A 72,089-nucleotide genomic window follows, 5' to 3' on the forward strand; every position below is an offset into this window, starting at 1 on the left:
ACAACTTCATTGGTACACGTCGATTGACCTCTCGATGGCCATGAGACTTGGTGACTGTCTTGAACGGTCACCAGCCGCTACCTTCTGCATATTCCCTAATCTAAGGGATTTCCATTGGCGTGTCATAACATCTATCTCGCAAGAATTTCAATGGGGTCTAATGTCGCCTCTAAGGCTATCCCTAGGATTACATGTCACCCGTCTGCATTGCATACAAGGAGTTATGATACGAGGAGTCTTTCGCATACGCATGCATTTGCATTTTCATACATTTACATTCGCATCTTTGCCCACATCCATACTTACTGTGCTAGCCGATTTCCCGAGACTCGCAAAGAAAAATCCAAAGGATCGTGGACTATGGAGAAAGGAGGATAAAATATCGAGAATGATCTTGGTCTGACTAAGGAAAAAGACGTCTTGCACCATGCTAGCCGCATGTCCATGCCTTATCGTAACAGGATTATAAATACAACAAAGGTCATCGTCGAGCAAGGGTTAGTTCAACAAAAGAGTTCCCTCATAGATACACACAAGGGGTATCTAGTCATAAGGGGGTTCATCTATGAACCTAGAAAAACTTACGTGGACGCTCTACGATAACCTGGGGGCAAGGATCAGTCCAACTGGGGAAATACCCTAGACGAAGATGCATAAATACGATGGAGGAAAGGCGACGTATGTTAACTCCACACCAAGGGGCAAAAGGGTCATAGGTGTTCTCTATCAATCTACAAACTCTTAAGGTTACAAATGGTGTGATACTATCCTTAGAAAAAAGTAAAAGAGGTTCAGTCAAAGGAAACTCATGAAGTTCCGATACGACGAAAACCCACCGCTAGCCAAATTTATTCCCGACAGGTTTGACGTGTCCAAGGAGAATTTGAGGTCACCCTTCGCTTCTACAAGTCCATGAACTAGGGAGTGAAACAAGGTCAATGGATCTACAAAGAAGATTGACCCTAGGATCAATAGATGTTTATCATGTCAGAATTTCAATCCCTACGATCGTTAAGTGTTACTCAGGATAAAAGTTGTACCTTCGGAATAGCAATTCTAATGGGATGACCATGCAGGTTTTGGAGTCAATTCATCTGATCACTACTACGAGTTTCAACTCACACACTTCTATGCTATTCTCGATTTCACAGTGAGGATTATTAACAAACTTAAGGAAGAATAACGAATACAAATAACTAAGTCCAGCTAAACATATGCTTTCAAGGTAAGACCGAACCGACGATGTACAGGCATTGTTTCAATTCCCAAACAGTGGAGGTATAAGGGTGTTAATCCCTCGTCACCACCCTCGAGCCAGGAGTTGGAGTTTGTTTCTACTTTTCAATTAAACCTTGATTTCAACCAGGGGCAGGGTAGATTTCGATTAATTCAATGGTGTATTTTGGTTGTCAAGAGAATCGGTCAATCCAAGAAAAGGTGCAAGCATCTCTTCTCCCTCGCATTCATCCAATATTGAGGAAGCAATGGAGATAACATTCACAACAATCTTCTTCCTCATTACATCATTCAAGATCGAGGAAGTATCAAAGGCGAAGCTTACAAATCAAAATCAACATGGCAGTCACAACATTCAATATCCAAGGATCAAATCTCAAAAGGAGAAAAAACGCCCGCTAAGTCAAAATGGAAAATTTCATAAGAGAAAACAAAAATGACTTATGCAAAATTAGGGCGTCCCGATGGATCAAATTCAAAGGATTTGGTTCATGCAAAATAAGGGATAAAAACAAAGGCGAAATACAAAGGATAATCTTGTGACTGCTAAATCATCGAAGCTTCTCATCTATGCTTAGATCTTTACAACATTTTTACCATCAATACTTGGATCTCTACTAAGGCTTCTGCCCAACATCAGAACTAAAACGATTCTCTTACAAACAAAGCACATTCATTGGATTAAACGAATTTTAGGATCTGGAGAACATCAAGGAGAAAGGGCTGGGATAGATAAAATTTTGAGCCTTATATCCATTGTTTCTTAAAACATGAACCAAGGCCAAGCTACAACATTCAAAAGTCCTAATTGAGGCAAGGTTAACTACGAAAGCATATAAAGCAGGATTTGTTATACTGACTCCTAAGTTTGTTAAAACTATTTCTAATCAACTACGCTTTTTCAAGCATTTACTTCTAATCATCCAGTCCTAATTCATAACGGACTTCGATTTCAAAACTTGCATACACATTGCATTGGAGTTACTTCTCAAATGGTACAACGTCATCTGCGAGAATACACTTAGCATCGAGGAGATCTCAAAATGGGTTAATCAAAGGTGATCCTTTCTAATAAAGACTCTGGAATTGGGGGAACCACATCTAGGGGGTTCTCCTAAACAGGGGCAAAATTTCAAGGGTTACAGGGGCATACAAGCAAAAATCCTATTAACTGGGGGCATTCTTCCTAAGGTTCAATCGGATTGGGGCACATCTCGAAGCAACAGCAAGCAGGGGCATGTCAAACATGGGAAGAAAACTAAAAGGATAGAGCACTATGGATAACCCTCCATGTCCTGGAAATCGAGGGCACGCCCTTCAATCTAAACATCGAAGCATATGTCAAGGTTATTTCCCGGGGCACTTCCCTCATGACTTGGAGATCATAAGCATATTTTCCCGCTAATCATTGGGGCATTGGATATCAAATCCATGAGGTAAACAATTCAAAAGGGTAAAGGTGTGGAGAACCTATAAGGTTAAAGGTGTGGAGAACCTCAAAAGGTTAAAGGCGTGGAGTAATTCAAAAGCCCAAACTGGGGAAAGGTGTACAACACAAGGAAAAGGCGTTCTCACACTTTACAACATCGAGCAGATCTCTCTCCTAACTACGATCTTCAAAAACAGGTATCGGGGAATCGCGCTAGCATCGCACCCCACCTTATCAAACAAATCGGCAACTCCAGCGAGCTATATACGCTTTGGTTATCAACAACCTATCATCGGAGCATCATAATCATGCATTGCATACATTGGTTGATACATCACACCACACCTTTTTAGGTAGTCTTCTTTAAGATATTCTTTTTCCAAGAACCTTTTTAGGTGGTCTTCTTTAAGATAATCATCGTCCTTTCTAAGAACCTCTCCAGGTAATCTTTTTTAAGACGTCTTTCAGCCTTTTCAGGTAGTCTTCTCTAAGACAAATCGCACAATCCTTTCTAGGAATCTTCTCAGGTGGTCTTCTTTAAGACAAATTGTCATCCTTTTCAGGAACCTATTCAGGTAGTCTTCTTTAAGACATTCTAAGAACCTTTCTAGGTAATCTTTTTAAGACATCTTTCAGCCTTTTCAGGTAGTCTTCTCTAAGACAAATCCCACGATCCTTTCTAGGAATCTTCTCAGGTGGTCTTCTTTAAGACAAATTGTCATCCTTTTCAGGAACCTATTCAGGTAGTCTTCTTTAAGACATTCTAAGAACCTTTCTAGGTAATCTTTTTAAGACATCTTTCAGCCTTTTCGGGTAGTCTTCTTTAAGACAATCTCTTTCCAAGAACCTCTCCAGGTGGTCTTCTTTAAGACAAGTTTCTATCCTTGCTAAGATCTTATTTAGGTAGTCCTTATTAAAGACATCTCTCAGCCTCTTCAGGTAGTCGTCTTTAAAGACATCCCTCGTTCTTTGCTAAGAACCTTTTTAGGTAGTCCTTTTTAAATACATCTTTCAGCCTTTTCAGGTAGACGTCTTTAAAGACATTCCTCATTCTTTGCTAAGAACCTTTTCAGGTAGTCTTCTTTAAGACAAATATTCATATCCATTCAAGAAACCTTTTCAGGTAGTCTTATAGAAGACATTACTTCGTTTCCATTCGTTACATCAATCAACATATACACAAGCATAAGCATAGTCATGGTATAGGTGCAAGCATGGAGTAAACAAGTTCAACGGGTTCAATAAGGAGATAAAATCTTGGGATTGACATCAGCATCAACATACATACATACATACGCATTAGCATATGCATATCATCTAGTGCATTCAAATACTACAAAAGCCCAGTTTCCAACCCTCGTGTTGTGATTGGTGTATTTGCCGACCCACATGTCGTGAGATTTCCAACCCTCGTGTTGTGATAGGTGTATTTTCCGACCCTTGAGTCGTGAATATTTGACATGCTATTTTCTCCGACCCTCGAGTCGTGAGTCTCCAAACAGGTGAATCTTTTTCATGCAGGTAAGTTTGCTAGAACTATAGCAAATGATTACTCTTATGCGGATACGCTTGTCAGAACCATGGCAGGTAATTCCTTTGGTGCAGGTGAAATTTGTCCAAACCAGGGCAAATGATCCAAATGGTGCAGGTGAAATTTGTCCGAACCAGGGCAAATGATCCTATTGGTGTAGGTGAGTTTGCTATAACCCTAGCAAAGGATCCTATTGGTGCAGGTGAGTTTGCTATAACCCTAGCAAATAATCCTAATGGTGCAGGTGAGTTTGCGATAACCCTCGCAAATGACCCTATTGGTGCAGGTGAGTTTGCGATAACCCTCGCAAATGATCCTAATGGTGCAGGTGAGTTTGCGATAACCCTCGCAAATTATCCTAATGGTGCATGTGAGTTTGCGATAACCCTCGCAAATTATCCTAATGGTGCAGGTGAGTTTGCGATAACCCTCGCAAATTATCCTAATGGTGCAGGTGAGTTTGCGATAACCCTGGCAAATGATCCTATTGGTGCAGGTGAGTTTGCTATAACCCTAGCAAATTATCCTAATGGTGCAGGTGAGCTTGTTAGAATCATAACAAGTGATCCCTCTTACAAGTCCTCGCTATGTAAGACTCAGGCTTTAGCAGGACGGTTCTTTTCTCTCACGCTCGAGCACAAGGTTTTACAAAAGGTTTCTTCAATTGGGTTTATCACGTGAGTCCCTCGGCAGTGATATTATCCAAAAACATCATCAATAACAAACAAAGGTTTTATTTTTTCTTTTTTAGAATTACTAACATACTTCAACTAACAATCATGCATCATTCAACTAACATACCTCATTCATACATTATGCATATACATACATGGCTCTCATTTATTTTGAGAAGCTCACTGCATCAGGCATCGCATGCATCATAACATTGCATAAAATTCAGGTTGCCTTTTTAGGCCGCACTACAATCAAAGTAAGTGGTTCCTTTCGAAAGCATCTGCTTCACATCCTGAAAAATGGTATTCACCTCGGGTGGCATCTGTAAGCCCATCTCCTCAAGAACTTCTTCCCAACAAATGCAAATTTCGGGGCATTCTCAGTGTTCAATCATCTTCTACCTTTAGATTACGACAGGCAGACGTGCCTATCTGACTCTCCAGGTTTAAGAAGATTGAACAGGGGCAGCTGTCATACCCCAAAATTTGCCCTCCTCACTTCATCTTCAATAACTCAAGGTTCAAAGGTTTTCTCAAAGTCACTCTCTCCTATTCAAAATTAGGGTTAGCATTTTATCAAAGGAGTTTAAGTATCTGAGGCCTCAAATGGATGTCAAGGTGTCTCATATGTCTAAAGGTATCTCTATGTCAATTATCAAGCTTCTATTCCAAGGATTGTGAGCTCAATGGCTCAGATGATCAATAATCGACTATGCTGACCTAAAAGTCAACCATAGTAAAAAATACAGTCAAACTTCAAGATTTTTGGTCAACATCAAGTGGGTGAGGTTATATCCATCATTTGATCAAAGGTTGATCATGATCCATCAATAAAAAATCAGAAATGAACAAATGCAAAGGTTCAAATTAGGGTTTTTTATAGGAGAAAGTCAACTCAACTTTGACTGGTCATAACTTTCACATGGAGCATCAAAAATTTCCCAACCAAAGCCTATTTTGAAGGAAATTGGATTCTCTACAACTTTGTCTCTCACAAGTCAAGGTCAGAAATGCATCATTCGAGAGATATGGTCAAGGAGATTATAGGTCCTCCGAAAAGTCAACAAAGAACACCTTTTGGGTCAAAGCTCATAACTTGAGCATGGAAGCTTCAATTGAGATGAAACCAAAAGGGTCATTTAAAGGACTCTTTAAGCTTTCCAAAAAGTCCAAGAACACCTCAAAATGATAAAAATTGATCAAGATACAAGCTGCACAAGTTGGGTAAAATTCATGAAGTATTTGAAATCCTAATTGACTATTTGCACACCTTTAAGTACTGGGCCTCTAAAATTGAGTTATCCACGTGATATTAAGCCCATAAACCAATTTCCAATTATTTTGGTGATTTAATTTAATTTAATTTTGGATTTAGTCATTTAAATACAAAAATAAATAAATAAAATCATGATTTAAAGTTGGAAAATCATATGATTAATTCTTTAGATCCAAATTGATCATTGAATCTACACTACACGTGAGAAAATAGCATGAAGATAGAATTGGCCATATTTGGAAATATTTTATGAAGAAATCAATCAGATCTCTTCCAAATTTCTCTCTTGCCAATCAAGCCATTTAGTAACCCTAAATAACTCTCATATATATAGCAAACATGTGGCAGCCACAGGGGGGGACGAAAAAAGGGAAGAAAATAGGGTTTGCCAAGCTTCCAAAAGAAAAAGAAATTTAGGGCAAAAGAAAAAATCCGTGGAACCTATATTCAACCATTGCTAAAGCACTCAGTTCTTTTGCTTGAACGTTCAGGAATTGATTCCACTCTTTACTCGAGCTTGCAAGTGATCAGAGCCCATTCGTTCATCTTCACCGGTTGGTAAGGATTCCAAATTTTCCAAACTCTTGATTTAAGCATATTCCATAACATGCTAACGTTTAATCACGCTTGTGTGAGCGCTTGGAGTATTTCTGGGCGGACGAATCGTAAGTTTCACGCATAAACTGTGTTCCACCATTGTTGCCTCGTATTCCTTTGTTACGTTCGTGGCTCACTATACAGGTTGAATCAGGAAAAACCGAATCCGGAGAAGGTGACCGGAGCCTTGCTCCGGCAGCTCTGACTCAGGAGGACCGGTGAAGACACGCGTGGCAAACGGCCGTTGGTTCGTTTCAAATGCAAAGACTTGGGTTTGCGCGCGCGAGACTGTGATTGGTGGCTCAAACGATGGAGCTTCCTCTCTCTCCATATCATTGGCTACAGCGTGCATATTGGGGCCCACGTTTAACTGCTGGTTTCAAGGTCTGGTTATTATCTTTTTTTACTTATTACAATGCATAGTACTAACAGATGATGATGTTAGCATAGATGGCCAAAGAGAGACGCATGTGACTATAAGGGAGGGGGTTCGATCCCCAATCCCAACAATTTTTTATAAGAAACACAAGTTCATAGATTCAGTGTTATACGTCCTCGCTGGGTCACGCTACACCTCCATCTGTTAGCCACTAGATCTCCTTCAAGGCAGATCAAACGCCCCAGCAGCTGCGGTCTCCCCATGGACCTCCACAGAGCTGCTGCACAGAATCACCACCCAGGTTTTTCCATATTTTTATTGTTTACCATTTAAATTATATATTAGTTATTGTTTAAATCTAATTAATTTTTTAATTAAGATTAGGATGAAATTAGGGTTTAGGTTAATGACTAGGGTTCGAAATTAGATTTTCCGATTATTTCGATTATATCGATTTAATCTATTTAATTAGTTTTAACTATTAAATTATAAAAACCCTAGAAAGGTTATATGCATTAGGGTTTGTCCGATCCCATTACCCATTTGGCGAAACATTAACCTTCGATTAATTCTCTCCTCGACCCGACTAAATCTATTAGTCGCATTAGACGAGAGATAAAAAATATATAATTTAAAAGATATTTAATTTGCTGCCCGCGACGATCAATCTATCGATCTGAGTAACCAGCAATGCCCCTTAATCCATTAGCTATACTGATCAAATCTATTGATCATCGCATCTAACGGTGCCAAATCAAATCAGGGTTGTACGCCCAAACATTCAAAACACACTAAACCACGATACTACGGATTTTCATCCTTTTCAATCAGGCAACTCCAGATGCCTTTCCAATCACAAATTCAAAAAACTACGATAGGCCATTCAAAAAGCCTTCAAACACCTCCATAATCAATTCAAAGGCGTACAACCCTGTGGCCGAACTACGTTGACTCTGATTCTCCATAAGGAGATACATAGGCACTTGGATAACCAAGGCGAGTCCCCCTCCTTAAAATCTCAATTTTTCCCCTATTCAATTCCTTAGCTATTAACCTTAACTTTTAGCCATAAAACTTGACCTTTAGATTCAAAGCCAATAGGAAAGGGTTGAGGGTGCCTAACACCTTCCCTCGACCTGATTATAATAACTTATCCCGAATCTCTCAACTGCGTAGGATTTCCTATTCGCCCTTCAGAATAGGTGGCGACTCTAAAAGTCTAATTTTTAAGACAGGTTGCTACAATTGTTTTTTATAATAATTTTATAATTTAAAGCATTTTAATTTATTAAATAAATATATACACAATAAGAAAGTTCTCCATCCAAGATGGTTGACGCGTTGTCATCTGGAAAGGGGTGTGTTATTTTTTTTAATAAAAAGAAAGTAAAAAAAATGTAACATGTGGGAAAATTGATTTCAAAAGGTGGCATTTTGAGAATAACATTTCAAATACGTGACATGCAGATCAAAAATCTTAAAAACACACGTGCCTTTTGAAAATATCATTGACATTTATTAGAAGGGAACAAATTTCAACCGTCTGATTGAAACCGACCGACCTATTATTTTGCAAATGGATCGGATGACAGGTTGATTCAATTATTTAATAATTTGGATAGTATAAGATTGCTTCGGTTGGACTCGAATGATTATTTTGGACTCATCAAAAACCGAAATCGATCGAACCTAATTAATATTTATTTTATTTATTTTTATTACTATAGAACTGACTCAATATAAAAATGAAGTTTATAAAGTTGTCAAATTGTTATAATTTTTTAAATTTAATTGTGGCATACTCACAAGAATACAACACATGCAATAAGAAATTATGAATATTATTTAATTTGTGGTTTAAAATATGATAATGATCAAATTAATGTCAAATAATATTGAAAATATTATCACATAATAATAAAAAAATTTCAATAATAAAAAAAAATTTCTTTATATTATTCTAAAAATTTCATATATATTTTTTTAAATTAAAAAAATAAATGTTTCTCAATTTTATAAAAAAAAAATAGTCATTTTATAGGTTCACCTCAATAAATATTTATGGGATGAAATTAGGTCTTAAAAATAAATCTGCAATTTATGTTGGATTTTAATTTTGAACTCAAAGGATCTAAATTGACAGATTGTCTGGTCCTAATATTTATAATATTTATACTTATTATGCAACAAAATTGAAATATTAGTCAGCTCGAAAGAGTGTGATTTAGACAAGTTAACTTTTTCAACAATCAAATAGACTTCTTATCATGATAATTGACTATAAATCCTATATTGAACTAGTATGCAAAGGAAAGCTTTCCAACAAAATTTTATTCATGGAAGATACGTTTATACAAGTTGTTATGGGATTACCGCATGTGACAATTATTTTAAACTCAGTGAGAGTATGAAGTACACCTCCTCTTTTATCTATGATCCATAAAGTAATTGCCACAACCCCACAGTGTTCTACCCACATGATTTAAGTGATTTATGCATTTCTTGGAACAAGAATTCAATGAATCTGGTTGCAGTTCAAACTAAACTGTCCCTTTTGACTTGTAGTTTTGTACATACACAGTTGAAATCCAGTTTTCATTAATTTAATCAACAATGTCTCTGATTTTAACATTTTGAATCTGAACTTCAGAGCTTTAATTATGTGGATATTGATTATAAGAAATCAACATGATAAATAAAATTTTAGTTTTTTTAGTCTGACTTCTAGGATTTCCTTTAGACAGAAAATTAGTTAGATCCTGTGATAATGGTCTTGACTCTTAAAAATGTGCTTTATCATATATATATATATATATATATATATATATATATATATATATATATATATATATATATATATATATATATATATATATATATATATATATATATATATATATATATATAACATGAAGGTTTGTACTTAGATAACATGAAGGTTTGTACTTATCAATAACATGAAGGTATTGATAACAAACTATGCAATGATGATCAGTTTTTGTTTGAATGTGTATAGTGATCCATTGATCGATTTTTATAAAGATGTGTATAGATTAAAGTAATGCTGCATTATAAACATATGATCATACCATAAACAATAAACAATATCTGTAAGAGTGCATAGAATAAAAAGTAAGTTCTGTGATTGGAGTGTAAGAATTTAGGAGTGAAGTGATAAAAAGATTGAAAGTTGGATTTCATTTCTAACAGAATAGTAATAGTTAGTAATAATATATAATGATTGAGTACTTATAAGAGTGCAAAATCTTCACTGATTATAATAAGTTTTTCAAACCTTCAATAGTAATTTTATGGAGCTAATAACATAAGATTTTTTGTTCACATGTTGTTCATTTTAAGCTTCATGGATTTCATCATGTTTAATGTTTACTCCCACTTCCTCCAGCAATACCAGAACCAGAACCAGTGCCACTACCAGATCCTTGGCCAGCTCCAGCACCTACACCAACTCCAATACCAATACCAATTCCTATACCAACTCCACCTCCACCACCATGACCTCCACCTAAACCTGCGCCACTTCCACTTCCTACACCACCACCCGCACCAAAGCCTCCTCCATGTCCGGAACCTCCACCTATTCCTCCTCCACCTCCACCTCCACCTCCACCTCCGCCGCCACCTCCACCTCCGGAACCTCCACCAACACCACCTCCAGCTCCGAATCCTCCACCATGGCCTGAACCACCACCACCACCTCCTCCGCCTCCTCCTCCTCCACCACCACCACCACCAAGACCTCCACCAGCTCCACTACCTACACCTCCACCGGCACCAAAACCTCCACCATGGCCTGATCCACCACCTATTCCACCTCCACCACCACTACCTACTCCTCCACCACCACCAAGACCTCCATCAGCTCCACCACCTAAACCTCCACCGGCACCAAAACCTCCTCCATGGCCCGATCCACCACCTAATCCACCTCCACCACCACTTCCACCTCCTCCACCACCACCAAGACCTCCACCAGCTCCACGACCTAAACCTCCACCGGCACCAAAACCTCCTCCATGGCCCGATCCACCACCTAATCCACCTCCACCACCACTTCCACCTCCTCCACCACCACCAAGACCTCCACCAACACCACCACCTAAACCTCCACCTTGTCCGGATCCACCACCCAATCCACCACCTCCACCAAGACCTCCTCCACCACCACCACCACCACCACCAAGTCCTCCTCTTCCAACTCCACCGCCAAAACCACCACGACCTCGACGACCACCCCAACCTCTACAACGAGGTCCACGTCCAAATCGACAATCATCTCCAAATCTTTCTAGATCAAGCTTCTGATCACCAAGAGTGGAAATGCTAAGATCAAGAATAATACAAAGAATAAGAACACTCACCGAAAACCATTTTCCTTGAAAACCCATAAATACTCAATAGAAATGAAAAACTCTTTCACACTTTGTTGCTCTAGTAGATATTCACAACTATGCTTTTATAGGCTTCATCCAGCATGAGTGTATAATAAATATTACGTGTTCTGAACCGTTGGGGAAGTAGCGGGAAGCTTTAAACGAAAACAAGTGGAAGTGTGGAACAATGATGAAAGTCAAAATGTCCAGCGTGGACTCTTTCTGCATGTAGTTGGATCACTGATATGTGATTTATGTTTTTGTCAACGTTGAATATTGGCCATCATAAATAACAAACTGTAGTTGTTGAATTATGTGATTTAATGTGATAGTATTACGTAAGCAAGGTAGTGAAAAAATAATACTAGGGTCTAAAAACTTGAACCAATGATGAACCTAAAATTTTATTCAAAATAGTTATTTGAATTACTTTGACCTTTTCTACATTACAATCTATACTAAACCAATCAAAATGTATCAACTATAGTCCTCTAATTATGCGAATATTAATTTCACATATTTTCAATCAATCATTTAAAATTTAAATCAAATGAATGATAATTTATAACTTTTATACTTGCCTTCAATTACTTTATACTATATTGTTTTTTTTATAGGCAATTTACTATTAAAAGAGAGTATAATACTCCACCTGAATGTATAACAAGAAAAACTCCTACTTCTTAAAACATAAGAGACGTAGAGTATTTTAGATAAAGAAATTGTAACCTTCCGATAATTTACAAGAAGATATGAGTAAAGTTCACGCCCTAAAAACAATTTCCGTTATACAATCATCAAAATCAGGGGCGAACACACATAGGACCTAAGGGATGCAATTGCACCCCATCAAATTTTAAATAGTAACTCATTTTTTAATAATACGTGCAGTTTGCACCTCCTGAAATTTTATATTTGCACCTCTTTTTCTCTTTCTCTCTTCCTTCTCAATCATTAACGTTTTTCCTCTCTCTCATATTATTTCCTCTTTTCTTTCTCCAGTGTCTTCAATTTGTATCATACTACTACTCTCCTTTTCTCACATCACATTAAAATCATTTTAATTGAAATTATTCATAAAAATAAATTTAAATAACGTATAATTTATAAATTTATTTTATTTAATACGAATGATATCAATATATAAAAAGAATGATGGATGAGAGAGAAAAAAAATGACACATAATCTCTACCATTTATTTTAAAATCTAATGGTTCTGATTCATTCTCATGTTCTCACATAAGAATGTCATTTTCATAATATATATATATATATATATATATATATATATATATATATATATATATATATATATATATCGTACAATAGAATAAAGCAAAATGAGAATTTTGGCAAGTTTGCCAAGTGTCAGAATTTTAGACACTTTACTATTTTAAAAATTTCTATTTTAGGCAATCTTACTATATTTGTTATAATTTATTTTTAATTGTTTTTTATTTTATTTTGGAGTTTCGTTAGTATTCAAATTCAATTTATATTTATTTATTAATCTTTCATAACAAATCAAGTGCCTATTTAAATTCAAATTACACTACAAATTATTACTACTCTCCATGTAATACTTGGAGAAACCAAGAGACAAATTCTATTTACAAAGTTTTGCATTTAATAATCACAACACACAATGCACTCCAGCCACCAAAATTCTGTCTTTTTTAAACACACCATGTTTCTCTCTTAGTCTCACTTTATAACACACTATTTGTTTCCCTCTTCAACCATTCGTTCTTCACCTTCCTTTAAGCTTCTATTTTCATCTCACCCTTACCACTGCCAAACACTCTCATCAGAGAAGTTTCTACCCTCGCCGTTGCCAATAACAACCTTCGACTCCGACTGGTGATGCAGCAGGGGCGGTTCTATAGCCCAGCAAGCCCGGGCACGCGCCCGGGTTCAACCCCTATTTTCTTTGTATTCCCCTAAATTTAATAGCCGATTTTTAAACGAAACTAGGGGCAAAATTAGTAAAAATAATGGTGTAAAAATTAAAATAGATGAATACCCAATGGTCCAGAGAGGCCTAACCCAATTAATTATTTATGATTTAAAACAGAAATTAAAAAAAAAACAAAACAAAAAAGTACCGCAAAAACCCTTTCTTTATCTCTGAACCACCCCTGCAGCTGTCTGTTCCTATTCCTCTCTCTCATTTACGTCATTTTCCAGCTAGCACTAGCAGAGGTAATATACTTCTCTTTCTCTTAATTTGTCTTCTTATTAGTTATTAGTATTATATTATAATATAACAATAGTTCAATTCAATTTACATGTTCCAATTTATTTTCAATTTCATATAGGTCAATATCTTGCTTTAACATGTATTATCTTGCGGTTTCATTTTTGTATGACCAGGTGGGTAGGTTCAGCATTGAGCAATGTTCAAAAATGCTATTGTATCTTTATGTTGGTTTTAGAAATCTCTTGGCACATCTTGTGCTTAGAGTATTCTTTTTTATAAAATTTTGCCTTTTCCAACCAAAAAAAAAAAAACATAGTTCAATATAGGTCAATTTTACATAGTTCAATATAGGTCAATTTGACATAGTTTAATTTAGAATGAATGATAGTTCAATTTTTCTTCTAATATTTATATTGTAGTTTTTATTTTAACATAAACTCTACTCTATTTTTTTGGGGTTCTAATATAGTATCAAAGATTTTGGTTAATTTAATAGGTCATTCATAATAATAAAATTCTCTTTTAATTTTGTGGTTATGAATTATTTATTTTATTTAATTATTCGGTCTTGTCAATTTGTGTGTTATAAATTGTTTAATTAAAAATTCATTTCACTAAATCATTAAATTTCATAGATGAGGAGGTTTTTGGTTCCTAGAACAAGTATTGAGAAAGTGAATGTTAAGCAATCGGAAGTCGAAGTAGAAGAAACACCCCCCCTAATGTGGCCAACGAGTTTAATCCAAATGAGATTGTGCGTGATCCAGGATGTAGGAAACAAATTCATGAGTATGCTCCGGATATTCAAGACCAACTGAGGAGGGCATATATATTGAAGGGTCCAACGGCACGCAACCTGATTTAGCAAGATTTCCTCGTACTCAATTTGGGAAGTATTCAAGAGCATTTTGTAAGGCATGGTATAAGAATTATACATGGATTGCATACAGTGAGTCGAAGGATGCAACTTATTGTTTCTATTGCTTTCTCTTTAAGCCGCCCGGGAGGGCCGAACACTTTGGTTATGAAGTCTTCAACAAAGACGGATTTAAAGATTGGAAGCATGCATCTAAAGGCTTTAAAGATCATATTGGTAGTCATGATAGTAAGCACAACTCATGTGTGAAGCACTATGATGATTATAATAATCAAAGACAAAGTGTGACATTGTTATGCTTTCTATGTCCATTGTTATGCAACTGGTGGTTGTGTCCGTTGCTAGTAATTGCTCATCTATTCATGATTTCTTTGAGTACATCTCCTTGATTGTAACCACAACAAGTGCATCTTGCAAGAGAAAGGATGCTTTGAAGGAGGCACAACACCAAGATATTTTGAATAAACTTAAGAGTGGTGAGATATCTCAAGGAAAGGGCTTGCACCAATCATCTAGTCTCACTAGACCCAGAGATACTAGATGGGGTTCACATTATACTACCTTGATTCGTTTGGATCAGATGTGGTCCTCCATGTTAGAGGTGCTTAGTATTGTTGATGAAGATGGACGTGGACCATCTCTAGCGGCGGGTTTGATAGAAAAAATGGAGAGCTTTAATTTTTCTTTCATTTTGAAGCTTATGTTAAAGTTGTTTGGTATCACTAATGAACTTTCAAAAATCTTGCAAACAAAAGATCTTAATATTGTGCTTGCTATGGAATTAGTTGATGATGTTAAAGCTCGATTGGCTATATTGAGAGAGAGTGGTTGGAATGATTTATTTAGTGATGTCCAAGAATTTTGTTTTTCTCAAAGTATTCCGGTGCCAAATATGGATGAAGAAATACCGGTTCGGGGACGTTCAAGAAGAGAAGGGAGAACTGTCACTAATCTTCACCATTACCGTGCAGAGATTTTTTATGTTGCTATTGACAAAATATGTGTGGAGATGGATCACCGGTTTTGTGAAAGAAGTAATGTTGTGCTGGATTGCTTCTCATGTCTTGACCCCAAGAACTCTTTTTCCAAGTTTGACGTTGATAAGCTTGCTCGTCTTGCTAATATTTATCATGCAGACTTTTCTGATGATGACCGTGGAACAATAAGGGAGCAACTTGAGACTTATGTACATCAAGTAAAAAGGCATGCTTCTTTTACTTCTTGTGAAGATGTTCAAAGTTTGGCTATGAAGATGGTTCAAACTGAGAAATATTTGGTATTTCCATTGGTTTACAAGCTCATTGAGTTGGCTTTGATATTGCCGGTGTCGACAGCATCCGTTGAAAGAGCTTTTTCAGCAATGAAGATTATCAAGTCTAATTTGCGCAACAAGATCAACGATATGTGGTTCAATGACTTGATGATATGTTACACCGAGCAGGAGATATTCAAGTCACTTAAAGATGTTGATATTATTCGAACATTCACCGCAAAGAAGTCTCGGAGAGGGCATTTACCTGTTAATTTTATTTAGCACACTATTCACAGGTGAGGTTTCATCTCTCTTATGTAGCACACTTTATGATTATGTATATATTATCACATGTAATGTTCAGTTAAATTTTTTGCCCAGGCTATATAAAATTTCTGGCTCCGCCACTGGCTCTCATATTTCACTTGTATTCATTTAGACACCCACTTGACCATAGTCAATAAATCAATAAATCTTGATGTCAGAGACAGGTTCTAGAACCACAATCAATATTTTTTACATCTATCCAACAATGTAGTAGCAGTTAACAATACAAAGAAGTAGTGTTAATCTAGAATAAAATATCAATTTGATCAAGAAAGAAAATATCAGTTTCATGTTTGATTATGTCCTCAGCCATGATATGTTGATTAAGAAAGAAACCTACATGATAGGGAGGAGAATAATCAAGGTTTCTGCAACTGAAGTTTTAGAATTCTATTACATGACTCTAAACAAATCGATAGTACATAGAAAACTAATTTTGTTATAGGCATGTGATCATATATGAGACTTTCTTATATGCTACAAATTATGGTGTAAAACTCTAGATATAGCACATTGAATAATGAAAAATAGTCTAATTTTTTATGGATTGTGGTCTCTCGCCATCGACAACCACTTTACCTTTTCTTCTCCAATCTTGTTCTTGGAGGAATACTCCAGAGAAAAAATCAAACAAAAAGGTAAGGAATAGAGAAACAAATTTATACCTGATCAAAGGTTAAATCTCACCTCATTACTCTCACCTCAAATTTCCACATCTTAGTGAAGAAATGATCAAGCAGACTTTGTTATGCTTCACGCACTTGACAATAGAGAATTGACTTCGAAATTTAATGCCGCAAACTTGCACATATCATATTGATGTAAGACAAAATCGTTGTTCCTATTTATAGACAATTACACATGACTTAAATATGGAAATGTTGCTTCTACACTAATTCTCCAACCTGAAAATATAATTCAATTATAGTTACACACAAAACTTGATTATAGAAGGAAAAAAAAAAGAATGAATGAAAGTGTTATATATATATATATATATATATATATATATATATATATATATATATATATATATATATACCAGTTGGTCTGTGAGTTGGATAATCGATTCCATATGGCGGAGCATCTACCCTTGCAGTTATAGCCAAGTAATTGTCCCTAAACATGAAATAATCATAAAAAGCAAATATGTATGCCAATTACTCATGACAGGAATAACATAACTCCGCCAACAATGAATCAAATGCCTAAACGCATTTAAAATTTACAAAAGACAGATAAAAGATTTCAAATATGCAACCTGAAAAATGTTTTCAAACAGACATTAAAGATCATGTAAGCTATATTCACTAAACAACTGACCTTTAATTTCTATGTTTTAATATTGCAGCTATTCTTTGAACTAATTGATTGCTTGCTAGAACATCATGCTGATGTGGTTGCTTCACTGATACTACTTTCTTCCCGAAACTACTATTGCAGCCAAACTTTGAACATCTTCACAAGAAGTAAAATATTTTTCAGTGAAGAAAGTAGTATCAGTGAAGCAACCACATCAGCATGATGTTCTAGCAAGCAATCAATTAGTTCAAAGAATAGCTGCAATATTAAAACATAGAAATTAAAGGTCAGTTGTTTAGTGAATATAGCTTACATGATCTTTAATGTCTGTTTGAAAACATTTTTCAGGTTGCATATTTGAAATCTTTTATCTGTCTTTTGTAAATTTTAAATGCGTTTAGGCATTTGATTCATTGTTGGCGGAGTTATGTTATTCCTGTCATGAGTAATTGGCATACATATTTGCTTTTTATGATTATTTCATGTTTAGGGACAATTACTTGGCTATAACTGCAAGGGTAGATGCTCCGCCATATGGAATCGATTATCCAACTCACAGACCAACTGGTATATATATATATATATATATATATATATATATATATATATATATATATATATATATATATAACACTTTCATTCATTCTTTTTTTTTTCCTTCTATAATCAAGTTTTGTGTGTAACTATAATTGAATTATATTTTCAGGTTGGAGAATTAGTGTAGAAGCAACATTTCCATATTTAAGTCATGTGTAATTGTCTATAAATAGGAACAACGATTTTGTCTTACATCAATATGATATGTGCAAGTTTGCGGCATTAAATTTCGAAGTCAATTCTCTATTGTCAAGTGCGTGAAGCATAACAAAGTCTGCTTGATCATTTCTTCACTAAGATGTGGAAATTTGAGGTGAGAGTAATGAGGTGAGATTTAACCTTTGATCAGGTATAAATTTGTTTCTCTATTCCTTACCTTTTTGTTTGATTTTTTCTCTGGAGTATTCCTCCAAGAACAAGATTGGAGAAGAAAAGGTAAAGTGGTTGTCGATGGCGAGAGACCACAATCCATAAAAAATTAGACTATTTTTCATTATTCAATGTGCTATATCTAGAGTTTTACACCATAATTTGTAGCATATAAGAAAGTCTCATATATGATCACATGCCTATAACAAAATTAGTTTTCTATGTACTATCGATTTGTTTAGAGTCATGTAATAGAATTCTAAAACTTCAGTTGCAGAAACCTTGATTATTCTCCTCCCTATCATGTAGGTTTCTTTCTTAATCAACATATCATGGCTGAGGACATAATCAAACATGAAACTGATATTTTCTTTCTTGATCAAATTGATATTTTATTCTAGATTAACACTACTTCTTTGTATTGTTAACTGCTACTACATTGTTGGATAGATGTAAAAAATATTGATTGTGGTTCTAGAACCTGTCTCTGACATCAAGATTTATTGATTTATTGACTATGGTCAAGTGGGTGTCTAAATGAATACAAGTGAAATATGAGAGCCAGTGGCGGAGCCAGAAATTTTATATAGCCTGGGCAAAAAATTTAACTGAACATTACATGTGATAATATATACATAATCATAAAGTGTGCTACATAAGAGAGATGAAACCTCACCTGTGAATAGTGTGCTAAATAAAATTAACAGGTAAATGCCCTCTCCGAGACTTCTTTGCGGTGAATGTTCGAATAATATCAACATCTTTAAGTGACTTGAATATCTCCTGCTCGGTGTAACATATCATCAAGTCATTGAACCACATATCGTTGATCTTGTTGCGCAAATTAGACTTGATAATCTTCATTGCTGAAAAAGCTCTTTCAACGGATGCTGTCGACACCGGCAATATCAAAGCCAACTCAATGAGCTTGTAAACCAATGGAAATACCAAATATTTCTCAGTTTGAACCATCTTCATAGCCAAACTTTGAACATCTTCACAAGAAGTAAAAGAAGCATGCCTTTTTACTTGATGTACATAAGTCTCAAGTTGCTCCCTTATTGTTCCACGGTCATCATCAGAAAAGTCTGCATGATAAATATTAGCAAGACGAGCAAGCTTATCAACGTCAAACTTGGAAAAAGAGTTCTTGGGGTCAAGACATGAGAAGCAATCCAGCACAACATTACTTCTTTCACAAAACCGGTGATCCATCTCCACACATATTTTGTCAATAGCAACATAAAAAATCTCTGCACGGTAATGGTGAAGATTAGTGACAGTTCTCCCTTCTCTTCTTGAACGTCCCCGAACCGGTATTTCTTCATCCATATTTGGCACCGGAATACTTTGAGAAAAACAAAATTCTTGGACATCACTAAATAAATCATTCCAACCACTCTCTCTCAATATAGCCAATCGAGCTTTAACATCATCAACTAATTCCATAGCAAGCACAATATTAAGATCTTTTGTTTGCAAGATTTTTGAAAGTTCATTAGTGATACCAAACAACTTTAACATAAGCTTCAAAATGAAAGAAAAATTAAAGCTCTCCATTTTTTCTATCAAACCCGCCGCTAGAGATGGTCCACGTCCATCTTCATCAACAATACTAAGCACCTCTAACATGGAGGACCACATCTGATCCAAACGAATCAAGGTAGTATAATGTGAACCCCATCTAGTATCTCTGGGTCTAGTGAGACTAGATGATTGGTGCAAGCCCTTTCCTTGAGATATCTCACCACTCTTAAGTTTATTCAAAATATCTTGGTGTTGTGCCTCCTTCAAAGCATCCTTTCTCTTGCAAGATGCACTTGTTGTGGTTACAATCAAGGAGATGTACTCAAAGAAATCATGAATAGATGAGCAATTACTAGCAACGGACACAACCACCAGTTGCATAACAATGGACATAGAAAGCATAACAATGTCACACTTTGTCTTTGATTATTATAATCATCATAGTGCTTCACACATGAGTTGTGCTTACTATCATGACTACCAATATGATCTTTAAAGCCTTTAGATGCATGCTTCCAATCTTTAAATCCGTCTTTGTTGAAGACTTCATAACCAAAGTGTTCGGCCCTCCCGGGCGGCTTAAAGAGAAAGCAATAGAAACAATAAGTTGCATCCTTCGACTCACTGTATGCAATCCATGTATAATTCTTATACCATGCCTTACAAAATGCTCTTGAATACTTCCCAAATTGAGTACGAGGAAATCTTGCTAAATCAGGTTGCGTGCCGTTGGACCCTTCAATATATATGCCCTCCTCAGTTGGTCTTGAATATCCGGAGCATACTCATGAATTTGTTTCCTACATCCTGGATCACGCACAATCTCATTTGGATTAAACTCGTTGGCCACATTAGGGGGTGTTTCTTCTACTTCGACTTCCGGTTGCTTAACATTCACTTTCTCAATACTTGTTCTAGGAACCAAAAACCTCCTCATCTATGAAATTTAATGATTTAGTGAAATGAATTTTTAATTAAACAATTTATAACACACAAATTGACAAGACCGAATAATTAAATAAAATAAATAATTCATAACCACAAAATTAAAAGAGAATTTTATTATTATGAATGACCTATTAAATTAACCAAAATCTTTGATACTATATTAGAACCCCAAAAAAATAGAGTAGAGTTTATGTTAAAATAAAAACTACAATATAAATATTAGAAGAAAAATTGAACTATCATTCATTCTAAATTAAACTATGTAAAATTGACCTATATTGAACTATGTAAAATTGACCTATATTGAACTATGTTTTTTTTTTTGGTTGGAAAAGGCAAAATTTTATAAAAAAGAATACTCTAAGCACAAGATGTGCCAAGAGATTTCTAAAACCAACATAAAGATACAATAGCATTTTTGAACATTGCTCAATGCTGAACCTACCCACCTGGTCATACAAAAATGAAACCGCAAGATAATACATGTTAAAGCAAGATATTGACCTATATGAAATTGAGAATAAATTGGAACATGTAAATTGAATTGAACTATTGTTATATTATAATATAATACTAATAACTAATAAGAAGACAAATTAAGAGAAAGAGAAGTATATTACTTCTGCTAGTGCTAGCTGGAAAATGACAAAAATGAGAGAGAGGAATAGGAACAGACAGCTGCAGGGGTGGTTCAGAGATAAAGAAAGGGTTTTTGCGGTACTTTTTTGTTTTGTTTTTTTTTTAATTTCTGTTTTAAATCATAAATAATTAATTGGGTTAGGCCTGTCTGGACCATTGGGTATTCATCTATTTTAATTTTTACACCATTATTTTTACTAATTTTGCCCCTAGTTTCGTTTAAAAATCGGCTATTAAATTTAGGGGAATACAAAGAAAATAGGGGTTGAACCCGGGCGCGTGCCCGGACTTGCTGGGCTATAGAACCGCCCCTGATGAGAGCTGCCGGTGTTGGATTAACCCTTGATTTGTAGCATCATTATCAAGAATATATGTGTAGAACGTATTGATTGCATTTTTTTAATTTTTGATTAATAGTGTTTTCAAAAGTTGATTAAATATAATGATTGTTGTGTTTTTTGTTGTAGAGGAACATGATGAGGCTGGAGACATTAGCTGGTGTTAGTTTGATTGCAACTTTAGCTATTCCACATCATGCATTTAACAGTATAGGGCAATTTTATCCGACAATGGTGTCATTTTGCCTCAATTCTACCTATAACACTAATATGGTATCATTTTGCCTCATATTTTACTGTGCAGCTTATGAGTTATGTGTTTTCTTATAGTGCTTGGAAATTGTAATCAAATCATTGAATTAATTTTTTTATCTTAATTAGTTGTTTTTTAATTTAAATTTATAATTAACAATTTAATATATATACTTCTATTGCTACTAAGACTAACCCATGTACAATATATATATTTTTTAAATATAATATATTAATAACACTAACATATATGATATATATATATATATATATATATATATATATATATATATATATATATATATATATATATATATATATATATATATATATATATATATATATATATATATATATATATATATATATATATATATATATATATATAGGGAACGACTCAAGTGAGAACACTTGGTTATTATGAGAAATGAGAACAATGAATCACGACCATTAAATTTTGATTTGTTGATTTTAATGGATTGGATTGGTTATTAAATTTTGAAATTATAGTAAGATTATAGTATTATGAGAAACTATTTATATATGTTTCAAAATTAAAAAAAAATCAGTGTTTGTTTAATTTTTTTTATTTAAGTAGAATTATGAACATTTATGTTTGGTATCTTCACATTTAAAAGAAAGTTTCTAATTAAAATTTAATACGTTACACTTATTTAATGGAATAATTAATTTATTAATTTCTTTTCTAACTTAAAGCATAAAAAAAAGTAGTATACGTGAATAAAGCCGAATAGTATATTATATTTGATTTTTTTTAAGATGCCTGTTACTTAAACCTATTTATTGATTTTAACTTTTCTTTATTCATAAGTTTGAAATTTGATTTCATAGAAGATAAATATCTTTTCACGTCAAAATAAAATAAAATAAACCAATGATAAATGTAACGGTTTTAAAATATTTGCAATTTTAAATAAGGTAATTATGAGGATAAGTTTTTTTTCTCCCAATTCAAAATAATTTATATAAAATTATGAGATTTAAATATTCTTAATTGCATCACAATTATATTTATATATAGTCTACATTGAACTCTAAATTAAGGAATGAATTGACATTGTACGGTTATATTTGGATATTCAAATATTTCATTATTTATTTCAGTATTTACTTTTATTTTTCAATTTAATATTTTTAAGATTTTTAATAATGTTGATCAACTATAGAAAATAAAATTTGGCCAAATGATGCGTTTTCATTTTTTATAACACAAAATTAAAAACAATTATTTTTATTCACATTTTCCTATAAATGATTCAATATAAATATTTTTTATTTTAAATTAATTTAAAAATTCAATGTTTGGGAAAGAAAAATTCTTATAGAATCAATTAAAAATAAAGGGAAATGAGTTCTTTGACAAGTTTTACACATGTCAAATTCTCACACCTATTATTATTTTTAAGTAATACAAATATATCTTTTAATATCTATTAACAATAAATACTTCATTATTTGAAGTTTTTTTATGTATACTACTAATAACAAAGAGATATTATAATAGCCTGTTTTCTGAGAAGTCCCTTGATTGTAAGCTTACCCTTCAACATTGGGGTACTCAGTTCGAGGCTTGGCACCAAAAAAAAAAAGACATGTTATAATAGATTATAATGTTACTATAACTTTATTTATAAATTATAAGTAGTTCAAAATTTCTTTTTTTTACTTAAGAAATTTTAACCCGTGCCTCGCATGGGTATACATTTAAGTCATTATTTCCCGTGCTTCTAAAATATTCTTGATTTTGTTTGTAAAATATTCTTTTAAATTTTTTTTATTTAAGTCATTATTATATATAATTTTATAACCAAATATTTGAAAATATGTTGAATTTTAGAAGTAATAAATTTTAGAAGAAATGTCCAGATTATTTTATAATTTACAAAAAAAATAATTAAATTAACTTTTTTTATGTATACCATTAATAACAATGACATTTTAGTTGTTAAATGAACCTCTAAGAATGGGGAGAAGGGGACGCAGGCGGCCACCAATTCCGGTGCCTTCGTCACCGGGCATCCAGCTTCAGAATGTGGAGGACTTACAGGATACTCAGCCACTCGAGGATTTAGAAGAGGAATTCGAAACTATCAACGTAGGAGACAAAGAAGTTACACCGGACGATGGAAAGCTCGAGGAAGTAACAACCAAAACCCTAACACCACCACCAACAATTCCATCAGTGGTGAAGACAGTAGAGCGTAAAGAGGGGGAGCAACGTAAGCTTTGGACGGATGTGATTACAGGGAATCGTAAACCTGAGAATGGGATGACACTCGATTTCTTTGCCCCACAGGTGGTGAATGGAAAAGTTGAAGTTGTGATTGAAGCAAACGACATCATAGATGAAGTTCGTTATTGGGACTCTGCCCTAATCATGTATGTGATTGGCAGGGATATCAGTATGCACGCAGTCAAGCAGTTCATGGAAAGGAATTGGTCTAATGTGAAACTCCCGGATCTATTCTATAATGAGGAAGGCTACTTCATTATGAGGTTTCACTCTCTTGAGGATAAGGAAACTATCTTAATGAAGGGACCTTATACTATACTGAATATGCCAATGATTTTGCATGATTGGACCCCTGATTTTAACCTAAAGAGGGATATGCTCAGGACAGTTCCTATTTGGGTTAAACTCCCGCATCTACCACTCTATCTTTGGGGGGCAACGAGTCTTGGTAAGCTGGGTAGCTCATTGGGGAAGCCTATAGTTACTGATGAGTGTACTGCACAAAAGTTGCGAGTGTCGTATGCAAGAATCCTTGTGGAGATGGACATCACTCGGGAATTGCCGAAGGAAATTACAATTAGAGATGATGAGGGGAACACGATGGAACAAACAGTGGAATATGAATGGAAACCAAAGTTCTGTACTAAATGTAAGAAATTTGGGCACATATGTGAGTCACCTAAGGCAAAGATGGAGAAAACCTGGATCCCTAAGCATGTCCCAGTTGGTGAGGGCACGAGTAAGGGAGAATCAGCAGTGGAGATCAGTGAAAAGGAGTGGACTGCTGTGAAGAGACGGGGTAAAGCGAAGTTAGTTGAAGTGGACAAGTCTTGCCTCTTTTGTACTAATGGTTTTGGGCCTCTGGGGTTTTCGAAGGAGCCTCGAGAGGTACAAGACAAAGTACCATGATAATTTCATGGAACACTAGGGGACTTAATAAAGTAGGCAAGATCAGAGAAATTGGTTCCCGACTCAGGAGTCTTGCACCTACGATTAGTATATTGCTGGAAACCCGAGTTAAACAGAATAAGGCGGCAGCGGTTAGGAAAAAACTTGACTTGAAAACTCAGTACTGAGATAACTATGATTGCCATATGAATGGTCGTATCTGGCTGTTATGGGATGATACTAAGGTTGAGATAAAACATATCAGCTGCACTAGCCAATTACTTCACTGTGGTGTCTTCGATTTGAATGGTAACTTCTTGAACTGGATCACGGCGATTTATGCTATGAACAGTTTAAATGAGAGAAGAAGGTTGTGGCAAGATATTGAGCATATCAGTCTCCAACAGCAGGGACCTTGGTGTTTGTTAGGCGACTTTAATAATGTGCTCAATCCTCAAGATAGAGTTGGGGGAAGGATTATCACTGAAGCCGAATATGTAGACTTGAGGAGTATGATGGAGAGAGTAGGCTTGTTTGAGATGGATAGTACAGGTGAGTTTTTTACCTGGTCCAATAATCAAGTTGACAACATCATCTACTCCAGAATCGATAGAGTCATTGGGAATATATCTTGGCTTGAAAATAACAGTGCCACCACCCTTACTGTGTTAGCCCCAAGTGTTTCTGATCATGGGATGCTTGCTCTGCAGGGTAACGTCGTGGCCCCAAAGGCTAGATATCCTTTCAAATACAGGAATTGCTTGTCAAAGATCATCGGTTTTCTCCCAGCTGTGGGTGATAATTGGCGGATGCCAATTCAAGGTAACCCAATGTTTATACTCTGGATGAAACTGATGAGGCTCCAGCCAGTTTTGAAAAAACTTAACATCCCTATCCGGGGCCTACATAATAAAGTAAAGGATGCTAGACAGGAATTACAGCAAGCACAAGATTCTCTTTGCAATGACAGGATGAACAAAGAGCGTATTGCAGCGGTTAAGCACTGTACTACGCAGCTTCTTTATTGGAATGACTTAGAGGAGTATGATCTCAGCCAGAAAGCAAAGCTGGAGTGGCTCAAGCTTGGAGATGGGAATAATAGATATTTCCATGCTTCCATAAAAAGCAGACAGAAGCAGAACGCAATTCGCTCGCTTCAAAAAGCTGACGGCTCTATGATATATAAGCAAGAGGAGATCGAGCAGGAGGTGCTAGAGTTTTATGGTGCTCTAATGGGTGATACTGATAGTAACCTAGAGGGGCTTGATATCCCTGCAATCAGAGATGGGAGGTGTCTCAATCAAGAGCAACGGGATGCAGTGATTTCTCCTATTACTAGAACTGAGATTACCAAAGCTCTCAAGGGCATCGATGTCAACAAATCTCCTGGCCAAGATGGATATGGTTCAGGTTTTTTTAAGGATGCCTGGGATATAGTAGGGGATGATGTCTGTATTGCTGTCAATGATTTCTTCACGCGCAATAGGCTATATAAGGGTTTCAACTGCTCAGTGGTGTCTCTTATTCCTAAGATGGCTAATGCCAAGATGGTTAAAGACTACCGCCCGATTTCTTGCTGCACCACGATTAATAAAATCATCTCTAAAATCCTAACTAGTAGAATGAACCAAGTTATCAATAGCATTGTGGACACTAACCAAGCTGCGTTTGTTCCCGGGAAGCATCTTCATGATCATGTCCTGTTGGCTTTTGAACTTATGCGAGGTTATGAGAGGAAGAGTAATACTCCTAGGTGTATGATGCAAGTAGACATACAGAAAGCATACGATATGGTTAATTGGATTGCTCTTGAAAATATTTTGTGCGAATTTGGTTTCCCTAACAGATTTGTTACTTGGATTATGATTACAGTTACGACTGTGACGTACAAGTTCAATATCAATGGTTCCCTTACAAAGCTCATGGCTGCTAGGAGAGGCATCCGACAGGGGGATCCCATCTCCCCCCTACTGTTTGTTCTTATAATGGAGTATCTAAACAGACTGTTAAAACAGCTACACAGGATCCCGGACTATAAGTATCACTCTAGATGCGAGAAGCTCCGTCTTACCAATTTGTGTTTTGCGGACGACCTTCTTCTTTTTGCTAGAGGTGATGTTATATCCATTGATCACTTGATTAAAAAGTTCAATAAGTTCCTCCGTACAACAGGTCTTAGGGTTAATCCTAGCAAATGTCGAACATATTTTGGTGGAGTCGATTCTAACACCAAAGCTGCCATCCTTCTGTTATCTGGCTACCAGGAAGGGAATCTCCCCTTTAGATACCTCGGTATCCCGCTCACAAGTAGAAAGTTGGCCATTAAACATTATCTGGTTTTGATTGAAAAGATTGTGGCTCGAGTCTCTCATTGGAGTGCAAACCTGTTATCATATGCAGGGAGGGTTCAACTAATCCAAAGTGTGATCTTCTCCACTGTTAATTTTTGGATGCAATGTCTCCCGTTGCCGCAAGCTGTTTTAAAGAAGATTGATGATATTTGCAGGAGCTTCCTTTGGACTGGTGGTAAAGTGATATCTCGGAAAGCTCCTATTGCTTGGAAAAAGGTTTGTAAACCTAAACCAATGGGAGGGCAGAATATCATAGAACTGAGCTTATGGAACCAGGTTAACTTGATGAAGCTTCTTTGGAATGTTTGCCAAAAATCAGATAACTTGTAGATTAAGTGGATTCACATTTACTATGTGAAAGGGAAGAATGCTTTAACCATGGAAATCAAGGATAGCTTTTCTTGGATCTTTAGGAAAATTCTGAAACAAAGAGTACTATTTCAGCAGGTGCAGAATCTGTTTCAAGACAGGTTTCGTTTGAAATATGTTTATCTTGGGCTGTTGGGATCGTATCAGAAAGTTACTTGGAGGATTCTGTTCTACCGAAACATGGCTAGACCGTGTGCACAGTTTGTTCTATGGCTAGCTTGTAACGGTAGGTTGGCTACGAAGGACCGACTTAAGGGTTTTGGCATGCTTAGTGAGGATAGTTGTGTATTCTGCCAGCAAAGAGAAACTCACAACCACCTATTATTTGAATGTACTACCATGAATCTTATTTGGAGAAAGGTCTTGATGTGGCTTCAGATAGTTCGCTCCCCTGAAGATTGGCATAACGAATTGGCATGGATCATACAAAAGTGCAAGCGTAAAGGATGGAGAGCTTCATTTCTTAAGTGTGCTATTGCCGAGACCGTATATGCAGTGTGGAAATTAAGGAATGATACTGTGTTTGGTACGTTCGTGCATAACAGAAAAATAGAAGAGTTGATTATAGATAGAATTACCTATAGAATTTGGTACAACAAAAAACATAGGGAACACCTTGCTACTCTTATGATCTAGGTGCAGTGGTTTGTTTGTCTTTGATTGTTGACCTTAGTTCATTTGATGTTTTGGGCTGGATCGATGGCGATCGCCTTGTGTTCATCGTTTTTTTGAATTAATCAAATTTTCATTGGTTCAAAAAAACAATGACATTTTATCTATACAATAGTAATCTTACTATAAATAAATTTTTTAAATTTTAAGAGATTTTTAAAAATAATTTACGTAGAAAATATTTAACCCGTTCCTCGCACGGGTCTAAGTACTAGTATATATATATATATATATATATATATATATATATATATATATATATATATATATATATATATATATATATATATATATATAAAGATGCGTAAAAAAATACATGAATGAATCAAATGACGAAATAACATGAATGACCGACTAATTGTTCATTTAATTAAACTCGTGTTAAAGGCAGTTAAACTAGGGTTTTAGTCACATGTTTCACATTTATTAATTTTGACTATAATTTTATTAAAATAGAAAGAAAAAAAAAAGAAAAAAAATTGTTTGTCATGGGAATATTTTTAGGGTTAAATAAGTTTTTGGTCCCTATAAAATTACCAAATTTCGTTTTAAGTCCCTTCAAAATTTTCCTTCAAATTTCAGTCCTTACAAAATTTTCCGTCTTAAAAAATGGTCCCTGACGTTAAAAGCCACTAACGGCTGCTGATGTGTCAAGACAGGTGGAAATTTTTTAAACCAATTGTTAATTGTTTTAATCCAGCGTGTTATTAAAAGGACCACTCATCATTCCTTTGCCCTAATTCATCTTCTTCATCTTCTGCCTCCATCGTGACCTATTTCCTCTTCTTCTTCTTTTGCCCTAATTCCTCATTCAGTGTCACTTTGTGCTTCTTCTTCGTTCTTTCGTTTTAGTTCTTCTTCGTTCATCTGCACCTATGTCGTCTGTTTCAGTGAAATCGCGATTTGGTGGTAGGTTTTGTGGGTGTCAAGCTCGGATGGTGATGTATCAATGTCACAATGGGCCAAATAAGGGGAGGTTGTTTTGGAGATGTCCTTACTGGAAGAATGCTGATACTTGTAATCTATTCATATGGGCTGAAGATGTTGGTGAAATTTCTGGAAATGAAGATCTTACCATTAGGAATTCAGAGTTTGATGTCATGGAATCTGTGGGATGTATGAAGTCATTGTATGAGGATGCAAGGAAGAAGAACAAGAACTTGAAGGCCAAGTTGAAAATATTGGAATTTCATGGAAAAATAAAGATGTTGGTTCTTGTTGTGTCCTTTATGATTAATTTGTATTTTTTGTTCAAGTGTAATTACTGAGTTGTTTAGGCTTGTGAACACTTGATAATGTAGTTTGGTTATGTTCATTGTTTGATGTATTTGTTTGATGTTATTGTTTGATGTTCTTGTTTAATGAAATACAATGTAGTTCTTGTTTCAATTTAGTTTGTTATGATACACATAAATGAAAAACCAAAGCAACTGATAACATAAGAGTGGTTCATAATACATTTTAGGTTCAGTACAAAACAAAAGAGATACATCCAAAAGTGGTTCATAATACATCTTCATAATACATCTTAGATTCAGTTCAAAACAAAAGAGATACATCCAAAAGTGGTTCATAATAGATCACACAAATGTTTCAAAGTAAATAACAAAACAGTAGGACAATTTTGGATCACTGAGTCATGCTCTTTTGGATGTCAGCCCATGGCTTTCTACCACTAGCACTGGTCACAGTAGAGTCTTCATCAGGAATTTCAAGTGGATCATTTTGATCCCTTCCAGGCCCCTGTATATTTTTTGCCTTCAAAGTCCTTAGTCTATCACTCTTTCTAATTGGAGATGCAGCAAGATTGGACTTTTTCCTTGGTGATATCATTGCCTTCACCTATTAAGACAAAAAACAGTTAACAATGGTTTATAAACACAGCATGCCAAGGTATATCACCACTTGTTACAAACTTACAGGGTCACTCATAGTTGACATAGTTGGCTTGTTGGCAGCTTTGGACACCTTTGGAGCAATGGATGGTTTGACAGGTTTTGGAACCTTGGGGAATTTTCCAATAAAGGTCTTGGGACCAGATCTTTTACTCTTGACAGGACTAGTATCAATTCTCAATGGTGCAATATCAAGTATTTCTTCATCATCTAACAAGGCCTCCAATTCATCAGGATCAATTCCACAATACTTTTTCATTGCCTCAGCTGAACTGACAGTGTTTTGTGAATGAGGCACATCTTCATTGCTATGAGGCACATCATTAGCTTGCACATCATTAGCTTGATTCTCACTTACAGCTTCATTGCTAGGAGGCACATCTTCAGCTTGCATATCTTCAGCTTGATTCTCACTTACAGCTTCATGTTGTGGCACATCATTAGCTTGCACATCATTAGCTTGCACATCATTAGCTTGATTCTCATTGCTAGGAGGCACATCTTCAGCTTGCATATCTTCAGCTTGATTCTCACTTACAGCTTCATGTTGTGGCACATCATTAGCTTGCACATCATTAGCTTGATTCTCATTGCTATGAGGCACATCTTCAGCTTGATTCTCACTTACAGCTTCATGTTGTGGCACATCATTAGTTTGCACAGAACCTCCTACATTTGCAGTAGACTTTGACTTCTTTGATTTCCCTCCTACATTTGCAGTAGACTTTGACTTCTTTGATTTCCCTCCTACATTTGCAGTAGACTTTGACTTATTTGATTTCCCTCCTACTTGCACAGAAGCCTGCAACCAATGTAATTGTAAGAAAATCAACCAAAATAATTGTAACCAATTTAGTTCAATTACTTACCCTTTTTATGACTCCAGAAGTTCCCACATTAGGTGTTTGGCTTCCTTGGGTGGGTGCAACACCTGTTGGTACATCTGTTGGTACATCTCTTGGTACATCTCTTGGTACATCTCTTGCTACTTCACCAACAATAACTGCTAGCTGTTTGTTTTTCTTACAAGTCCTTTTGTTATGTCCATATTCAAAGCAAATCTTGCACCTATGACTTGTGTTAGTCCTTTGCTACCTTGTTTGACTTTCTTCATCAGCCTCTCTTCTTCTCAATTTCTTTGGTCTGCCAGGACCTCTCTTATAACTAGGTGGCAAGATTTCAGGGTCAGTGGTCTTTGGCCATTTGTTTTGGCCATTAATAGGACTGATAACTTCATTGTAACATGATACATAGGTAGACTTATGATAACACTTGTGTGTTGCACCCCAAAATTTGCCCATCTAATTATTCTTAATTGGCTTACATATCTCATTCATTCGCATCCATTAAGTCATTAACACATCATGCATTCATTAAGAATAATGTTGGTTCATTAAATTAGTAGTGGTGGATCAAAGGCATCGACTGGATCAGGGTTTATTTCCCTATGAATGCGTCAATCAAAGTCTATATTGAGACCAACTGGATTTGATATTTCACTATTCATTTATTAACCAAAGGGGTCTTTTCTATGGAACTTTGACATAATTATTTGGTACACTGCTTGAATTATAAGTTATGGTACAATATCGAACGAATTCATTTGGATAAAGATGTTAACTTGTTAACTTATGACAAGCCTTTTGAGATTGAGTTTCTTATGGTGATTGCGTGAGGAACGATTTATCTTGAGCCATGACCTGGAGAAGAAGTTATTCAAATCTTATATCCATCCATTATTCCAAATTCATTACAAAATCCAAAACCATGTTCTTTACCAAAAATCCCAAGTCCATTACAACAAAATAAATTCCATACATATTCATTACAAAAAATCACTTCATTATTACAAATTCTATCCATATTTCCATTCGAAAATTCACTACAAAGTACAATACGAGTTAACTCTCATCAGCCTGCTAAACTCTCCCTGCAACGACCTGGTTCAATCCTTCATCCATAAACCAAAAAGAAATCAAAAGCAGCCCAGCAACCTTATCATGTTCAAACCACGCCATGGTACCATACGTGCTTAAATTCTGCCACTTGCCGTAAAAGGGGGACCGATTACTTCCAAATTGCCTGCACAAGTTCATGCCGGTTCTGCATAAGTCAAAAGAATAATTCAATTCAACTACAGAAAAATCCAGAAAATAAATTCAGTAGCACACCAAAGCAAGAGGTGACCTTACCACACTATGCACATACACTAAAGCATTTGATTCAATTATGCCGGTGCGAACCATGAGCTTGTTGTAACTTGACTGGCTGCCCGACCTTCAGCCATGATACCGCGGTACTAGTCAGTCCCAATTTTGAACATAAGGAAAACCCTGCATTAGTTCAGAAAAGAAAACCACACTCAGATTCAGGCTTTTTCAGATCAGTCCCTACCACTCTAAACCTTCCTAACCAATTATGCTGACTGATTCTTAACAGAATTATAACAACCTATAACTGATTCAGTTACAAACTCTAACAGAATTACTAACCACCCTAACCAACTTTATAACTGATTCTAACCACTTGCTAACAGAAACTTCCAGAGGATAACACATAACTAACAGTTTAACAGAAAAACAGAATTAACCAACCTCTATATAACAGGTTCTCCACCATTCTCATGAGCTCTCGACCATTTTGTTCACCCTCCACCATTTCTCAATCTCATTTCATCATCATCCTCATCACACGCTCTTCTTCTCTTACCTTCACTCTCTTCCATCTTCATCATCTTCACTTCTTCATCACCAATAACCCTTCAACAATGATAAATTTGCAAAACAGAAAAAAAGAAGAAGTGAGAATACATCTTCAAATTGCGTCACAAGAATCATCATAATCAATCTTCATCAAATCCACAACTGATTCATCACCTTCAATCTACCATCTTCTTCAACCAACAACCATTCATCACTAACTCAGCAATCCACAACATCATCACCAGCCTGCAAATTCTGCAAACAACAACAATACAATATTGCCAGAAATTCAAAACAGAATCAGAAGAGAAGAATAAGGGATTCCTCATAACAGAAAACAAAAGGGAAATTTGAAATAATCGGAGCTCACCAAGAATCGGTAACGAACTTCATCCATCGCCTCCGAAACTTCAATCATCATTATCGCAGTGCTCCACTATAATCTTCTCCAATCATTCAATCTCCAAAAGAATTCACTTTCTTTCAATCGATCTTCAATCCATCATCAAAGGAGGTCTTCTTCAATAGCGTCCAATCACCATCGTAATCAACAACTTCGACATCACATCGACTTCAACACGACCGGCAACCATTCCACAATGAGTTCATGAGCGCCGAAGAGAGCGAATTCGAAAAAGAGATGAAACGGGGACGAAGAGAGTGAGGCAGCACGAAAGACGTTTGGAGACGAGAGTGATTACGGTGATCATTTGCAGAACCAGTCGGAGAAGACGAAACGCTCCGCCGTCGTGCGCCGCGAGCTCAAGGAAGGAAGAAGAAGCTCTGAGAATTCTAATCGTCACAAGTAGGAGCCCTAATCCCTCTTTCTATTTCATTATTTCCTTTTGTTAACATTGGAAAATTATGATAATTAATTGACATTAATTGTAATTAACATGAAAACCTTGCGTTAATTAGGAAGCGATTAAGAATCTGGTCACGTTAATTTGGTCTAATGCAAAGTCTGATTAATTGAAATTGATAAATTGATAAATTAAGGTAGAAACACATGGATCAAACACACAAAACTCTGGGCCTGATTTGCTATTCGTCACCCCCATTGGCCCTAACGCCATTTTTGGCACTTTACAAAATCTGAATAAAAACGCCCTCTGGGCCTCAATCTGGATGGGCCTGCTCCCTGTACTAACTACACGCCTGTTTCCAGTCTTCACCCCCTTGGTTCATATAAATAATTAGTAGAATTTAGTTCCTTACTTAGATTTTTTCATGTTTCTCTCTAGACAATAAAAATGCTAATTTTTCTCCTATAATTTTAGACCTTAGTACTAATTTTAGACATAGAAAATAATCACTAAAAAAATATTAGTTTAGGCTTGTATTTTAATTCTTTTGCTTGATTAGAATTCTTGTTCTTTGTCATATAAAAATCAATAAAAATAATAGTCCTCTAATTCACTTTTTGTACTATATTTTGCATCATTTGCTTCCATGTTTTGTACCATATTTCAAGTCATTCTTTTAGTCATTTTTGCACTATTTTTGTATCATTGTTTACTTGTAATTTTTACTTGTAATTTTGATCTTTGCTTGTGCGTGTAATCTCATTCCTTTAGATTTAGGACCTATAATCTCCATAACTATTAGGTTTAGTCTTTTTTCCTTAAATTCCTAACTTTAGGTAGAAACCATGACAACATTAGGACTTAGAAGTTCCCTTCATAACATTAGGCTAGTTATTCATCTTAGGCTAGTTTTGTTTCTTTCCCTTTTCCTTTTTCGACTTTAAAGTACTTAATAAAGGAAGAGGCGAATCACATTAAAAGTGGGAGAGAAACGAGTGGGATTTATTCCCTAATCTGTTTCTCAAACACTTAGTGAGAAAGAAATGAGTGGGATCCATTCCCTAATCTGTTTCTCGATCACTACAAAGAGAAATGAGTGGGATTCATTCCCTAATCTGTTTCTCGATTATTAGAGAAATGAGTGGGATTCATTCCCTAATCTGTTTCTCTATCCATGTAGAGAAATGAGTGGGATTCATTCCCTAATCTGTTTCTTTGACATCATACAATCTAATGTGATTCAACTCGCAGATTAAAATCCCTTAAAAATCACCAATCAAAACGTCTAAAACATCTAATAAAGGCTCAGACCTAAATCAAAGTAATGAAGTGGTGCGGAACCTTGTATTGGGTTTTGTTCATCATGGAATTACCCTAAAAATACAAACCAAGTTTCTCTCTCTTGCCTCCGAGGCATTCTTTCTCTTGCCTTCAGGGCATTCTTTCTCCTAATCGGACACGTTACTTCCGCTCCATTCCCAGCTTAAGACTCCAGAGGTCGAGCAGCGGAGTGCGAATGTAACTGTTCAACTAAAAAACACAAAAACAAACAAAAACTAAAGAGCCGAACTACGGCGCTCTGATTCCTGAAAAGGATACGTAGGCATTGGGTCGCGGGGCCTAAGCGAGCACAACTATTTATAAACCTTATTTTCCCCGTGTGTTTCTTTTCTTTCATTTGCATGCATTTCCTTAGTAATTAAGCTTTAGATTTATACACCCTTAGAATAGAACAAACATAGGTGGATACCATCGAGTACGATGGGCGTGAGGGGTGCTAGTACCTTCCCCTCGCGTAACCGACTCTCGTACCCTATCTCTGGTCGAAGGACCTTTTCTTATCCTTTCTTTATTCCAGGTTTTCTGATATTCCTTTCCCTCTATGGGATAAATATATTGGTGGCGACTCTGTTCATTTTCGCGAGCGTGCGACATTGTGTACATAGTTAATGGGATTATCTACCTTCCTATGTATGGCTGCAACAGCATGTCTACATGGGATCCCTACCAAGTCCCAAAAATTACAAGAACAGGTATGTTTTGCCAAGTCCACAACAAAACTATCTGTGAACATTACATGAGTAACCTGAAATGTTAATCTACCTCCATAAGTGGGCAGCCAACTAGCACTTTTTTCTATCTCCCTATCTAACCTTCTAAGTGGCTTAGACATAATCACTCCTTTGTAATTCTCTACCTTCTCCCTAAGAGTGGCAAACCTACCCATTAGATAGTTCCTAATCCATTCAAACATGGTAAGTATAGGTTTATCTCTTTGCATCAAAATAGTAGCATTAAAAGATTCACTTAGGTTGTTCATAAGAACATCACACTTAGAGTAGAAGGGAAAGGCATGCTTACACTACTTATTCTTGGGAATAGCATTCATCCATTCATAGGCATCTGGATTTGCCTCTTTAATTTGATTCATCTTAGCCTCATGATCTTCAAAATAGGTTGCCTTTGCTGCAGCCATTATTAGATCTCTATAGAGTGTACCACCCCCAAACTTCTTCTTGAAGTTAGCATACAAATGTCTTAAGCAAAATCTGTGCTCAAATTCAGGATAGTCTTCCTTAAATACATTCACCAATCCCTGCATATAAAGACCTAAGTTAATATCTAAAATCACATATAATCACATATAAGGAAAGAAAGATTAACAAATAACACCTTTTGCTGATCAGAAATGAAGCAACACCTATTATCAGAACCTATGTCTTCAAGTAGCAACCTCATAAACCAGCTCCAAGAGTCCCTACACTCAGTCTCCACAACACCAAAGGCAAGTGGAAGATACTGATCATTAGCATCCCTACTGACAGCTATCAACAATATTCCACCATATTTGTTCTTTAAGTGACAACCATCCAATCCTATGAAAGGTCTACAACCATTCTTGAATGCTCTCTTTGTACCATCAAAGCACATGTAGCACCTTTCAAACTTAGGTGGCAAACCAGAAATGTTCAACTTAAATGTATTACCTATACATGCCCTTCTCAATTCAGCTCCATATGACCATAACATACTATACTGCTTGGCTGAGTCACCTTCAACAACCCTTCTAGCTATTTGCCTTGCTTTGAAAGCCCTACATCCAGTAATTTCTGTGGCAAACCTCAATCTAACATCAGAAACAATCTCATTCAATTTCATACCTGAATTGTTCTTCAACTTGTCCACAATTATTCTAGACACCCAATCAGCATTAGCATTCTTGTTGAAGAACTTTCTTCCACATTTGTGCTTCTGAATTAAAGTCTTAATCCTGAAAGATTCAGTTCTCAAAACTCTACTGCATAAAACAGTGTAACCACATTGTTGTTTATCCTTACAAATAACCCTGCACCTTTCCCCGTCATTTTTGGCAAACTTAACTTCCCTACCATTCAACACATTGTGTTCCAGTACAGCCTTTTTAAATTGCTTCAGAGATGAAAATTCCATTCCAACCTTGAACTTAAATTCCTTTCTAAGTTTTTCATCATCCCTAAACCTTATCACTGAAGGCCTACCATCATCACTATCATCATCTGCCCCACTATCAAGCTAATCTGTTAAGTATTCATCATCAATTAAATGTTCCCTTTCCATCTCTGCTGTCATCATTCCTGTATGTATCCCACCTGCACCATTTTCTACTCCACCTGCACCATTTTCTACTCCACCTGCACCATTGTTGATCTCTTCACCTACATCTTCATCAATATCATTCATCCTCTCCTCTTCACTATCATCAAAATGTATGCCATCCAAAGAGTCTTCACTTGATTCACCATCTTCACTTTCCTCCACATTAACATTTTCTTTTTCTTTTGGCTCAGTATATATCTCAATATCAGACTTTGTCTCCTCAGCACACATAGCTAACAATGTTGCATCCTCATCATTAACAAGTGGTTTTAGATCATTTTCAAGTGAGCCATGTTCGGACTTCCACCACATTTTCACATCTTCCTTTATAAATGAAGCATCCAAAGACTTAAGTAAATCACATGCTTCAAAATATGACCAGAAATCTGGGTCCTGACCAGCTATAGCAAAAACATCGCCCCCTTCATATGATACCCCTTCATCTCTTACAAATTTTCCATTGGTAAAAAATACAACCTTAAATAACCCCATTCCCTAAACATTTCAAGTAAACCAATGGTATATCAGACAGTGACTTGACAACAAAATAAAACCCTAAACAATGGTATATGGCATGCAAGGAACAACCAACCCTAAACAATATTCAAGACAGAAATTCGCAATTATTAAACAATAGAATGAGAAAGTGGGACTTACCTTGTCGTTTTTTGGGACCGGAGCACTCAAAACCAGGAGTTGTCATTGTTGGGACCACTTGAATGAAAAGGAAACGAAAGGGTTGAGAGAAGAGGGACCACGAGAGAGAAGAAGAGGGACCAGATGAAGAAGACAACGTTAAAGATAAGGGTGGATTAACAATTGGTTTAAAAACACGCTGGATTAAAACAATTAACAATTGGTTTAAAAAATTTCCACCTGTCTTGACACATCAGCAGCCGTTAGTGGCTTTTAACGTCAGAGACCATTTTTTAAGACGGAAAATTTTGTAGGGACTGAAATTTGAAGGAAAATTTTGAAGGGACTTAAAACGAAATTTGGTAATTTTATAGGGACCAAAAACTTATTTAACCCATATTTTTATAAGCAAAGAAAACCAAATTATATTGAATTAGAGTACAAGGGTTACTCGAATTGAGCTACCCAAAAAACCTCAAACGATAATACACAAAAATAAAATCAAGACAAATATAAACTAGGATTAGATTGTCAATCCAACCAATGGAACCTTTCACCTTGACAAAAAACCAATCCCAAGTCAAGATTTTGATTTGGCCAACAATGTCTATCTCCCAAGAAGCCATCCTTGAACAGGATTTTGTTTACAGTAATCTAAACAGCCCAGTATACAGGAGTTCGAAAGAAACACTTGTAATCCTCCTTGAACTTTCTATTAGTCAGGATGTATAATTTCCTTTGATGGGCTAATATTAAAACTTTTACTTCTACCACTTCTATGCCAAGCAAATCTCTCACCTTTCTCTAAACCTCTAAACTGGCAAGACATGTTAAAAAATGGATCACATCTTATTTAGATTCGCGACACAACGGACACATCAAGTTGTGATTGCTAAGAAAAATGCCTCTTTTGCCGACCAAGTCTAGTTGGGAACCTGTTTAGAAGTAACCTCCATCCAAATAAGTGGGTCTTACTTGGGACTTTCGATATCCATAATGAAGCTAGGGCTTTCAAAGTAGTAGGCTCAACATACTTTCTGCATTACAACACTCATTCAAATAGTCATAACTATTTGGAACAGAAAAACTGTGAGAGTTCTTCCACCAAACAATCTTATCCTATAACTTAGGGATTAGATTATGAGCTTGTAGAATCAGGATCAAGTATTCCATATGTTTCCCTTCCACTTCATCGAGAACCTCCCTGCCTAAAGCAATGTTCTATAAGTATTCTCAAACCAATAGGCCATGCCAGCTATTATGCTTCTAGGCAAAGATGAGGCTAAAAACAGATCAATAAATTGGGGTTCAAGAGCCATTGAACCTATCCAAGAATGTTTCCAGAAGCCAATATTTTTGTCATTGGGTAGTTTACAATCAATGGACATGTTGGTGTTAAATCACGGTTATGGTTGCGGTTGCAGGTGTTGCGATTGCGGCCATTGCGGTCGTTGCGGCGTAAATTTAAATTAGGAAATATTTGAAATACACCATTAAAAAACACTTAATGTTAATATTTTACATTATAAATCACATGTAAATTGAGGGATAGTGGGGAAGCTTATCGGTTTGAGGGATATCTCTAATCACTGCCCCATCTGGTTAGTGGCAGATAGAGAGGATTGGAGCCCGAAGCCATTCAAGTTCAACAACGAATGGTTTCAATATAAGGAGTTCTTGGAGTTCATGGAGAGGGAGTGGAAGGAGTTGGAAGTTTATGGTCGAGGGGATTATGTCTTGAAGGAAAAGTTGAGACTTTTAAAAGGAAGATTAAAATGGTGGAACTCTAACGTGTTTGGCAAAGTAGACTTGCATGTGGAGGAAAGGGTTAGGTAGATCAATGTTATCGATGACTTTGACTCGGATGTAGATGTAGAGGAGGGTGCTAGGAGTAAGGCAAATAGAAAGTTTTGGTTGAATCTCAAAATTAGAGAGAACATGCTTATCCAAAGGGAGAGAACGAGGTTGATCAATGATTGAGATGTAAATAGTAAATATTTTCATACGGTTATGAAGAAAGATTTGAAGCGTAATTTCATAGGATCAATCACAGCGTCGAGGGGGATGCTCACTTCGGTCAAGGATGTTAAAGAGGAGGTTTTTGGACAATTTGCAGCTAAATTCAAGGAGAACAATTTGAATAGACCGATCTTAGAGGGGGAAGCCATTAACTAGTTGGGTCTTGAAGACAAGACATTCTTTTATTTACCTTTTGAGGAGGATGAAATTAAAGAGGCGGTTTGGAGTTGTGATGGAACCAAGAGTCCGATCCCGAATGGATATTTGTTATTATTCATCAAAAAGTGTTAGGAGTTTATCAAGTTTGATTTAGTAGCGTGCTTTAGGGATTTCCATGCCGGGGCGGTTCTTTCTAAATCCATCACTTCGTCTTTTTTGGCCTTGATCCCTAAATCTAACAACCCGTTGGATTTAGACGGTTATAGACCAATTTGTTTGGTTGGTTGCATACACAAGATAATCTCCAAAGCGTTGGTGGGAAGACTTAAAAAGGTCATTGGAAGTATTATATCTAAAAGCCAAAGTGCATTCGTTCCCGAGAGGAAATTGTTAGATGGGGTTTTGGTGGAAAATGAGATGGTGGATTATTTGATTAAGGAGAAGAAGGGATGTTTGCTTTTCAAAGTAGATTTTGAAAAGGCGTACGATAAAGTTAGTTGGTCTTTTCTTCGTTTCATGTTGAAAAGGTTGGGATTTGGGGAGAGATGGATGAAATGGATGGAAGCTTTGGTTTTTTCTAGTAACATGTCGGTAATGGTGAATGGTATTCCTACAAAAGAGTTTAGAGTGGAAAGGGAATTGAGGCAAGACGATCCTATTTCTCCATTCCTTTTTGTTATCATGGAGGAAGGGTTGAAATGCTTAGTCAATAGAGCGGTGGAAAATGGGGACTATGAGGGATTCTCTTTCAATGAAACGTGTTTTATAGATGTCCTTCAATTTGCCGATGACATGCTTTTGGTAGGGGATGGAAGGTGGTCTCACCTTTGGGCTATCAAGTCGGTGCTAAGGGGGTTTGAATTGATTTCAGGACTTGGCATAAACTTCCACAAAAGCAAACTTATATGCATCAATATTAGCAACAATTTTTTCGAAGTGGCAACTAATTTTCTAGCTTGTAGGAGGGAAGACAAGGAGTTCAAGTTTTTGGGCATCTGAATTGGAAGCAATCCGAGGAGAACTGCCACTTGGGAGCCGTTGATTATGAAGATGAAGATGAGGTTGGCTTCTTGGAAAGGGAGGCTTCTTAGCTTCGGGGGGAGACTTACGCTTCTAAAGTTGGTATTAGGAAGTTTTGCAATTTTCACTCTATCTTTTTACAAGGCTCCTAAAAAGTTGTTAAGGAGATAATAAAAATTCAAAGAAACATTTTGTGGGGAGGGCAGAAGATAAAAGGTGCACTCATTGGGCGAGTTGGGAAGTGGTTTGTCTTCCGATTGAGAAAGGAGGGTTGGGTGTTAGAAGGATCGAGGAATTCAACTTGGCGCTTTTAAGCAAGTGGAAGTGGAGAATTTTAGTTAAAAACGAGACGATATGGTATGGAGTTTTGAAGGCTAGATACAGCGACATTAACCTTCGGGTGGTGCACGGGGGAGGCAACAGTAAGGGAGAGTCTTCATTATCTTCATGTTGGGCTGACATTTTGTCTTTGGAGAGGGCTAAGCCTTTGAATTTTTTTAATTCTGCTTGTAAGCTCAACGTGGGAAACGGATTTCGTACATCCTTTTGGCACTCTAACTTGATGTTTCGGGGGGTATTAAAAGATGTATTGCCGCTGTTGTATTTCGTTTCTATTTTACAGGATGTCTCAATGGAGCTTATGGGTGGATGGTGTGACAGTGAATGGATCAGGTGCGATTTCGGTGTTACTCGTTCCTGCATGGACAGTGTGGCCGTAGCAGGTGAGATGTTGCTGCTGCAGCAGGCCCTGCGGTCTATTTTGTTATTTGATGACAATACCGATCAGGTGCAGTGGATTGCTGTAATACGGTGAACTGACTTTATCGGAATGTACGGTAAGCAAGAGTCGCCAGTGACTTTTATTTTATCCAAATTAAATAGAAAGGCTAAAAGAACAGGAAAAACCTTTTAAATAAAAACTGAGTTCGGGGTGTAATTTATACAAAGGGAAGGTGTAAGGCACCCTTTGCATCCATGGTTATCCATGGGCTCTTAATTGCTTTGCTCTTTAGTTTTGAAACAAAAAGTTTAGAAATGTAGAAGGAGAAAATAAGGACTTTAGCTCGTAAATGAGCGTAGCCTTTTTGAAGTTTTTTGAGAAAAGAGTATAAAAGGGATTTTTAAAACAGAGCATGCAATTAAGGGCAAATTACCTAGTTAGATGAAAAATGTTCTTTTTAGCCTTTCAGGGTTATCCATACCATAGGAAGGTAGGGAAGTCCTTTTATTTGGAGGTTGAAGGGTCGTCGAATTATCGTTCGCCACAAGACTGTCCCTGCCATAGAGAGGCAGGTAGTCTAAGGGAAGGATCAGAATAGCCATTGTTAGGCAACCAGAGGACACCTCAGCATTTCGTAGGCAACTTCGAGGGACGAGATCATATTAGCGAATCGAAGGCAGCATCATTGGGACTTATGATCTGAATGAACTGAGAGCAAAGGCGTCCTCGTATTCGAGGGACTTGGCTATTCTGCACTGAAAAACACAAGGCAACAAGGCAACAAGGCAACAGGCAACAAGAGGGGTTACCATAAAAGGTGTGTGGGTGCAACAATCACGTGGTCGGATTCAATTATGTTATCTTGTAATTAGGTGATTCTAGATTCAGTTCAAGGTTATCACTCCCAAGAATTACTAACTAGTGTTAAGTGCCTTCAAGGCCAAGCAATACAAATCGGGAACAGTTACATAATAAGCCATGAGGAAGAGGGAGAAAAGCAGTAAGAATAAATCCCAATAAAGCAACAGGTTTGACGTAAGTAATAATAGAAAAAAGAAAATTAAAAAAAGATGAGTTTCTAGGGTTACCGGACATTCGAGCTTTGACCGGTTGGTTAACCCTGAAAATTGGTAAAGGAAGAATAAACAACAAAGGGTGAGTGTAGGAGGAATTCACTGATTACGTGGGACAAACCCTAATTCAAGGCAAAAGAAAAAATGAAAAGTAAAATAATATTAAATTAAATAGGGACTCAGAAACTTAGCTTTACGATTGGCAGGGCGCGTATTCGGAAGAACCCTGAAGGTAACCCTGATTCAGTGTGGTGGAGGTCTATGGTGGAGCAGCGCGTTCTGGTTCTTGCGAGTTCCAGTGGAGGAGATTGAGGATGAATTTGTGAATATCCACGAGAATAGATAAACAGCAGCTCGAATGTACCTCGCAATAAACACAAGATGGTAGTGATAGCAAAGTTATCAAAAATTTACTAACAAAAGAACATTTAAATAAAGATTGAGCCAAATTCTAAAGAGAAAATAAGTATTTTAATTAAAAACTAACAAAAATTTTTTTTATTATTATTATTAGACTTAATTAAATAAATCTAATTAACTTAATTGAGAAATTATAATAATTAATCATATTATTTACACCTAAAAATCTAATTAACTTATATTAAATGAGATAAATATTCTTTATTGTTGAGACAAGGTGGGCTTAAAACAAAATAAGAATGGGGTATTCAAGGAAGTGGATCGGGCCGGGTTTAGTGCACATGGGAGGCCCATTAAAATTCAAATGAGAAAAAACCCTAAAACTAATTGAGGTGGTCCGCCCCCACTTTCTCTCTGTCTCTTACTTTCTTCTTCTGTTGTTTTGCTTTCTCACCAATTCATTCACACACAGAGACCAGCCCAAATCGCTTATCGATGCTTCAATTTTATGAACACAATAACCAAAATCATCATACTCTCATCTCTCTGTTTCTACTCAAACAAATGAACAATAATTACAGATAAACACAATAACACCAACAAATCTCTTTCTCAATCGTATACAAACAAATAACAACAGCAAAGATTTCAAGAAATAAGTAGTAATAAGTACCGATTCTGAGTATTCCTGGTGGCAATTTTGAGATGAGCTTTTCGTCAATCTGTTTGTTGTGATGTGCGTCGATTTGCTTCTCCGCGATGAGTTGATGAAGACGTGTGAATCATTGTTGTTGGTGATGTTACGAACTTGTTGATGTTGATGGAGCAGTTTTACTTATCGTAAATCGCAATTGCCGTGTAATTTTCCTCTTGAGTTTTAGCTCGAGTTGTTTTTGTATCGTGTGCGATAACTTCCGTTCTCTTATCAATATATTTATAGCTTATAAAAAAAACATGTAAATTGAGTTTATGGATTCTCAAATGTTGAGTTATGATGAAAATATGTGAAGAAACACGGATGAAAGTGTTTAATGCGAATTGTAGTGTTATTGAACGTGTGATTACAAATCACACTGCAATCGCAGTCCAATCAGCAATATTGCGATAGCCATTGCAGTTGTGGACCACAATTTTGAACCATTTTTTAATCATTCTTCGAGCATACGTCTACCAGGTTGAATTCCATCCACGATAAGGATTCTCTACTTCTTCTTGAAGGCATTGTATCATCAAGGATCTTGTGTTTTATATCTCCATACCTATAAGACAATAATACATCCCAAATATTATTTTGCTCATTCAAATAACACCACTACCACTTGTTCTTAAAAAATATAGAATTTCTCACAATGCTTTACTCCAATCCCTCTTAATTTCCTGGACTTGCATACATTATCCCAACTGGTCCAACTGATTTTCCTCTTTGAATTGTCACCTCCTCATAAGAAAACACATTGAATTGTTATGATTTCTTGTAAAACTGCCTTGGGAGCTTCAAAGAAAGAAAGGTGGTATATAGGTATTTTAGTTAACACACCATTTAATATTACCATTCTTCCTCACAGGCATATATGCTTGCCTTGCCAAGAGTAAACTATTCTACATAACTTTGCCAAAATATGAGTCAAAGTTGATATTCTTCTTGGGTTATCCCCAACAAGAATGCCTAAGAACATGAAACTGTTAGAGCCAATCTTGTAAGATAAGAACCTTGATTTTACATTTATAAAAGCTTCCTTGACATTGATTCCAAATATTTCCCTCTTGTTAAGATTCACACATAATCCTGAAGACAATTCAAAGCCCCTCAAAATCTCTTTTAATCTATACAGAATTGGTGTTACATAATCCTGAAGCCAATTTTGATAATGCAGCCTATAGTCTACTACAATTTGTTGATGATACAATTATTGTGGGTAAAGGATCGTGGCAGAATGTTTGGACTTTAAAGGTGATATTGCGCGGGTTTGAAATGGTATCCGGTTTAAGAATCAACATGTCCAAAAGCAAACTATACATAATTGGTGTTGATCAGTCTTCCTATTAGCTGGTGCACCATTTTTATCTTGTAAAATTGATTCGTTACCATTCAAATTCCTTGGCATCATGGTTGGAGGGAATCATAGGAGGGTTGAGTTTTGGAAATCAATAACAACTTGTTTGAGGACAAAATTATCTTCATGTAAGGGGCGGCTATTATCCATGGGTGGCAGAATCTCACTAATCAATTCTGTATTGTCCAATCTGTCGGTGTATCATTTGTCGTTTTTCAAATTGCCCGTCAAAGTTATTCAGGAAATTATAGGCATTCAAAGAAATTTTCTTAAAGGATGCGCTGAAAAATCTGTTATTGTTTGGCAAAGATGGAAATCTATTTGTAGGTCCAAAGATGAAGGTGGTCTCAGAATCAAAGACGTGTCTTACTTTAACAAAGCTTTGCTTAGCAAATGGTTGTGAAGATTATATATGGATCATAATGCTATCTGGATGAAGCTTCTACAACACATGTATGGCAATGCTATTAAAAGTCTGTGGGGGGAGGTTGTGAATGAGAAGAATTCAAAAAAATCACTTTGGTGGAGGGATATTATGTTAATCAAGGGAACGACTTCCAAACTGGGATTTACTCAATGGGCATCATGGAGAATTGGTTGTGGTTCTGATATTTCATTTTGGAACTCAAAATGGATAGCAGGCGATAAGCTGAGTAATTTATGTCCAAATTTGTATGCGATTGTTGCAGATAGTAATGCGATGGTAGGGGATAATGCGTATTGGATCGGGGAGAGATAGCAGTGGAATATAAAATGGGAGGTGGAGTCATACAATGACGAGTTGATGACTGAAGCGGCATTACTAGTAGGAATTCTTATGGAGGTTTTCCCCGGTTCTTTTTGAAGAAGATGTTTTGGTGTGGCCGTATGGTGGTGGGAACGGATTTACTGTAAAATATTTCTATGACAGATTATTGCAGGTTCATGTAGAGGATGTAGTAAATGAAAGTATTGCAACAAATTTGAAGATTTTTTGGAAGGCGAAAGTTCCACATAAAGTAAAGGTGTTTACTTGGCGAATGTTGCGTAACCGGCTACCAACCAAAGTTCAACTTGCAAGAAGAGGTATCATTTTTTCTGATGTTGAAAAGCAATGTAACCTTTGCAATTTACTGAGTAGCTACGATGATATCCAACATTTAATGTGTAGCTGCGATTTAGTCAAAAAAGTATGGCAGTTGGTGTTTTCTTGGCTAAACTTGCAGGGACTGCATAATCCTGTGCTTGAAAGTTATAAGCACTTGCTGGATTTTTATTTTTAGTTGAAGGGAAAGGTTGCCAAGGGGGGGAGGTTTCTATTTGGTTAGCTGTAACTTGGTGCATATGGAAAGTTAGGAATGCAATTATCTTTAATAACGAGATTGGGGATGTCGAAGAAATTATATTCAAGATTAAGATGTTTTCATGGTGGTGGATTCAAATAGGAACAAAGAGACTTAATTGTAATTTCTATGAGTGGTCTAAATATCCTATGGATTATATTTAAGTAGGATTGTTATCTCTGTAGGGGTGATTTCTTTGTATTTTATATTCGGGTTCGAGTACCCCTGTACTCTATGTTTGAATATAAAGTTGCTTATCAAAAAAAAAATTGTATGCTTAAGGGGGGAATAAAAAAAATATATTATAAAGGGTAATCCAAAAAAAAAAATTGTAGGGGGTAAAGTAGTATTAACCCAATGTTTAATGATAAAAAAACCTTTCTCACTCCATTTATTTTCTATAAATCACAAAAAGTATTTTCTACTACATTTTTTTCCCGAATTTAAAAATCATTTTAGTATTTTTTTCATTTTAATTGTCTTTAAAAAAAAATATTTCAATCATTTTTAAACATTTTTTTGTCCAACTTTTGGGATCCATTTATTTGTAATTTTTCTCATTTTCTCTAATTTTTTTATCATTTATTTGATGTTTTAAAGCATCTTTTGGATTTTCTCTTTTATTTTCATTTTAAACCATTTAAAAATCCTTTAAGAACATTTTATTTTATTTTTTTTATTTTGATTTGTTTTTGGTTCTGACATTTGTTGACCTTGATCAAATTTGGTTGATTGATGCTTCATCTTGTCTAATTAGACTTTGGAATGATGCTTTGATTGATTGAATTTTTTCATTTCAAACTTGTCATGAAAATAAATCATGTTGCACAACAATTTAAGCAAATCTCATATACATAAAGCATATATCCTCTACAACATGATAAAAAATGTTTGTTGAAATTTTTTATTTTCATTTTTATTTTAAATAACTATTTATATTAAAAGAGAAGGTAAATATGACATTAGAATATAATACAAATGCACCGAATACTTACTTTTTTGGTTTTCTGTAATTTGAATCTATAATGTCTTATTTTATGATAGTTGCGCCGCATTTTTGTATGTTGAATATATATATATATATATATATATATATATATATATATATATATATATATATATATATATATTGATGGTTTTGGAAAATACCTATCTACGCTTGATGCTTCTATATTGAGCTACATCTACCTTTTGTTTTCCTTTATTAACATTTCAAGGAAACCAATTTTCATAACATCACACTTTCAATTTTCACTGCCCTCCTTCACATCGTTCTATATTCCCAACATCATCTCTCTCTTCCTCTTCTTTCTTCTTTCTTCTCTCTCCCTTCTCTTCCTCTTCTTTCTTCTCTCTTCCCTCTCTTCCTCTTCTTTCTGCTTCCTATTTGGACAGAGGGAAGAAAGGTCATGTGACTAATTTGTGGAGAAAGTATGGTATTGTTAGAGAAACTCATGTGGTAAGAGATTTTTTTCTTTTTTTTATGAAATTTTTTCAATTTGTATTGGTTTGTTGGTCGAGTTGTTAGGGATTATTGTGTCTGTGATTTTGAATAATAGCATGATAGAAAGCTAGGGTTTACAAATTGTATCTGTTACTATTTTGTTTGGTTTTATGTTTAAAATTAGGGTTAGGGTTTTTGTGGTTGATATGATGATTTTATGGTTAGGGTTTTTGTGGTTGATATGATGATTTTATGGTTAGGGTTTTTATGGTTGATATGATGATTTTATGGTTAGGGTTTTGATTTTGTGATGAGGGTTTTTAAAAACATAACTAATTTAAATTGAAAAACATAATTGCAGGAAGTGCTGTTTTTGATGCATCAGAATATGCATTCTTTGAGATAGATGTTGTCCAATGAGATTAAGGATAAAAAGGTATTTCCTCATAATCGTTGAATATCATAATACCTTCTTCACATTTCCCAACTCAATAGTCTAATCCATCTGTTCACTTCAGAAACCCAATAATTTTATTTTTATTTTTATTTTCTTTATGCATTACTTTCCAATCTCTTTTCTTCTCATTATGATTCTTTAGTTTTGAATGAATTTTGTGGGTCTCTTGTGTATATTTTTTTGATACGAGTAAAACATGATGAAAAATAAGAGCTAGAGGGTCAAGGATCTGATAAATTTTCATCAATGAATATAGGTTATTATTACCCAAAACTCATATTGGAATATCATAATACCTTCTTCACATTTCCCAACTCAATTGTTGTCTAATCCATCTGTTCACTTCACAAACCCAGTAAGTTTATTTTTATTTTTCTTTTCTTTATGCATTACTTTCCAATCTCTTTTCTTCTCCTTATGATTCTTTAGTTTTGAATGAATTTTGTGGGTCTCGTGTGTATATTTTTTTTATATGAGTAAAACATGATGAAAAATAAGAGCTAGAGGAACAAGGATCTGATAAAACTTCATCAATGAATATAGGTTATTGTTACCCAAAACTCATATTGGAATGTTCTCTGCTACAATGTCGTTTTGGAGATCACAAGGAAGGAGAAACTGGGTACCAATTAGGATAGGCGACACGACGGCAGATCTGACGTTTCTGGTGGTTTTATGACAGTATGTAGTTTGCGGTGGTAGATCTATTATAAACATGTTTTTGTGTACCAATCACGTTAATGTGTTGTTCTCATTTTGAGGCTGAGTCTAATCTATTTGTAAACAATATTTTTACTTTTATTTATCTATTTTGGGTTTTGGTTTTTGATGATTAAAGTGCTAGGTAAATTTATGATTTTTGTCATTTTTTTCCTCTTGACCATTTTTTCTTTTCAATCTAATGGTTAAAAATAATAAGTAATTAAATGTATAGAGAGAAAACTATTACTTATTATTTTTAACCATTAAATTGAAAATAATGAATGGTAAGATGTGGAGTAAGTTATAATAACTTACTCTTGGAGTAAATATATCCCTCCTCATATATATATATATATATATATATATATATATATATATATATATATATATATATATATATATATATATATATATATATATATATATATATATATATATATATATATATATATATATATATATATATATATATATATATATATATATATATATATATGGGAGCATATCAAGTGAGAGCATTTTTAAATGAGAGATGAGGGGAAGAAATATCAACCATTGGATTCATCAAGAGAGAGAATGTTAATACATTAATGAGGCTATTACATTCTCTCTCTTGATGAATCTAATGATTGATATTTCTTCCTCTCATCTCTCATTTAAAAATGCTCTCACTTGATATGCTCCCATATATATATATATATATATATATATATATATATATATATATATATATATATATATATATATATATATATATATATATATATATATATATATATATATATATATATATATATATATATATATAGAGAGAGAGAGAGAGAGAGAGAGAGAGAGAGAGAGAGAGAGAGAGAGGGCATATCATATGAGAATGCCATTTTTATATAAGAATATGAGAATGAATCTGTAATACCCCGTATTGGTCTAAGCATGATTATTCATATAATTATGAAGTGCTAAGAGGGAAATAATGGATTATGATAAATAAGAGAAGTTAGTTGGAATAGAAAGATGTTGGTTAGAAACCAACTAATGGCAAGATTGTAGTTATGGCTTAGTTGGGGGACAAATTGGACTTTGAACACATCTTGCATGAACTTATGGCATAAGAGTAAATAAAGCATGGCATTATAGTGTTCTAAGACAGATTTTTATAACTAAAGTGAAGGGAGTTTAGAAGAGAAGCTCATGGATGTCATCTCCAAGTTCCATTTTCGCAACTCTTGATGCAGCTTCACTAAATCAGGTATAACTCTCAACTCGTAACTCCGATCGTAACGATTCTGGTCCCATTGGATAGCTAACGAATTTCTCTTCGATTTGCACCAATGGTTCGCGTTCATAGCTTCTGTTTCGAAGGAGAAAACTGACCTTGAAGTTGTGTCAGTGATGCTGAAAGTGGGTACAAGTGTGATTACGGATTTGATGAAGATGGAGTGAAACTTTGGCTATGGTGGGAGTCCAATGGCAGCAAACAACATCTTTCTAAACCTCCATTATAGCAAGGTGAGTCCTTTAGATAGAACTTGGGTAGGATTTGGGGAAGAATGCATGTCAAGGGTTTAGATTGAGATAAACATATTGCATGCTTAAATGAATGATAAATGTGATAAATTGCTAATTGGTAATTTTACGTAATGCATGCTTGATTAATGCTTAGATTGTGTTTTATGTATGTAATGTGTACATTAGATCACTATTGCATGTTGGAAATTCGTTCAGAATTGAATCATGATGATTGGAATTGATATAGGACAATTGGGACTGGTTTAGAGCTCCTAAAAATGCAGAAAAATAGTTCTCGTTCAGTGTAACCGGTTACGGGTTTTGGTGTAACCGGTTACGCTGTAGAAAATTGGAAATCTGGGCATTTTCGTGCTCGTAACCGGTTACGGTTTTGGCGTAACCCGTTACGCTGGGTTAAAAGGGAAAAATCAGCAAACTTCGGAAATTCGTAACTTTCGGCTCGGGTATCGGAATTGCGCAAATTTTATATCGTTGGAAAGCTAGCGACGTGTACTTTCTAATAAAATTGGTCCCCAAACCAGAATGTTTGATTTGATAATAGTGGAACCCCACTTAGTGAATCAACGAATTAGTATTAGAATTTATGTCTCTATCATTCGATTAATAATTCACATGTTATGCGTGGCATATATTATCTATTACTTACTATGAATGTGACATCCATATTTGAGAATGTTATGCCATTATGTTTTATACATGAAAATATATGGACTCCATCGTTTTGGTTAAACGATTGGATTGATTGCATTGTTTGTGACCTTGACTTTATGTCATATTTCTGTATGCTTGAATCGAAGTGGCCGGCAGGCTAGATTGGGACGCTGCTCTGACCGTGTAGTCTATGAGCCCTCCCGGACCGTGTAGTCCAATGGAATAACCCTTTCATGTGTATTGTTCGATATGGTGTGCATCTGAGCTACCGTTGCAGTGTGCTTGTGATTTTCCGTACGGGGTTTTACTCACTTGCCGTTAACACACTTGCGTGCTCGGTATGGTGGGGTTATGCGGCCAAGTAGGCTAATGCATAATGAGATAACTCACCTCTAGTATAGTCATGTAGACCAATACTAGGCTTTCGCCCGATGGGCTCAGGCGTCAAGGTGGCGGTTTGTACTCGGCGTAACTCACTAGCGTGAAGGGGGTTAACGGGATAATGACGCCAATTAGGCCAGGTCATGGTACGGCCATTTAGGCTTGTGGACTCGTTTAACCATCCTGCAGTGTGCTTGTACAAGTCCCTTGACAAATAGGCAGGAGGTTACTCATCGAGGATGCATTTATTCCATAATCCTAGCCGGGGTTATTTACACTTCTGGATTCCCCGTAAGTGGATGCGGGTTTGCATACTTGTTTGCTATACTACGTGTATTTGTTTGAGACAAGTCTAATGGTGGACGAGTCACTTGTTTGCTCCGTACTTGTACCGGATGTGAGGTTGAACCCCGGATCAATGGTGGATTCGGTTTTGTTGATGCATGTACCCTGTAGTACCGAGTGGACCCATAGGATAGGAGGACTCACTGAGATTTAGTAATCTCACCCCAATCAACTTATATTTTTTCAGGTGCAGTTAGTAGCGTTTGGTCAGTAACAGGTTTGGACTGAAGACTTGGAAGTGGTGTTGGCTCGAAGACCTCGTTGGTTTTGACATTCCGCTGTGCAAGATCCATTGAAGACTCATGTATTATGCTTCTTAGTAGAATTTCATGTTGTATTTTATATGGATCTTTCTATAACTATAGCTTTTGTATGTACTCAATATCAATTTTAACGTTTCATGCATAATATACTAGTCAGTTATGTATGGGGTGTTACAGTTGTTATCAGAGCAGGTCGATTCTCGGCCGAGCCATGAGACATCACTAGCAATTCCTTTTCCTCCTCTCAAGTGTGCGTTGCTAGCCTGATTTTACTAAAATCTCATTCAGTTGTTGAACTTGATCAACTCATCGACTGAGTGTGAGACAGTAGAATTACGGCAGAGCCGCCACGAGGACTCGTAAAAACCTGCAAGGTTGTGAACCTAAGTTGTTGGAGTGAGATGAGTAATGAATTGTTGGACGTTTTAAGCGGATGATATTGGAGTCGTCAAGCTTAAGGAGAGCGTTTAACACAAAGGAGTAATACCCGAACTGTCAAAGTGTGGATCGAGACAACTAGAACCCCTAGGATTTTGATTGGACGGAGTGAAGCTTTCTCTAAGTCTTGGTAATAGCAAGGGAAATCCAAATAGGATTGAGTAGGAGCCTTGTGAGTGGGATTCCCCGAAGGTGTTGAGCTGAGAATTATTAGGTTTCAGTATTGATAATGCCGTTGGTGTTAGGCGTGACTGGTGAGCTGATAGGACAGAATAACCTTTGGAAATGCGGACAGAGGAGTCAGACCTTTCTGTTTGTGCTAGTACGGACAGTAATTGGATGGATGAAGTAATAGATCCTGATCCAACTTGAAGTACCCTAATCGAGAGTAGTTACCTAGTAGATGTTGGTGGAATGTATGAGTGTGGTAACTTAAGATTGGCGAAGCTTGAATACCTTGTCGGTGGAAGAGGGCATGCACTTCCGTTCTTGTCATTTTTTATTTAAGTTCTAGAACTACGCTAGATGGAATATGAAATGATGTAGAAGCGTGAAATGCAGTGACCTAAGCTCTTGTTAGTTGTTGTTTGTCTGACCCCGAGTGAAGCCATAGAACTACGCTTGGCGTTGGGCGTTCAAGCGAGTAAGAACTAAGATCTATCCGAAACGTCAATAGGATGATCGCAGTTGAGTTGGTTTTTAGGAACCATGGTATTCCTATCTGGACGGAATAATCCTTGGAATCTCATGCATGCGTGGGACGAGTGGGTACCCGCACTGCATGGTAACCCGAAGTTGAACTTCAATTCTTCGTGCTTAGCGTTTTGGCTTTCTGAGTAAGTAAACCTTGATGTGTAGTACTCTCAGGTTTTAGCATCCTGAGGAGTGTGATTCTAAGGACTTGAGGAACGACGAACCTATTGGAGGCCTGTTCAGACACTTGTCGGTTGCAACTATAGGATACGCGTGGGGATCATTATACGCCACTGAGGTAGGTTACCTGAGTACATGGCCTCGGAGTTGGACCACCATGTTGGTACTACCAGACGGGTATAATGCCACAGTATCGCTATCGTGCACAAGATGCGTGAGTCATCCTTTTTCCGACATGTGTGAGACAAAGGTGATCTGAAGCTCAAGGTAGAATTTTGATTTGGCACACGTGAGACACAGATCCAGACTCTCATAAGGTATGTGGGATAAGGATCCATACGTCGCACTCGATAGTAGAGGAATGACTAGACAGCCGATGGTGAAATGGATCAAGATCCAATATTATCCTTATGGAGACCCTGAGTGATCGTGATTGCGTGAGTTAGTATCAGATTGTACCTTGGGGACGTTCTCGTTTCATGAAGTGCTAAGTTGGCAATTTTGCATGAGTGCCTAGGGTGAGACTCATGTGCGGTCATGATATCCTGGTCAGTATGGTGAGTGGCTATCATGTACCATTGGTGATCGGTGATAGAATATGCAGGTTGTATCTTGGATCGGCTCGATGTATGATGTGTCCGGTAAGGTATTGCTAGATACTCTGAATGGAGAAGTGTTAATCTTGGTAAGGCATGGACATTTTGGTTTGAGAACTGCTAAGGAGTTTATAAGAGAGATGTTCGAAGTGCAAAGTGCAAAGTGCAATTTCTTGCATTGTGGCTACACTCAGACTGTTAGAAGCACCACAATGAAGGATGCAGCCGCCAAGGAAGTCAGTTTAGGTCAGAGGTGGAACATACGTTAGATGACTGTGTGGATGGAGTGTGGCTATGGGAGGATCGTTATATCAGTAAGTCGCACGAGTTATCAGAGGTAAAACTACGCTAAGAGAATGAAGGTGTGTGGTTGGGTAGAAGTCGTGTAAAACTGCTAGAGTTATCATGAACTGCAGTATGTCGTGAAGGATTCGATATACCGGTTGAGCAACAGGTTTGTTGGAATGAAAAACATAGCAGATGTACACTGTGGAAATCAGTGACAAGGACGAGCCTCTAAGTCAGTGAGTGCTTGGGTTTCAATGTCCTGAGGATGAAATGTGTACCTAAGTTGTGGTAGATGAACTATATGGAATGGCAGAGTAAGTAGAAGCTTGATTCTGGAAAGTACACAACTTCAAAGAGTAGTAGTCGATGATGGATGTATATAGAGTTCTGGCACGTGTTGTAATTGGACGACTGTAGATAAGGAATTATTGTGTATTAATGGGAACTAAGTGAATTATGGATATAATATGACTCAGAGGATTTCAAGGTGTGTGACTTGTTGGGATCAGAGTAGCGCAACGGATCAAGGAAGAATCAAATAAGTCTGAGGTAGGAACGAACAGACTTTTGTAGGATTTTATGTTGGGATGAAAGTATCTTCCTAATGGAAATTGTCGAAGCAGCGTTTCGTTCATTCCAATCACTCGAGGATCCACCATAAACTCAAGAGGTGTTGCCTATGGGCCAACTTGGGAATACTTTTTGTGGATGGCATGCAGTCCGACGTTCGTAGGTCATCAGTTTAGCTTGCAAGTCTCAAGGGTTGGACTGAGTATCAGACCGTCGAAATGCTGAAGGCTAGAGAGGACATTCAGTTGGCGCAAGTTCTTTGTGGTTATGCCTTGTGTACTATGATTGTACAGGAAGACTGGTATAATGGTTACAGGTCAGTTGTTGAATTTCGCGTCTTATCAGTAGAATCTTGTTCGAAGTTGTCGAATGTCAAGGCGATAGTTGCAAGACGAAGTATCTGGATAGACGTGTTGCTTGAGAGTCAAGGTTCTAACCATGCATAGTGGGACGCAGATGTTTTGGCAGATTATGTTTCTTCGTATGGAATGACCCTCAGACAGAGTAGTGAGATTATCAGAAGAGAAATGTAAGGAATATTTCATCCCCTGGTTGGTATAGATTTGGACACGTGGTTTCCGTGGTGATCAGAAAGAATTCGAGGACGAATTCAATTTAAGGGGGGGAGAATGTAATACCCCGTATTGGTCTAAGCATGATTATTCATATAATTATGAAGTGCTAAGAGGGAAATAATGGATTATGATAAATAAGAGAAGTTAGTTGGAATAGAAAGATGTTGGTTAGAAACCAACTAATGGCAAGATTGTAGTTATGGCTTAGTTGGGGGACAAATTGGACTTTGAACACATCTTGCATGAACTTATGGCATAAGAGTAAATAAAGCATGGCATTATAGTGTTCTAAGACAGATTTTTATAACTAAAGTGAAGGGAGTTTAGAAGAGAAGCTCATGGATGTCATCTCCAAGTTCCATTTTCGCAACTCTTGATGCAGCTTCACTAAATCAGGTATAACTCTCAACTCGTAACTCCGATCGTAACGATTCTGGTCCCATTGGATAGCTAACGAATTTCTCTTCGATTTGCACCTATGGTTCGCGTTCATAGCTTATGTTTCGAAGGAGAAAACTGACCTTGAAGTTGTGTCAGTGATGCTGAAAGTGGGTACAAGTGTGATTACGGATTTGATGAAGATGGAGTGAAACTTTGGCTATGGTGGGAGTCCAATGGCAGCAAACAACATCTTTCTAAACCTCCATTTTAGCAAGGTGAATCCTTTAGATAGAACTTGGGTAGGATTTGGGGAAGAATGCATGTCAAGGGTTTAGATTGAGATAAACATATTGCATGCTTAAATGAATGATAAATGTGATAAATTGCTAATTGGTAATTTTACGTAATGCATGCTTGATTAATGCTTAGATTGTGTTTTATGTATGTAATGTGTACATTAGATCACTATTGCATGTTGGAAATTCGTTCAGAATTGAATCATGATGATTGGAATTGATATAGGACAATTGGGACTGGTTTAGAGCTCCTAAAAATGCAGAAAAATAGTTCTCGTTCAGTGTAACCGGTTACGGGTTTTGGTGTAACCGGTTACGCTGTAGAAAATTGGAAATCTGGGCATTTTCGTGCTCGTAACCGGTTACGGTTTTGGCGTAACCCGTTACGCTGGGTTAAAAGGGAAAAATCAGCAAACTTCGGAAATTCGTAACTTTCGGCTCGGGTATCGGAATTGCGCAAACTTTATATCGTTGGAAAGCTAGCGACGTGTACTTTCTAATAAAATTGGTCCCCAAACCAGAATGTTTGATTTGATAATAGTGGAACCCCACTTAGTGAATCAACGAATTAGTATTAGAATTTATGTCTCTATCATTCGATTAATAATTCACATGTTATGCGTGGCATATATTATCTATTACTTACTATGAATGTGACATCCATATTTGAGAATGTTATGCCATTATGTTTTATACATGAAAATCTATGGACTCCATCGTTTTGGTTAAACGATTGGATTGATTGCATTATTTGTGACCTTGACTTTATGTCATATTTCTGTATGCTTGAATCGAAGTGGCCGGCAGGCTAGATTGGGACGCTGCTCTGACCGTGTAGTCTATGAGCCCTCCCGGACCGTGTAGTCCAATGGAATAACCCGTTCATGTGTATTGTTTGATATGGTGTGCATCTGAGCTACCGTTGCAGTGTGCTTGTGAGTTTCCGTACGGGGTTTTACTCACTTGCCGTTAACACACTTGCGTGCTCGGTATGGTGGGGTTATGCGGCCAAGTAGGCTAATGCATAATGAGATAACTCACCTCTAGTATAGTCATGTAGACCAATACTAGGCTTTCGCCCGATGGGCTCAGGCGTCAAGGTGGCGGTTTGTACTCGGCGTAACTCACTAGCGTGAAGGGGGTTAACGGGATAATGACGCCAATTAGGCCAGGTCATGGTACGGCCATTTAGGCTTGTGGACTCGTTTAACCATCCTGCAGTGTGCTTGTACAAGTCCCTTGACAAATAGGCAGGAGGTTACTCATCGAGGATGCATTTATTCCATAATCCTAGCCGGGGTTATTTACACTTCTGGATTCCCCGTAAGTGGATGCGGGTTTGCATACTTGTTTGCTATACTACGTGTATTTGTTTGAGACAAGTCTAATGGTGGACGAGTCACTTGTTTGCTCCGTACTTGTACCGGATGTGAGGTTGAACCCCGGATCAATGGTGGATTCGGTTTTGTTGATGCATGTACCCTGTAGTACCGAGTGGACCCATAGGATAGGAGGACTCACTGAGATTTAGTAATCTCACCCCAATCAACTTATATTTTTTCAGGTGCAGTTAGTAGCGTTTGGTCAGTAACAGGATTGGACTGAAGACTTGGAAGTGGTGTTGGCTCGAAGACCTCGTTGGTTTTGACATTCCGCTGTGCAAGATCCATTGAAGACTCATGTATTATGCTTCTTAGTAGAATTTCATGTTGTATTTTATATGGATCTTTCTATAACTATAGCTTTTGTATGTACTCAATATCAATTTTAACGTTTCATGCATAATATACTAGTCAGTTATGTATGGGGTGTTACAGAATCTAAACCATTGAATTTTAAAATAAATGGTGGAGATTATGGGTGAGTCATTTTTTCCTCTCTCCTACATCATTTATTTCAAAATGTAGGAGAGAGAAAAAAAAGATTCACCCATAATCTCCACCATTTATTTTAAAATTCAATGGTTCAGATTCATTCTCATATAAAGATACCATTCTCATATGATATGCCATATATATATATATATATATATATATATATATATATATATATGTGTGTGTGTGTGTGTGTGTGTGTGTGTGTGTGTGTGTGTGTGTGTGTGTGTGTGTGTGTGTGTGTGTGTTTGTGTGTGTGTGTGTTGAAATCCAAGGGCAAAGCTCATTGTCTTGTCTAACACGTTTAGATTGGGATGTTTTGTTATTATTGATTAATAATTTATTTCATATCCGTTTTTGATATTGTGTTAGTAGTGGTATTTGTTTTCTTCTTTTTAAATGGAGCTTTAACTGAGTTTATGGGTTGAATTTTTCAGTTATTTAGAATACTCTTGATTTCTACTTGCTCACCACCAATTCAAAACTTCCTATTTCTCCTGCATCAAGTCCAACTCAGGTTTATATTCCTTTCTTCTTGCTTATAATTTGTCGTTTATGGTGTTTTTCAGTTTATTGTGAGTAAAATTTTTTGGGACTTTAAGGGTGCATTTGGTTCGGGGTATATGGAGGGGAAGGGAGGGGATATTTTTAACTAAAAGTGTTCGGTTCAAATTAAATTTTATGAGGGGGAGGGGAAGGGAGCAAAATCCCTCAAAAACACACTTTTTGCGTTCCCCAAATCGCTGGGATTTGGAGGAGAGGGGAGGGAATATGAACTTTGATATTTAAAAATTATTATAATTACTATAATATCCTCATGTTTCTTTTAATATTTCAAGATTATTCATTTTCTTTTGTACTACTGATTTTTTTTTTTTTGTGATTTTCTATGTTACTTCCATCAATTTATTATAATTTTTCTCCACCTTCAAATTAATTTTTTTGTTTTTTTTATTATTTAATAATATAAATATTTTTTATTTAATATAATTTATATAAATTATACATAATATTTTTTATATTTCAGTTATTTAATAGTAAGTTATTTTATGTATTTCTTTTATTAGATGGTTCATCACAATTTAAAAATTATTATGAACACAGAGTTTAATTTGATTTTCGTCTCTGTAAGTTCAAAAGTGGGGATGAGAGGGGAAGAGAGGGATTTTAATGAAAAATTATATGTTTCTTTTGATTTTCGTCTCTGTAAGTTATTTTTTTTGGTTTGAGTCCCTATATCTTACTTTTTGCTTGAGGTTTAGTCCCTAAAGCCAAAATCCGCAGGAAAATCTGTAGGTTTCCTGCGGATTTTCCTGCGAAATTTCCTGCAGATTTTCATTTTAGGGACTAAAACGAACGCGAAAGTGAAATATAGGGACTCAAACAAAAACAAATAACTTACAGGGACGAAAATCAAAAACTCGCTAACTTACAAGGACCAAAAGTGCAATTAAGCCTATATATATAATTTAAAAAATCCCCTCACCTCCCCTCCCCTTGATTAAAATCCCTCATCTCCCCCTCATTTGAACCAAAAAGACCCTACTTGTTTTTGTGTTTGTGTTTTTGGAATTATTCGGAGTATTTTGATTTGGATTTATCATTCTGATTTAATTCATCCCTTCCATTTTTCTTTAAATGCAAAAAAAAGATTCTGGTTTAAATTAACTCTGCAAAGGTTGCATTTTTATCATTCTAGTTTAACTTATTTTTTCCATTTTCTTTAAATGCAAAAAAATCATTTTGCTTGAGCTTTGCAAAGGTTGTTTTTTTATCATTTAGGTTTAACTATGTAAGGTTTATTTTTCTTCATTTATAACAATTATACACTCAAGTTTGAGCTAATGTGTTTTTTCAGCGTTTTTTTTTGTTTTTCTACAATGTTTATCATTCATGTTTTGTTTTATTTTGGACTCAGGTTTGAGCTCATTTTGTTTGTGATGTTTTAGTGATGTCTATGTATGTGTTAACGTTATTGTTATGTATGTAGGGTTCATAATCGTACACGCTAGAAAATCATCACAGTAAACAACCAATTATGTATTTTTTAGGTGTGTAAGTGATCATGGATCATTGTAGTTACTGATTTAATAATAGGTTGGTGGAAGTGTCTCAAAATTCCTGGTTCGATAGAAGTAAAATTGTGTCGTCAAAGCATGGACTCAAATGATTGTCAATTTTTTTAATCTAACAATATTTTTGCATAGTTTGTTGACCAGTTGAATATTTCTATTTTCTCAGTAATCTTAAAAATATGTGGATCAGGATTTCATAAGTTTTTGCTTGGATTTTTCTAAAAATATGTGGTATCAGTTTTGTATAAAAGTATCATGATTCTCTCATTTGTATAAAAGTATCATGATTATCTCATTTTCTAAAAATATGTGGTATCAGTTTTGGTTAAGATTGATTAGTGCAATTAATTGATTACTAATTAAATGCATTTTGATTTTTAAGACAATTTCAGTTTCAGCTTAAAGACCTTAAAGATTATGTTCTTTATTATCATTTTCTTCTCATATGATCGATTTCAATGTTAAAGTTTTAAAAAGATTTTTTATTATCTTATTTAACATCACGTGCACCTTTGTACAATTTTCTTGCTGATAGAAAAGTTCAAGTTTTAGTAGGAGTAGTTTTGTATAACTACTCTAACAAACATTAATTATATTGACAGATAGTCTGATACATATCAAGTTGATAGACATAGTTTTTATCCAATAGTCTGATAGAGCAACTAATAAATAGAGCTGACAATTAATATATTTAATATCAGTTTAAAAAAAAATTGAACATTGAATAAAAATAGGAAATAATCAAATAAATTTAAGTAAAACAAACACATAATCAATACTATTGTTATGAAATAAGTAGAAAGAAGATAAAAGAGAAGAGAGAAAGATAGAATGATTATGTATTATTTCATCGGTGTATTTCTACAAAGTGATTGGTCCTATTTATAGGATAATATTCAGACAATGTAATAAATACAAATTGTTACAAATAAGGAATAAAATCATTGGGAAACAAATATTCAATTATTCATAACACTCCCCATGGATGTTTGTTTTGGATATGCCTCGTTAAAACCTTTACTAGAAAAAACCCAGTGGGAAAAAATCTAGTGAAGGAAAAAGAGTACAATATCCTTTTAAAATAAATTTATTTCTCCCCCTCAGTTGAACGTTCATTTCTTTGACGACGAAGACCAAACTTTTGTACTAGTTAATTAAAAGTTCTAGTTGGGAGTGACTTTGTGAAAAGGTCTGCAAGATTATCACATGAACGGATTTGTTGGATGTTTATATCACCATACTTCTGAAGATAATGAGTGAAAAATAACTTTGGAGAGATGTGTTTTGTTAAGTCTCCTTTAGTGTAACGATCTTGCAATTGAGCGATACATGGTGTATTATCTTCATATATGGTCGTTGTATTTGTTTTTCCAGAAGACAAACCACAAGTATTTTGTATGTGTTTGATTAAGGATCTCAATGAAACGTATTCTCAACTTTCCTCATGTAGTGCTAAAAGTTCTGCATGATTAGATGAAGTTGCTGCTATTGTTTGTTTCACCGATCTCCATGGAGTAGTTGTACCACCACATGTAAGTAAATAACCTGTTTGTGATCTACCATTGCGAGGATCTGACAAGTAACCTGCATCTTCATAACATGTTAATTCGAGTCTGGATACTTTGGTATAAAACAGACTCGTGTCTATTGTAGCGCTAAGATAACGAAGTACATGTTTGACTCCATTCCAATGTCTTCGTGTAGGTAAAGAATTGTATCTTTCTAATAAATTGACAGCAAATGATATATTAGACGTGTATAGTTAGCAAGGTACATCAGTGCTCTAATCACACTGAGTACTTCAGGACCAAGCAATTCTTCATCCTTTTCTCAAGACCTGAAAGGATCTTTCTCTACATCTAATGATCTAACAACCATTAGAGTAGACAACGGGTGACATTTGTCGGTATTGAAGTATTTTAAAAGTTTTTCTATATATCATTCTTGATGTACAAATATTCATTTGTCAAAATGCTCAATTTGTAAACCTAGACATAATTTTGTCTTTCCTAGGTACTTCATCTCAAACTCTTTCTTTAAACAATTCATAGCTTTTGGAAGCTCTTCAGGAGTTCCAATAATATTTATGTCATCAACTTAGACAACTATTATTTCAAATTCCTTTCCTGATCTTTTTATAAAAAGACAAGGAAAATTGGAGTTATTTGTATATCTCACTCTAAGCAAATATTCACTAGGACGGTTATACCACATGCGTCCAAATTGTTTCAAACCATAGAGAGATTTATTCAATTTTATGGAATAGCTTTCTCGAGATTCATAATTATGTGTCTCTGGTATATTAACCCTTTAGGGAGTTTCATGTAAATGTCACTATCAAGTGATCCGTATAAATAAGATATTACAACATACACCATGTTCATATTAAGCCCTTCAAGTACTATAAGGCTAATAACATATCAAAAAATTAATTGAATCCACTACATGTGGATATGTTTCATCAAAACCAATCTTAGGTCTTTGTGAAAATCATTGAGCAACATATCAAACTTTTTACCATTCTTAATCTGCTTTTTCACAAAAACTCATTTATATGCCATTGATTTTTTACACCTTAAGGTGTTCGGACTAAAGGTCCAAAATTGAGTCACTTGTAAAGTGAGTTTAAATCTTATTCAATTGAATATGTTTATTTTGGCCAATTCTCACTTTGTCTACAATCTTTAATAGACTTTGACTCATGATCCTCTTTGTCATTTAGTGATATATTGTACAGAAATATATCATCAATGTCGACTTCGTATCGGTTCCATTGTATTCCATTTTGGATATAATTTATCGAGATCTCTTTATTTTCATAAGTTTCAGGTACCTGATCAATCTCTTCTGGAGATGAAATGTTTATTATTTCCGAAGATTCTTTTAGATTTTTTATATCCTCACACGGGTCATCTTTAATTTTAGCTTATTTGCTTGGTAGAGGATTATTAATATTGGAACCGACTTTTCTACCATGCTTCATGGACGTTTTTAACGCAATTGCTATATTAGATTATCCAAGAGGAGAATCCACTTCGATTGTAGTATTAGCGGATGTAATTGGTTGTATAAAATTTGTAAATGAATAATCTTTCGAACTTCTGGTTCATATTGGTTTGTACGAGGATCAAAATCTAAAATTGTTCATTTGAACTTCTTGTTCATGATTTCAGCTGCTTATTCCCTCCCCCTAATATTGGGAAAATTAATTTATCAAGTGATAATCAGCCTATTGGGCTGCAATCTATTATTTGATTATTTGTTCAAATTATATCCTCAAAATTGAGATTCATATTAATTATATTTTTCCAATATTCTTTCATGACTCGTCTTAATGTATTATATTGGAGCAATTGGAATATACACAACACATCCAAATGTTCACTTAGATGAGAAGAATTAGAATAAATTGTGGAGGACTAAGATATAGTATGTTGTTGGCTTGATGCGAATAAATATCTTAATATCATACTTTGGGTGTTTTAAATATATACTTTATAATTGATGATCCCATAAGTATCAACCATATAATTAACTTTAGACGTCTAAAGAATGGATCTTCAGGTCCATTTTCTTTTTATGAACATATATTACATGATGTTCAATATCAATTTTAATAATATATGTGATACTTATACATGAATTTCTAAAAAATCCAGAAAACAGGATCTTAGTCTAGTTAGTTAAGAAAATAATTTCACAAACTTCTGGTTGTGAGTAGACATATGCATGATCTTTTAGTCGATGTAACAATTAATGTCATAAAAACTCAATTTCTCAATTTTTCCCTTGGAAACACACAGATTTTATTGGATTGAAGAAACTTCTGGTTCTTCAAAACTTATTCTCACATCATAATACATCTGAGATGACCCGATCAGTTTTGCCAACAATACACTTAAGTGTGATCTGTAAACTTCTGGTTTACAATAATACATGAGATTATATTCTTTTAATTTGTTTCAATCTCTAAATGACTTGCGAGTGATAAAATTTTCGATATAGATAAACAAAGAAATCACGAATCTCTAAATGACTTAGAAGGTATTGATTTTATCATCATAAAAATATTTTACAATACGCATTCATCGTACATAAATTGAATATAAATAGTTATTCTCATAAGATCAATTTCATTAATCATCATATTATTAATATAGTGATTAATCAATAAATACTATATATTATAATTTGTGATATCTCACAAATATTTTATGATTCTATCAAATATCCAAAAAATATATTCAAAAATAAAAAATTTCCGTTTCACTTATTTATCTCAATCATATCATATATAGAACTTTGAAAATTATTTAATTTATTTTCAATAAATTAATTGAGTAGTATTTAACAATAAAATGAAATATCTTAAATCTTATTATTTGTACATATAAATAAACATATCAAATATATTATCACAATATAAATATTATATGCACACCCTCACAATAAATTATATTACACTTAAATTGAAAGTAGATATTAATATATTTTATACACATGAAACTTTCAGCTATAATAAAATATATTAATTTTTTTTATCAAAATATCACTAATAATTTTAAAATCAAAGTTAATTTTAAAATTTTAATTGATAAAACATTCACTTTAAAATTTTCATTTATTTCAGAATAATTGTATTTTCAAAATCACAAAAATAAATTTATCCAACTACTAAAGAGACATACTATTATATTCAACAAAATACTATCTTTTCAAATAAGCAATAATTGGTATAATTATAATATCTCAAACCGGTAATAATTGGTACTCTAACAATTTTAGAGAGTTTCTAACATAAAAAAATTCTTTACAACAATACAAATATTTACAATTCTTCAAGAACTATAGCATACACGTTTTTCTAATTCATCAAAAAAAATTTCATTGTGCAATCCTTCAGGGATATTTTATAAGTTCTTTATTAGTTCTTCAAGAATCATAGCAAACAATTATTTTACAATCCTTCTGAGATGTTTTATAAGTTGTTCAGATAAGAGACTATTATTTGGCTATCCTTCAGGGATGTTTGATAAGTTCTTCATGAACTATATAATAAATTATTATTTGGCTATCCTTCAAGGATGTTTGATAAGTTCTTCAGAAACTATATAATAAATTATTATTTTGCTATTCTTCGGAGATGCTTGATAAATTCTTCATGAACTATATAATAAATTATTATTTGGCTATCCTTCATGGATGTTTGACAAGTTCTTCAGGAACTCAATCACACAAATCTTTTAATAATAAAAATAATAATATTTGCAATCCTTCAGGGATGCTTGATAAGTTCTTAAGGAACTCAATAAAAAATCTTTTATTCATAAAAATAATAATATTTGCAATCCTTCACGATGCTTTATAAGTTCTTCAGGAACTATATAAATAATTTGTTTTGCTATCCATCAGGGATGCTTTAGGAACTATATAAGAAATTCAATATATTGTGATCATTTAAAGATTCTTCATATGTTCTTCAGGAACAATATAAAAAATTCAATCAATCCTTTAGGGATGCTTTATATGTTCTTCAGAAAAAATATAAGAAATTCAATATTTTTCGATCATTTAAGGATTCTTCATATGTTCTTCAAGAACAATATAAACTTATTATATCTCTATCATTCATGGATACTTGATAAGTTCTTCAGAAACTAAATATTAAACTATTATTTTGCTATCTTCAAGATAGTTTGGTAATTTCCTCAATAATTATATAATAAAAGGTAAAAAAATCTTAATAGAAAGGATCAATATTACCTCTAATTTTTTTTCTTCAATTTTTTTTCTTTTCCATGTTTGTTTGGTAGAGTTTCGTGCTAATAATGTGTTATGAAATAAGTAGAAAGAAGATAAAAGAGAAGAGAGAAAGATAGAATGATTCTGTATTATTTCATCGGTGTATTTCTACAAAGTGATTGGTCCTATTTATAGGACAATATTCAAACAATGTAATAAATACAAATTGTTATAAATAAGGAATAAAATCATTGGAAAACAAATATTCTATTATTCATAACAACTATTATATTTGAAATTTATGTTACTAATATTTTGTGTTGTTTATACCATAGAATATTACTACAATATTGAGAAATTTTAATTTCTCTTTATAAAATTTATAATCTAATTTTTTAATATCATTCACTTATAGTTACAATATTTTTTAATAATTATTATTGTATTAAACTCTATAATTATTATCAGTTAAAAAATACTTTAGAATTGATAACTATTTAGATTTTTTTTTTTAAAAATAGTTAAAACCAAATCGACTCATTTTAATGTATCATATTTTCAATATTTTAATATATGTCATTTAATATATTATTAAATTTGTTATTTTAATTGTTTAGAAATTTTTTATCTCTTACTTTTTTTAATTTTAATATAGCGTCATTTTTTTTTAAATTTGTTTGAGACAAAACAAACCAACACTAAAAGAATGATATAAAAAATATATCACAATACTATTTATTTATAATTATAAATATATTTTTTCAAATTCGGAAGAAAGAGAGATTTTAGAAATAAATGCAAATAAGTACATCGTTATATATAATAAGTAATTTGCCTTTAATATTTTTTATAATTAACTTCAAATATATGTACAAAGAGTTGATTTTTTTTATTACAATGACCATGTGAGCTATGGATGGAACTTTATATCTGATCAACAAAAGGTAATTTTATTATGTTTATAATTTACATGATTATGTGTTGTGCATTTTTCATTAACATTTTGCTCTCTTGTTCCAGGGATTATTGCGTGCACTAAAGGAAGTAATGCCACGTGCCTATCATATGAATTGTGCACTCCATATATGGAAGAACTTCATCAAGCAATTTAAGGACAAAGAGTTATGAGGCATTGTGTGGCAAGCACAACTGAAGCAAAGTTCAATGCTCATATGGACAGATTGAAGACACTTAATGAAAAAGCATGGAGTTATCTCAACAACATTGATAAAACAACATGGGTGAAGGCGTGTTTTAGTCATTGGCCTAAGTTGGATAACATCACAAACAACATGTGTGAAGTTTGGAATAGCAAGATTGTGAAATATAGGGAAAAGCCTATTCTGACAATGATGGAAGAGTTGAGGTGTTACTTGATGAGGAGAATGTCATCTCATAAAAAAGTCTTAGGCACATGTGTAGCGCTAAAAATTACTCGAGGTGTCTACACACTCGAAAAAGAACAGAGTCGCCACCGATCTTTATTTATTCCAAAAAATGGAAAGGGAAAATGTCGAATAAAACCCATGAATAAAAACAAATGGATAAGATGGTCATCGCAACCAAATTAGGGTTCGGGAGTCGGTTAAGCAAGGGGAAGGTATTAGCACCCCTCACCTCCATCGTACTCGATGGGACCCATTTAGTTAGTTTTATGAATGAGTGTTTGTGTAATGTTTGCGTTCTTTAGTTTATTAATCGATAAAAGGGAAAAGGAAAAGGATTTTTATTTTTTTATTATCGTGCTCGCCAAGACGTTTGTATCTTGTGCCTACGTATTCCCTAGTGCAATGGGAAAGTCAGAGCAATCGTAGTTCAGGCTAAGAACCACGAATGTTTTTTTTGGTTGATTTTAGCGAGAGGTACTCGATCGCTTTCAAATGGAAATACTATGCGCACATGGATATGAGATCACTACAAGAATGGATGACTAAATCAAGATAAGACATGATTTTGGCCATCATCGCATTCGAGTGGAAGATATTCGATCTTCACATGTGGAAGTATGTTCGTATTGAAAATTGAATAAGTGTCTCGTTTATGAAAAGAGTTTTAAAATGAAAAGGCCATGAGGCAAAAAGGTTGAATGAAATTGAGATTGTCTTTTTTTAAAGGACGTTTAGCAAAGGATTGAGCATAGGTGTGCACCTAGCGCGTCTTTACCCAAGGTATTCAACAGGAGCGAGCCCCATTGTCACTTGTTGTCCTTGTTAATTAAAGTGTTTTAATTCAAAAGATCAAGGTATTCAAGAGGTGTGCACTTCTTGTCACTTGATCACTTTGATTTTATTAAGGTGTTTTGATTCAAAGGATCAAGGTATTCAAGAGGTGTTCACTTCTTGTCACTTGATCACTTTGATTTTATTAAGGTGTTTTGATTCAAAGGATCAAGGTATTCAAGAGGTGTTCACTTCTTGTCACTTGATCACTTTGATTTGATTAAAGTGTTTTAGTTCAAAAGATCAAGGTATTCAAGAGGTGTTCACCCCTTGTCACTTAACCTCTTGGTTTGATTATTGTTTTTTTGATTCAAAAGATCAAGGTATTCAAGAGGTGTGCACTTCTTGTCACAGGATCTTTTGGTTTGATTAATGTTTTTTAGTTCAAAAGATCAAGGTATTCAAGAGGTGTTCACCCCTTGTCACTTAATCACTTTGATTTAATTAATGAAAGGTTTAAAAAAAGTGTTAATCCAAAAGAATCGGGGTATTCAAGAGGTGTACACTTCTTGTCACTCATTCTTTCGGTACCGTTTAAAGAAGGTTTTCGAAAAGAAGAAGCTCGACGTTGAATCGAGAATTATTTGTAACAACTTGGCGTTGAACCAAGGTTTACTTGTTTTTGAATTGAAATTAATTTAATGTTTTTTGGTATTTTTTTATAATTTAAAAAAAAAATAAAATATAAATAAACATGTTTTTGGTATTTTTAATTATAGAAATAAAAATCAAGCAAAAAAGAAACATTAAAGAAAACAATTGATATAATGAATATATAACATGGAAATAATTGAAATAAAACTAAATGGGCTTGAAAGAGAAAAAAAATGAAATGGATGTTCAAACAGAGCTTTGGGCGCTGGGCCCAAACAACTCTGGCCCAAATAAGATCCCAGTAGAGCCAGGGGTGTAACACATACTAGGGTGTGATAGAAAGAAAATCGGACGGGCTGATAATGCTTGTGTGGCCCATGGTCAACAAGTAATTCAAGGGAGGTATGTGGACCGAAATAGGGGTGAGGATGAGGAATTCAGACTTGGTCTTGATGACATAGGCCCAGGAGCTAACTAAAGTTTAGAAAACCCTAAAACTAAAAAAGGTGTGAGCCGCCTCCATCCCTATTAACTCTTGACATTAATGTATTTTTTTTATTCTAAAATTAATTTAAAACAATGAATAATGTCCTCTCTCTCTCACGCTGTCATTTCACGAAGAAAGAAAAAAAATGGAACATCCTGAATCTCTCTCTCTCTAAAATCTCTCTCTCTCTAAAATCTCTCTCGATCTCTCATGATAAACAAAACGACTCCTGCCTCTCTCGCGCTCTCACTCTTTCGATGTTCATGTTTCAAGGCTCAATCTCGTTATCGTAACTCGGTTCAAGCAACATCAGACACAGTAAACAAAATCAACACCCTTCTCCCCACAAAAACCCTAACCCCAATCCAAAAATTCAGTGATACAACTACATGATTTGGTAGCATAAATGGAAGAGAATAAACAACGAAAGTGGGAGAGAAAAATGAATGCAAACCGAGGTACTTGTTCTTCTTCAATCTCTTTCTCCTTCCGATTCTTCCTCTCTTTCGTGCTTCTGTTGGTTGTTGGTTTTGTGGTGTACTCAGTGAGTTAAATGAAGGTATGGATGTTGTTGTTGTTGAGTGTGTTCTGAAGGTGTGGATCCGCGCGGTGATGTCGAAGACGTCGAAGTTGTTGTCGTGGTTGTTGACTTATGTGTGAGTTTTGCAGAGTTGTGAAGGTAGGTTTTGAATGAATTTGTGAGGTTGTATGGTCACTGAGAGTGAGAGGTGAGGGATTGAAGGTTGAGTTTGGTTATGAGGAATGTGTTTAGGCAGTGGTTTGAGAATTATGTGATGTATGAAGATGAATACGATTTTGAAGGTTTGGGAGGAAGCTGGTAATATATTTCTGCAGAGTTTTCGGTTCTTTTTCTCTGTTTTTTTTTCGTGTGGTCTCCCCCCTTGATATGTTGCTGCTTTATGCTTTTATAGATGGAATGAAGGGAAAATGGGGGGAAATTTGGTATCAAATTTGAACTAATATATGCTCTGTTCTTGTTGCTTTTTATGATGCAGGTTCACTTTTGATATTTTGATGCAAACTTTGGCTTGTAGGCGCAGCAGGAATGCAGAGTGTTTGGACTGATGCATTTGTTTTGAGATAGCAGGAAAGATGATGGTGAAACATGGCAAGTGAAGACAAATTTTTTGTACTATATTTTTTGTTTGACTTGTACTAAAATTGATAAAAAAGAAAAAAAAGAAATGGGCTTTGATGAATGGGCCTTACACTGACTCTTTTTTATTTGTATAACAATAACTAAAATAAATCCTAAAACATAAAAATACCACTATTCCTAATAAATGAACAAGATAAAAATTAAAATAAATTTAAACTAGAAATTAAAACACAATTTTTTTATTTAAAATATAATAATAATAAAAACAAACAATTATTTATTATCTAAGAATAAAATGAAACTTGGATAAATAAGCAGCTATGTGGATGTAAAAGCTATTTTTGTTGACTTTAATAAAAGTCTAATATTTTTTTTAAAATATGCAACGATGTGATAATGCAGATGAAATACGAATGTGATAATATCAAGTGAATGAAATATGCGGGTCAAAAATTGGGGTGCGACAGATGCCCCTATTTAAGTTTCTTCTATCGAAGATGTGAAGAGACTTAAATACAAAGTACACAATTTTTGGCCCTAAGAAATGCAAATATGCCTATGATATGATATGTATGAATGCATATGAGGAAAATTAATGGTACAAGGTGTCACAAGAGACAAACTACCACTAGAGAAAAAAGGTAAAAAAAACAAATGAATTCCACAAGGGAATATCTACAAAGCGACTCAATAGGGAAGGGATTACAACAAAGGGATATCCAAGTCTGCTAGGAAATGGAATCCAACTCCACTAGAGAAAAGATTACAAATCTACAAGGGAAAATACCCCACTGGTAGAGAAACAAAAGATGCACCGACTTTTACTGAAGGTGGAGAAACAAAAGATACACCGACATTTACTGAAGGCACAGGAATCTTCATCTGGACATCGACTTTTTACTTGAAGATGCAGGAATCTTGTCATCTGGATACCAACTTTTACTGAAGGCACAGGAATCTTGTCATCTGGGTACCAACCTTTACTGAAGGTACAGGAATTTTCATCTGGACATCGACCTTTTCTTGAAGATGCAGGGATCTGGTCATCTGAATACCAACTTTTACTGAAGGCACAGGAATCTTCATCTAGACATCGACTTTTTACTTGA

At 35.2% G+C, this 72,089-nt stretch overlaps 5 protein-coding genes across 6 annotated transcripts; 1 reads left to right on the top strand and 4 right to left on the bottom strand.

The window, feature by feature from the left end:
- Positions 1-10,502: 10,502 nt before the first annotated feature.
- LOC131637532 (glycine-rich cell wall structural protein 1-like) lies at positions 10,503-11,531 on the bottom strand. Its single transcript, XM_058908127.1, has 2 exons — positions 10,865-11,531; positions 10,503-10,822 (listed from the first exon to the last, which is right to left on the bottom strand). Exons 1-2 carry the CDS (start codon positions 11,529-11,531, stop codon positions 10,503-10,505), a joined length of 987 nt encoding a protein of 328 aa, XP_058764110.1.
- Positions 11,532-13,123: 1,592 nt separating this feature from the next.
- Positions 13,124-16,491, top strand: LOC131637529 (uncharacterized). Of its 2 annotated transcripts, XM_058908123.1 has the most exons (3): positions 13,124-13,719; positions 14,353-16,142; positions 16,228-16,491. In XM_058908123.1, the coding sequence occupies exon 2, from the start codon at positions 14,890-14,892 to the stop codon at positions 16,126-16,128; it is 1,239 nt and encodes a 412-aa protein (XP_058764106.1). In that variant the 5' UTR covers positions 13,124-13,719; positions 14,353-14,889; the 3' UTR covers positions 16,129-16,142; positions 16,228-16,491. The 2 variants fall into 2 exon arrangements, with proteins under 2 accessions (XP_058764106.1, XP_058764105.1); XM_058908122.1 differs by having other exon boundaries at positions 13,125-13,719; positions 14,353-16,491.
- A 2,277-nt stretch (positions 16,492-18,768) lies between these two features.
- Positions 18,769-20,819, bottom strand: LOC131637530 (uncharacterized). The gene is made up of 2 exons (XM_058908124.1): positions 19,118-20,819; positions 18,769-19,032 (listed from the first exon to the last, which is right to left on the bottom strand). Exon 1 carries the CDS (start codon positions 20,368-20,370, stop codon positions 19,132-19,134), a length of 1,239 nt encoding a protein of 412 aa, XP_058764107.1. The 5' UTR covers positions 20,371-20,819; the 3' UTR covers positions 18,769-19,032; positions 19,118-19,131.
- Positions 20,820-30,116: 9,297 nt separating this feature from the next.
- On the bottom strand, positions 30,117-36,309 carry LOC131637533 (uncharacterized). The gene is made up of 5 exons (XM_058908128.1): positions 36,236-36,309; positions 33,223-33,333; positions 32,625-32,677; positions 30,600-31,438; positions 30,117-30,521 (listed from the first exon to the last, which is right to left on the bottom strand). Exons 1-5 carry the CDS (start codon positions 36,307-36,309, stop codon positions 30,309-30,311), a joined length of 1,290 nt encoding a protein of 429 aa, XP_058764111.1. The 3' UTR covers positions 30,117-30,308.
- A 135-nt stretch (positions 36,310-36,444) lies between these two features.
- LOC131637534 (uncharacterized) lies at positions 36,445-38,210 on the bottom strand. Its single transcript, XM_058908129.1, has 3 exons — positions 37,712-38,210; positions 36,756-37,618; positions 36,445-36,678 (listed from the first exon to the last, which is right to left on the bottom strand). Exons 1-3 carry the CDS (start codon positions 38,208-38,210, stop codon positions 36,445-36,447), a joined length of 1,596 nt encoding a protein of 531 aa, XP_058764112.1.
- Between the last annotated feature and the right edge of the window lie 33,879 nt (positions 38,211-72,089).

The sequence above is a fragment of the Vicia villosa genome, unplaced genomic scaffold, assembly GCF_029867415.1.
Source record: "Vicia villosa cultivar HV-30 ecotype Madison, WI unplaced genomic scaffold, Vvil1.0 ctg.002020F_1_1, whole genome shotgun sequence".
Taxonomy (NCBI): domain Eukaryota; kingdom Viridiplantae; phylum Streptophyta; class Magnoliopsida; order Fabales; family Fabaceae; genus Vicia; species Vicia villosa.

Bases quoted from the DNA above. Each gene is read 5' to 3' on its own strand.
- LOC131637529 (XM_058908123.1), top strand. From the start codon at position 14,890: ATGCTTTCTATGTCCATTGTTATGCAACTGGTGGTTGTGTCCGTTGCT.
- LOC131637533 (XM_058908128.1), bottom strand. From the start codon at position 36,309: ATGGGTAGGTTTGCCACTCTTAGGGAGAAGGTAGAGAATTACAAAGGA. The intron at 31,439-32,624 runs GCAAGTGGCAGA...AAAAAGGGTAAG, and splicing joins TAATCGGTCCCCCTTTTACG to TAATTGAACTAAATTGGTTA. The intron at 30,522-30,599 runs GTAAGTTTGTAA...TTGTCTTAATAG, and splicing joins TGTCAACTATGAGTGACCCT to GTGAAGGCAATGATATCACC.
- LOC131637530 (XM_058908124.1), bottom strand. From the start codon at position 20,370: ATGCTTTCTATGTCCATTGTTATGCAACTGGTGGTTGTGTCCGTTGCT.
- LOC131637534 (XM_058908129.1), bottom strand. From the start codon at position 38,210: ATGGGGTTATTTAAGGTTGTATTTTTTACCAATGGAAAATTTGTAAGA. The intron at 37,619-37,711 runs GTGGGATACATA...ATAGTGGGGCAG, and splicing joins TGGAGTAGAAAATGGTGCAG to ATGATGATAGTGATGATGGT. The intron at 36,679-36,755 runs GTGTTATTTGTT...CTTTATATGCAG, and splicing joins TCATTTCTGATCAGCAAAAG to GGATTGGTGAATGTATTTAA.
- LOC131637532 (XM_058908127.1), bottom strand. From the start codon at position 11,531: ATGGGTTTTCAAGGAAAATGGTTTTCGGTGAGTGTTCTTATTCTTTGT. The intron at 10,823-10,864 runs GTGGAGGAGGAG...GTGGTGGTTCAG, and splicing joins AGGTCTTGGTGGTGGTGGTG to GCCATGGTGGAGGATTCGGA.